The following is a 72,089-nucleotide window of genomic DNA, read 5'->3' as shown; positions in this document are numbered from 1 at the left end:
AGTTACATGTGTGTCACTTATTGCTTAACCACTATTGCCGTCTCATACTTGTCATAGCACTGTACAAACATTTCCATTTTAAGGCAGCTTTGGGGCATTGATAACCTCTAAACCACATGAAACCCTAGCTGGCATCCAAAGAGACCACAGACCATCACAGACATGACCCCTTTGTGGACACAAGCCTTTTTCCTCATTGAGCAAACAGCCAATTAGGTATTATGGAGACTGAATGTGAGGATGTTTGTGTGTCTGCTTCTTGGGGTTGAGGTTGCAGCCTCTTACCTCTATAGGTGGGACATCTGCTGAAGGTTTGTGTCCCTGCGTAAGTACTAGCCAAGCACAAGCCCAGTACCTTTTCAACCTGATCACATAGGTATTTAGCTCTCGGCCCTGGCCAGTGTTTCTGTTTGTTTTATTTTCAGAGCAGGTGTTTTATAATCATTAGTGACTCCATTACGACCCCAGCTCTAAGTAGAAGACAAACAGTGGGCCTGACTCTATTCTCAATGGAACCATCTGGTGGCAAGGAGGAAAAATGGCTGTGTTTGGCACCAGTGTTTGCCAATGGTCACATAATTGTGTTTCAGAGGAGAGGAGGCAGATAACAGACAGACTGAGCTGAAGTGCTGTGGGTTTTATAGAATGTTTCCATGTCTTTGTCTGCTCAGCCAACATCATGGTGTTTGTATTCATCCATTTACAGTCGGGCTTTCCTTTACTAAATGTCTTTTTTATTTTTCAAGAAATGTTTTTGTGGACTGTCAATAAATTTCACATTCACAGAGCACACCGAGCTGCAGGCTCATTGAAATAAATCAGGCTGTACAATGCTTCTATCACATTTATTCCCCACAGTGTTTTCAGCTACATTTGCTTCATCAGGGTGAACATGAGGCTGCTTCCAGTTTCTTTAAAGGCACCGTCCATAGGACAAAAGAGTAACCCTGTGACTAAATGTTAGTCCTAATGTTAGTCCCAAATTTATGAACAGTAAACTACAATCAAATATGTCATAAATGTTTGATATTACATCTATTCATGTATGCATGTTTATTATGTAGCCATACGAATGTTTGAGTGTATATAGAAATTTTTGTATACTAGACACCAAATAAATCTGATGTAATGTTTTCTTATAATGTTATCTAAATTATCAGATTACATATTTTTTCTTTATAGTTTTTATATATATATGTAATTTATATTGTAAAAAAATACTGATAGGGCTTATTTATCTATCTCATTTCATTTATTTATATGGAGCCATGTTCAATGCCACAATTCAAACATATTCTCAAAGTCACACAACACTAAAAACAGGCAGGACATAGCTGTAATAGAGCTTACTTAATAGACCACATCAGCAAGAAATGTATGCTAAGCAAAAACAAGGGAAAGTGTTTACACTGCAAAAACAATTGAAATTCAGTTAATTAATTAGAAAAATCGAAATCATACAAAATATGATGGCAATGGCACACTGTATACATTTTAATCAACTCATCTGTGAATAGACAGTAACTGTACAGTTTTTTGTTTTTTTCTTTTGCACATCTCTGCTTCCTGACACTTTATGCATGTATGCATGCTCTGCTTTCACATCTCTTAATTTATTTACATTATGTCCATAATGTTTTGTTCCAGTAATAGAGACATTACTTTTTATGTTTTCTTCATAATTGTGCACATTATATGTAAATGCTTTGCTGATGTGTTATGTTAATAAGAAACTGTTCTTAATGCCTTGCCTGATGAAATAAAGGTTAAATAAAATAAAAATAAATAAATGTTTTAATTTTATAATTTTCTCCTCAAATTCCTGCGGTTGAATTGCATTGTATTTTATCTTTTTATGCAAATCAACATGGGATACACTTGGATTTTGGTAGTTCCCTTTTCCCCATTACATTTATTAAAACAAAACTGCTCCACTACTGGAAATCTGCAAATCCTCCAACACTGGAAACATTTTTGAAATGCAGAAAAACACATAAGCCATAGGAAATTTAAATATGACAAACAAGAATATATTTTTTATTTATTAGGAAAATATGGTGGTTTTAGGAGCAGTTTGTTCTGCACATGTAAGTGAATAATAAATTGTACAAATACAACGTTCTTCAAAAACCTAGATTGATAGAAAAAATGTCACAGTTTAGAATAAATGGCTTCTGATCAAAGTAGTCTGCAGGGGTGGGGTTTGCTGCATTTGGACTCATGACCTCAGTATTTGTAAAATGCTGGCTGTAGCCCTGAACTGGGCTCAGCATGTTTGTGGTTGTTGTTTTATTTGTGTGTTATGTTTAGTCACGTTGCTTCTCAGATGGAGTATATTGTTTGTGTTTCCAGCAGTTTGTGTACACCCTCCACTGCCTCTCAGGGTTCTGCTTGTTTGTGGAAAAGGCTGTCAATTGTGATAATTATTCCAAACAAAATGCTTCACCCACTACATATAATTATGCCACTGATGCTAATTACTGTGTTAGCTATTAATGAGTCATTAAACAATTATGGTCACCGTCAATGATATGCTAATGAATTTCACATGAAATGTGTAAAAGTAAGTATCCGGCAAGGTGATGGATGGAGGGCTAACAAACTGAGAGGACCAAACACTCTGCTTTGTTGAGCTGGCCTGGATCTTATCAAATCACACATTCTTTTTAGCATTAGCATTTGCTATAATTACCATTATCAATAAACTGGCATATATCATCACCGCAAATATGATTTAACCCCTCTCTCCCTGAGTCCAGCATTCACATGCAGGTGACGCATGAACATAGATATAACAAAAGTGGTGTCTTTGGTCTGAAGTGCAGTATCACTTATACTGAGTGTAGAGATGATAGCAATTATCATGATCACATGTAAAACTTTGTTAAGATTTGGGAAAGATGGTAGTCTTAGTTTCACATTGAAAAGTCAACTGTAACTTGAAGCATGAGACATTTAGAGGGATGTGCTTACTTCCTTAATATTTAGCTAAATCATGATTTTTCCGTAACCTAAGTGCTTTAGCCTAAATGTATGTGGGACTCAGAACACACTTGCTGGTCTGGTGTCAAAGTGTTGTTCTTTGGATGCAAAATGTTTGTGTAAAGAAATGTTGCCAGTGAAATATAATCCAGGTGGCAATTGCTGTACATTTTTTAAAAAGCATATTCAGAAAAAAACATTAGACATTTAGAAACAGGGTTGTGCGAGGCCATATGTCTAATTTGGTCATTACACTGTAAACAGAGTTTCTTAAACTGTGGAGTCAGGACCCCATGGTAAGCTGGTGATTCCACAGGAGATTCTGCTTGATATTTTTGATAATATATGGAAATTTGCTTAATGTCCTCTCAATGAAAAAATGCTGAATCATCCACATACTGCACAGATCAGATTTTTTCTTTAGAAAAAAAAATGTCACATGACATCTTGACAGCTGTGTAACTACTGGAATCATGTGAATCTTGTGACGTTACAGTAAAATGGGATCATGATTTAGAATTCCATCCGCAAAGAAATATTATCCAGAAATTTAACAGGGACTTTGTTTGGTTGCGGCTATTTGCTGATGTTTAATGTGAACAGCCAGCAAGGATGTATCTCTGCTGACCTTATGTCGATGATTACCACATCAGAATAATTTTCATCCAGTGATCCAGTTTTATTGAAATTGTGAGAGACATATTTCCAAAAAAACAAAGCATGTCATGTCACAAAATATCTATCTATCACATGAATATACAACACTGAAACATTTTGAAGCATGACTGCTCTGGCCTTCCATACACCTCATATGTAACAACAGCAACCCAGGCTCACACCAAGGTGTGGCTCAGTTCTTCACTGAGCTGAGCAGATGATGCATGTCTTTGCATGATGTGTGTGGGTGCATGGGTGCGTGCACACATGCGTGGGTGTGTGTATGTGTGCATGTGTGTGTTTGTGAAAAAAAGAGACAGGCTGCTTTATATGCTCCTGAGAAGCTGGCATAATGAACTATTTCATCTAATGGCAAAATATCCCTCTATTTCAAGTTCCTGGAGTGAGGACCTTGGGCAAATTGATGTATGTCTCCTCCTCCTCCTTCTGGACCTCTTTTCTTTTTTCTCCAGCAGCATTATGGGTGATTCTAAAATATTAATATGAGAGTGCATTTAGCGGAGAGCAGCTCAAATGGGTATTCTCTCGTGACTCCCCATTCAGGTCACTGGGGAACAGCTGCCTGTTTCTCTGCCTGCCTGATTTACTCTAAATGCAACATTAAATATCCCCTTTCCTTTTTGGAGGTTGCATGCATCATGCTCTCTCTCACTCACTATAAATATATATTGTATATATTGATGATAATATATATATATGTATGTATGTGTGTGCACATATATATATATATATATACACACACACACACACACATATATATATATATATATATATATATATGGTCATTGTGTTGTCAAAGGCATCTGCCCAGACCTCAGTAGAGCAGCTCCTGAAAACAGTGATTGGAATAGACTGAGTGTCATATCCAGTTAAAACATGAGACAAACAGCATCGCCCTCAGAGACAATCACACACAAACACATACTACATGAGCATTCATGTGCACATACACGCACACACACACACACGCACACACACACACACACACACACACACACACACACACACACACACACACACACACACCTGTACACTTATAGTCCTGAACAAACAAAAAACACAAAAGAGCATAAAGCAAACACAAATACACACATGCACATGAAAACACAAATACCAGTGTCTGTATATTTAGACATGGAGCCCTGTACATCACATTCATGGTATGATCATCACAGACGACAGTATCCCTGTAAACACTATTATCACAATATTCATAATAAACTGAAAACAACAATTAAGAGCTAAAACCTATTAAATTTATCCACATCATAGATACACAAGATAACTTTATTGCCCCTCTGGAGGAAAGCATTGCTGCAGAACATGGCTTCAGACTACAAGATTTTTGCTTTTATCTTTATCTAGTCTTTTTTCATATTGAACGTAGAGATGAAGCAAAGGACTAAAGCTGGAACCTTGCATCTCTTTGCTGCATGTAGGTGAATGTGCACAGGGTCACTCACATTTGCATGGATGTTCCTTTTATATTTATATTTAATATGTTTATGTTTGTTTCCTTTTCAGACCTGCCTCCAGACTTTTGTTAGTTTAGTAGGACATAGAGGGGTGTCATGCAGTCAATTTTTTTAAGGGGGCACAGTATCAAAATGCACATGTTAATATTCACACAGAACCAAGTTGTTACCAGTAACTATCTGCTTTGGCTTCTATGTTTATGATCAAACCGCCCTCCTATCGGTAACTATCTTCACCTCTAACTGAATGACACTTATCAACATTATATTGCATTTAATAGCAATATTGAAAAAGAAAATGTTAGTGAAAAGGCTTTAAACTCAGGGCTAATGTTAGCCGGTTAGCTAGCAGTACTGTTGATTTTTCAGTGTGAAGTAAAGAAAGCTCACATCACTCATGTCCATCCTGTTTTGTAGGACACATTTAAGTGCTGCAAATTTGTTTTGACAAAAAAAATAATTTAGCTACTAATAATAGCAAAGGACCACAAGCTAACACTAATGTTACTGACTTGCAGGTTACAGTTAAAACCACTCATGCTAAAATCACTTTAAACAGGGAAATCAAAACATTTTTATGGTGCAAGCTGAGATTGGTAATTCACATCTCAAACTGCGGTTCCATAAGCTCTGCTTTGCACTGCATAGTAATTCCAGCTGGAAGGAACCAAGGTCTGTATGTAAAGAACATACACAAAGGCAACCTTTGTTTATATACTATATCCATAAGGCTAATTAAAAACATTTATTGTAAAAATAGGAATTAAAGCTCCCCTTCACTCAAAAATCATTTTTTTTCATGTTCCTGCAGTTGAATGTATGAGCTTGTACAGAATAATGTATGTACAGAGTTTGTTTTCACATTCATCTGCTGAAAGTGGAAAGTTTCTCTGAGCTCAGTGACAATCCAATTTTAGGGGGGGTCAACAAGCATGATTTGTGACATCACAAATAGTTTGGAATTCATGATGTGCTAGACTACATTTGACAGTTTGTTATGGTTCTTTCTATAATAGGCGACATGAAAGCACTGTTAGGAGAATATAAGAAGAGTGATGTTTTTGATCCATGGCTGTTTGTCCCTGACAGTGCCCCTTAGTCTGTTATGAAGTAAAACTGAGTCCTGTGGTGGACAGCTATGATTTATTGGCAGAAATTAGCTAATTATCATACTTATGGTTGGCTATCTGTAGGTTATGGTCAGAACTAAGTCAATACCTGCATAAAGACGGTCAAACTGAAAGCTCCTGATGATGCATTTCTTCCTTTATGGAACTGGTGTCTGACACTGACAGTGACCTCTACTGACAAATCTGCAGTATGGTTTGAACATGCACATCCGTAAGTGCCGACATAATTTAGTGCATTTTCCAACAGGAGAAGAACAACCTAAGACCAGCACACAAAAATGACACAGCATTATTATGGAATGTTTATCATTGATCTTTTACTGCATTTTCTGGCATTAAAGCTAATAATGATATTACAACAATGCCCCTGAAGATTTTCCTTTAGAAAAATGAAGCACTTTATTATGCTTTGGACAGATTATCAAAGGCTCCATATTGTTTCTTGAGGCTGAGCCTAACCAGACCCCATGGGTACAGACCTGTCTACCAGGCCAGGCTCCAGCAGTGGGGCTCAGTCGTTCTTTTCCAAGTGAGATTCTACCGAGGGCACAGATGTCGCTGTTTTAAAGTTAACTTTCACACTATTTGTTGACCTAAATGGACCTCCTGTGAACAAATGGGACCCTCTACCCTAAGTTAAAGGACGGATTAAGTAAGGGATGATGTACAGCAAGCGAGTCATTAATGTGAAATGAACCCTGGCAGGGTGATGCAGGGCGAAGTGGAGGGATCTTGAATCGGCCTGAAGGGGTTTATTTCACAATAATTTCCCGCTCGCTATTTACTAAAGAAATAAAAAATTTGACACAAAATATTGATTTAGAAATGATTTTATTGATTCAAAAATTAAGCTAAAAAAATAGTCCGTTAGATTCTACAGTTGGAACTGTGTGCAAATGTAGCCGGCAAATGTCCCTCCTGGGCTACCGTAGGGCTAGACAGGCTGTAGCACCGCCCTTTCCTGGTTGTCAATTTTGTTGGTCTGATATATAAGCTGCACTGAAAAGACCGGATATGCTGCTGTTCTCCTCTGGCCCCGGTGCAACAGGTTGTTGGTGTTTAGCAAGATAACGCTCTGATACGTAGTGGTTTCATTCCGTGAGTCAAGGCAGCGATGCCGTGTTTTACGCTGTTTTTTTATTCACCGTAGGTCCCGTCCTCTAGCAGCCACCTGCTCCCACGTGTTGAGTCCTCTGCCTGATTATTGCGCAATTTGCACATAGGAGAGGTAAATATTGATGTTTGCCTATGTTATGCATTTGTTTGGCAGTGTGAGTTAATTAATTTAACCCGTTTCTTCTGTAGATACTAACTGCCACTGCTGTTTTGTTTTGCGTCATTTTGTTATTTTGATTAGTTTTGTTTTGTTTGGTCTAGCTTAATTTTTCTTTTCTATATTTTGTTTTCATGGTTGCTTTGATAATACAATTGGTTAGTTTGCTTTAATTGTTTTATTTTTCTTTGTGGTATTAGCCTTTAGTTTCATTAGGTGGTCTCTTCTTTTGTTACCTCTTGCCGCCCATCGTGGAGTTGATCATTTTCCCCCAAGAAATCAGTAATGTAGTGTGCTGTCGTTTAACCAGTGTTTCTTTGTTGTAGTGCTGCCTGTGGACCTGTGGAGAGCGTGGCCGCCTAGATGATGGAGGGTTTTGGTGATAGAGTCCTCACTGTTGCTTCTCACCCCCATAAAAGCGTGTTTGGTAGTCATTTTTGCACTTCCTTCACAATTTAGTTTTTTTCCCCTTTGGTTTTTGCCTCGCTGTGTGTGTGTGTGTGTAGGGCACAGCGGCGTGGTGGGTGCTCTGTACCAGTATAACTTGCCCTCTCCCTGTCGGCGGCTATGGCCGACCACGCCTTAGCGCTCCCATTTTCTTATAATAGTCTATTGTTACTGAAATATCTTTTGTACTTTTGCACAATTTTAAAGTAGTCAGTATTTAATAAATCTCCTGTTTTAACTTCTTGTTAAATTATTAGTTATTATTTTATTAATAAATTTTGTAATCTTGGGGGAACTCCTTGTCTCAGTCCATTATCTGTATCATTATAAGGGATCTGTGGCCTTTTATCTGGTGTGAGTTGAATATTAATGTGTCAGTGCAACCTATAATTCTAACAGAACCAAAGATGGGCCTTGCTTGGCTGGGCCCGGCCACATTCTGGCGTTGTCGGCTGGATACAGTGGCTGTTTATCTGGGCTCACGAGACAAGGATTGATTTTGTTTTGTTTTTTTTTTCGTTAGTTTAGTTCAGAGTTGGTTTTCTTTGTGTGTAGTTTAAACAAAACAGCAGTGGCAGTCAGTATCTACAAAAGAAACCAGTTAAAATTAATTAACTCACACTGCCAAACAAATGCATAACATAGGCAAACATCAATATTTACCTCTCCTATGTGCAAATTGCGCAATAATCAGGCAGAAGACTCAACACGTGGGAGCAGGTAGCTGCTAGAGGACGTAAAAAAACAGCGTAAAACACACAGCATCGCTGCCTCGACTCACAGAATGAAACCACAACGTACCAGAGTGTTATCTTGCTAAACAGCAACAACCTGTTGCACCAGGGGCCAGAGGAGAACAGCAGCATATCGGGTCTTTTCAGTGCAGCTTATATATTAGACCAAACAACTGGTAACAATATTACTATTATCACTACCGCTTATCACTTAAGTTAGTGTGCAGTGTTACGCAACTAAGAGAGGCACTCACCAGATCTGCTGCCTTGCCTGGATTGGAGGACAGGATCTTGCTAAACTTTTCCCTTTCTGTAATGGTTGGAGCCCAGTAGCTCTTCAGACTGCCGTCACATCTGTGCCCAGTCACAGACATTATCTCTATCGTTTTCTTGCCACATGGTGTTGAGGATGAGTGATAGTTGGTAATTTTACCGGATTTCTTTCTGTGGATTGATATGATTGGATGTGGTCCTTCAGAGTCTATGAACAGAACTACTTCCTTAGCAACAGTCTGTTATTCATAGCAGCGGTTTGCTATTCAGAAGTAACAGACCGTAGAATGCCGTAATTGTCCAATCAGAATCAAGTATTCAACAAAGCTGTGAAATAAAGGAGGTCATCGTTCATCCTCATCCTGGATACCTAAACTGTGAAGTGATCAGAAAAATGGAGGTGGTCTTGGTCGAAGTGAAGAACAAGTTAAAGGAAAAGGAGAACAAGGAGGTAAAATCAGCTGTTTACTCCTATTGTATGCAAGTTCTGACAAGGGAAGTGAAGCCAAACTTATGTAAGGAAAGTCAGTGGGCGTAGTCTACAAGATTGATGCTGTTAAATTTTTGGAACTTGATTCACAGATATTTAATAGATTACAACATTGTTTTCTGACTGTCGATTGCCCAGTCAGGTACAGAAGATTTTATTGTTGATACAGGAAGTGGAATAGGACTTTCAATTATTTATAGAAATTTGTCTTTGAAGCATATAAACAAATTGTTTTACTTTCTATGACTTTACATTCGTTCTTAAGGTATTATTATTATTATGATCGTTATTATATTGCTGCTCTTTCCCAAGTGGCTGCTTGTTAATTAATCAAATTAACTAATGTCATATCATGCTGGTGCCAGTGTTTGAGTTCTCTCTGTTCAGGTCTGTTTGGGTTGACTCTGCATTTTGGATCAGGTCTAATTATCCTCAATCCCTTTGAATCAAGTCCCTTTTTTTTTTTTGAAAAATTAATTTATGGATGTTGGGTTTGGTTAGGTTTTCCACAGGTCATTTTGGAGGGAGGACTTCTACTATAGTCTTTATATCAAAATCTTGTAAGAAAAAAAGTACAATGATTTTAAGTAAGTAAAACATTTTTCTACGTTTCTAGAAAAAAAAAATCTGTTAAATCTTTGGTGTTGGCACACTGGTCATGAATGAAAGCTGGACAATGAAATAGCCTTTCACCACAGATTTTATTTTAATGTAGATACGAAAACTAATCATTCTGACTCTTAACAACACACATGCCCCCTGGGCCACAAAGAGGGCCCTAATTGTTGTCATCATTATGTTTGTTTCACAAATGACAGATGACAGAATTGGCAAGAAAATGTCAGCCACTGCTGCCAACATACGAGCTAAAGCAGCACCCCAGAGATGCAGGGGTGATGTATCAGTACCAACCACCTTCCCTATGCAGAATATGTTGCTTCATAATTAATTAGTTCACCTGACTTTCTCCTATGCTACCGACGAACAAGAGCCAGAATTCCTGTGGCCATGAGAGAGCTTCTGTCACTTGAATATAAACACATTTTTTCAGGGCATTTGCTGAAACAACTCATGTTTCATTGAGACAGTGTCATTGGGATAGTTTGATTAATAGAAGTCATATTTGATGTTGCAATACATTTTGCTATATACATTTCGAAATGGCAGCAACATGGACAACAATAGGAAAAGTGGACAGCGAGACACATAAACAAATATAGTATTTTACAGTATGAAAATTGAAAATGCCCACAAGGCAGTGAATAACATTCTAATACCGATAGCAGCACAACAGCTCAGGAGTGATATTTTGGTTCTGGACAATGGAGATCCAGTACTAACTCAATAGTCACTACCATCATAGCAACATGTCTTGTCATTCTGTGTAGAACTGCTTGTCCTAAAGCATCACAGGATTGGATGGGTTACAGTGGAGTTTTAGTGTAACATGATGGGTTTAAAGCTATAATATGTAATTATTCCGCATTAAAATGTCTAAAAACAACTAGACCTATGTTAAATATTTTGTTGAGTTGTGTACTAACATTATCCCAAATGTTTCCAACAATTTTTAAACCCAGAGAAATCTGTACTTTTAATCAGTTCAGACCGTTTCATTTGGTCGCCTGTCAATGGTGTCATACCCCTCTACCAAAGAATATAGTGCACAAGATGTATGCCTCGGCGTTGTGTTTGTCCACTACAATTGCGTCTACCAAAGAGTAACTTATACACATACAAGATAATACATCGGCGTTGTGGTTGTTCCACAGAAACTGTTATAAATTGACTTTTATTCAGTTTAAAGTCACATTTTCATGATAAATTTTGGTCGTTTTTAACTATATCTTTTAGCCAGATGAAAGATTTTAGTCGTCGGACATCTGGAATTTAAGTTATAAGAGAAATAAACCGAGCAAACGTTAGCAGCAGCTCGGCTAACAGCAGCTCGGCTAACAGCCCCTACTGGACCTCTGGTGCTCGCTGAACATCATCAGAGAAACACTGATTTTTTAGGTGAAACTGCTTTATTCAGTGTTTTTACCTGTAATCTCCGGGTCCATTTGTTTTGGAGAGGAGGAAACCTCTGCGGGTAATTCGGCTCCCAGTAAAAACATCCTGAACAATTAACACTGGAGTAATCCTATCCCGGAGAAGATGGTTGTTTAACAATGAAGACAACAACTCCCATGATCCCTTGCTACTTCACACCGTCATCACACTCTGTCTTTTGTTATTGTTTTGATTGAGAGACCCCTAACGGCTGCAATTACATATTGTGCGTTTAAGAAGCATTTTTTACCTTGATATCAAAATAAAAGAAGCATTGAATCTTTGTACTTTTGGGAGAATGATATTGTCATATTTAAAGATATTGAATTTTGGGGCAAACACTTGATTTTTGCTTTTAAAAAAGGGTCAAACTGGTATCACCTTTACAAAAAGTCAGTCAAGCTGTAATTTGACCTGTGAGGTGTTGAAATGTTTTCTAGCTATGTGCTGAACTCTATCACAGTGATGCTTCATTTGTCTACTGCTCAACAGCAGATTATTACAGATCTTCACTACTCACCATGTATCCCTGTACTCTCTGTACCTGACATGGTAATCTTTGATTATACTCCACTTACTTGGCATGCAGAGTGAAAAAGAATAACAAATTATGATGTTGATAATTACTGTTATTAAGATGACACAAGTTGAATAGGAGTGGCTTTGGCCAACAAAGGACAGAATGGTATATGGTGACAAGGCAGCATCATATGTGATTTGGTGTATACAGTGTGTGTTCTCCACACAGAATGTGTGGAAAACTATTTTAAACAGCCAGACAGCAGCAGGCCAAGAGCTGTGCTGCTCTTCAGGTGCTCAATAATTAAGTGCTGCATGCTGCTCACAGAGTGCCAGTGGTGTGGTAGAAGAAGTCAGGCAGAAGCTAGGAGTAGGGTGTGTGTGTGTGTGTGTGTGTGTGTGTGTGTGTGTGTGTGTGTGTGTGTGTGTGTGTGTGTATGTGTATGTGAATGTGACAACTGAATACTTTTTCTACCAATTTGGAACTGCCAATTTCTCCTGCACTATGGTCATGGCCATGGCACCCCACTTGTCATATGACTTACTTGTCGTGACATCTGAAAATTAGTCTCTTGTGTTCATTACCATGTCCCTCTAATGAAGACTTAGGTGGGACCCCTACCACATACACAATCATGATTTGCACAACCAAGCCTGGTAGCCTTCATGTCAGCATTAAAGTTTCAGGTCGCGTGGGCCTGTTTTACACAGCTGCTGATCCCCGACTGATGCTGAGCTGGATAGGAGCCATGGGCAACAGCATGTCAGACATCAGACTACTAGTCTCTAGGTGCCACAGTGCCACAAACAAGTGTTGAATTAGACCCACTGGGACTTGGAGCTACATACGCTAACATCACCCTGATGCTGTTAAAGTGGCTGTTGTACACCAGACTCAGAGGTATGCACTACTAGTGCCCAGGATTACTAATATGCTGCTAGAAGGAGATGCACACATGCATGTAACTGCTGTTGGAAACACTCCCATTTTGGCCTACTGTCATGTTCTGACCAGGGAGGCAAATTGAACAGTACACATTGCTTTCATCAATTATTGAAAAGAATAACAGATAATCAGTGAGGTTAATTCCATGAAAACACTCCAAAAACTCATGAGCAATAAAAGAGGCAGTGCTTATAGACTTGACTGCAGGCTTCTGGAACAGGTTTTCAGCCACTTTCAAAACACATTAGAGCAAAATGTGAGAGCAGTTTCTCTTTAGATGGATAATACATTTGGACCAAAAGGCAGATGATTTACATTATTCAACATCTCTTTCTTCTGGCTTCCTTTGAGGCAGCTTGAAAGCCTTTAATGAAAAGTACATCCGTCATTATTAACCTCCATGATCACAAAGTCATCTCTAATTATGACTAAACAAAAATTATAGTATGTACTTTTTTTAAAAAAAAAAGGAATAATGGCATAACATTTCTCGGTAAAAGAATGCATGAAAATCTAAGAAGCAGCTAATGTTCTTATTCATGTTCATCACCGCAAACATCATGAATGAAGATCTAGAATTGATTCAACAAGACAAACATGATGAAACTGGTCAGCTGTCATCATCTTAACTAAGACAATAAAGAGTAATTGTTTGAAGTCAAACTGAAACTGGGATTCTCCTCACTTTTTATGAACATCTAAATTAGAATGATACTGCAACTATTGTGCATGATAATGATTGTGCATTCCTCAGAAAAATGATAAAACTGTTTGTGCCAAGTGTCTTATGCCATGTTCATGCCATATCAGAGTTATTGTGTTTACACCTGGCTGACATGTAAATAGTGTTCACGTCAAACTCCAAGTCCTAACTTCGACTGGGAAACTCAGATTCTAAAAACTGATTTGGCACATAATAAGTGTCATGTGGCTGAAAACCAAGCAAACATGGGCACCTCACATCAGCTGAAGTCTGTCGTTTAATGTAATTAAACCCAAATTTAATGGATATAATGTAATTTTGTTAATGCACAATATTTTAAACCTTCACACAACCAACTCTGTGATCATACAGCCTTCTTGAGTTGTCAGATGATGTGAACTCTTGAATGTCATTAATACTGGATTATTTCCCATCTCTACCATCCACCCCCTATGATGTGAATATCACATAAGTTTCGGGTGTGACGCACTGTCAGCTTCTGTTTTGCACTTCAGACTAAAGCCACTCATAGCCCTGAATGTTGATACAAGACTTGTTTCCTTGTTTCACCAAGCTCATCTAGTGTTGGTTATGTACTGTTAGACATCTATCCAACAATTAGGAGGACCCAGTGGTCGACTGGTGTCTTAGTAGGTGTAGCTTCTAACCCCAACTCACGGCCAACCTTAACTACATGACTGTTGGGTTTAATTTGAAAGTAACGTCCTTCAGGCATCTCTTTTCTCCAGAATTGCTTCTTTTATTTGGGACTATTATGTTGCCTGCGAGGAAGCACTGCTGCTTACCTTTCTGGGGCCCTAACAAAAATTCTGCTGAGGGGCCCTCCTACCTGACCTGTGAACCATGTAAACCATTTGCCATTGCCACACAGTCACACCTGACACCCCAGTGCCCCCACTACAATCTTTTACAACAGTTTGTTCCATCTGTCAGTCTAAGAATAAGTAGACCTATACAGAACAGAATGAGGTATAAACTAGATTATCATTGTCTTGTTTTAAAATTATGTGCACCTATGAGGAGCGCCATCATGCCCATATATTGTCTGGACTAGTCCCCACAAAGGTTGCTGCTGAAAAGCACAAGTTTCATTTCATGCATATGCATATGAACGCATGTTCACACATGACGTGGTTATCTCTTCCCAACTGCAGTTTATAAACACCGTTGCCTGTTGGTGTTCATCAAACATAATAGATAGTTGTATTTCATTCTCAATTTTGTGAGGCACAGAGTCACAAAACACAGCCCTGGAAGTGGATGGCAAGCAAGCAAGACACAGACAGACCAAGAGATGCACTGCCCAGCTAGGTTAGCGAGACAGACTAGAGAGAGATGCACTGCAAGCTAGCACATCAACTTAATGTTACTGTTTTTTGCTGATATCAGACTTGGAGAGGAGAGAACACAAGTTTCCTTAATTGCTGTTCCCGCAATTCACTCTCTGGTGGGGTTTTTTTCTCTCTCTCTTTTCATGACCAAAAGGATGGTTACACTTTATCCTTTCATCGAAGTTGTAAACACTGACACTCACTTTGACATGAGGGGGAGGCAGGTCGCTTGCAACTCGCTCTGCCTGTGCAGCCCGTTCTCACTCCCAACTCGTCACATATCGAAGCTTGGTCAGGACCCTGTGGTGTCGCTTTTTAATGCACTGGGTAGCCCTTTAGCATCATTTTTTAACGTGCAGGGTAGTCTCATAGACTTCTGTTGAGCTCCCACAACGTCTGAAATAGACGCTATAAGACCGATGATGTCTAAATAAGGTGACAAATTTCAGCCTGGTGTTAGGACTACATGTGGACCACAGTTTACCGCATGTTTCAAGACTCCAAGAAACCTGAGGCCTGGGTGAAGGGCTCAGGTTTGTGTGAAGCTCCACCCATGGATCCAGGTTATCAAAACTAGAGATTCCCCTCTTATCTTCCTCTTTTCTCCCTGAGCTGCAGCAGGAGCAGCTCCTTGCTCTCTTTCTCCTTCAGCTGCAGGAGCATCTGCTTGCTCTTTCACACCTCCAGCAGCTGCTGGAGCAGCTCTCTGCTCTCTTGTGTGGCCTGCTCACAGCAGACACACACAGTCTTCTTTACGGCAGAAGACGCATGAGCCTGCCTAAGACTCAGAAACTAAGTTTCCTTGTGCTAGCAGCTAACACACAAGTCTGCTGGCCAGTTCAACAAGTACAGGAGCCGCGAAATGGAGTTAGCTTGCTGCTAACTCTACACAAAGGAGTGACCTGGGCCCTCTGCACTGGAGTGCTGTCTCCCCAGCGACGCCTGCATCTTTCAGCTTCAGAGCCAAAGCCTTCTCAGCCTGACTCACCCACAGATTCACCGGCTACAAAGCAGAATGCCACAAAGCATCTCTTCTTTCATGGACTGGTAACAACTGGGCATAGCCTAGCAACACAGTGAAGCATAGTACGGCTAAGCAAGAATGTTTAACTCAAACAATGTACTGTACGTGTATTGATTTGGTTAAGGCTATACATTGAGCTGTTGTTGTGATGTCCTTGTTGCTTATAGTCAGGTTACTGCATAGCCACACCGCTAGGTTAATGTTATGCTTAACACATGTTACATCCAGTAACTAGGCCTTGCATGCAACTAACCTCATTGTAACCTGGCACCTTTAGCATACACCAATTGGCCTTGAATAGAGAACCACACAGTTAAGAGGTTAAAACCTAGTTTGGCAAATTTTGGTTCAGGCAGCATATGTGGTTCAAAACATCACATGGTCTTGCCTTTTATCTCTGTAGTTCCCTTTATCAGCCAAATTGTCAGCATGCCATGTGCTCAGTCACCAGGTGACTGCAGCCATCTTGCTATTGTCTTCCCTACACACACACACACATACACACACACACATACACACTCACACTTGTATATAGGTACACTTAGCTAGATTAGTATTGTGTGTTGCTTTTACCCTTTTGTTTAATAAATGCTTTTGGATATACCTGTTGTCTATTTTAATGTTGCACAAGAATGAGTTTTGCCAACCTCTGCTCTGTAAAGAACTCCAAATCCTTTAACCATAACTAATTACTGATATGGTGATTTTGTTTATAGTTATTAAATTAATTATTAATCAAGGTCCCAAATTCATAGATTAGTACACTTTGAGACTGAATTGGCTATCTTTTTCCCTGAGTCCAGGGTGGTGCCCCGTTATTATTAATTCTTATTAATAATTTTATCGATTTTAATAATTAATGATAATCTTTGATAATCAATAATTATTGCTGATAGCCAAACTCGTAGCCATGGCTCAACACTGGTCACCAGAATAAAACGTTGGCATTGTATGTTTCTGCAAACCACAGATCTGAATATGTACACTTCAACACCTGTAATACAGAGCATATTAACATTTCAACAATACGTATCATATCGACATTTCTGAATTGACGTACTTTACATGACATCTATACAAGCTGACTTACTTTCTTATTAGGAGGTGGAGGGGCCGGTGGATGGATTGTAATGTTGTTGGCAGAAACTTGGAAATCAGCACAGAGTCAGCACAGAGCACGGTTTGAGACCACCTTGCCGTTTTTTAATTTTTTTTAATTTTAACTCAAACCATGATCTTTTCCTAACCCTAATCAAGTGGTTTTTATGCCGAAATCTTACCAGACCTTAACCACCACGTTGTCACACCATAAGATATAATTATTTTTTAACACTGACTACCATGATACTGCGCATTGAAAAATTACGCTAAAGGGGTACCCCGTGCGTTAAAAAGTGACACCAGGGGGTCCTGACCAAGCTTCAATATGTGACGAGTTGGGAGTGAGAACATGTTGGCCTGTGTGCCACTTTGCCGCCTAACTAATGTTCATGCAGAAATGCTGCTGTAATCACTTTCTAACCAATGTGATTGTCCTGACCAAGATAGTCCAATTTAAGAATATTTTTTTGTTTTTATTTGAAAAACAAATAAACTAAATAAAATAAAATAAAATAATTGCTGTCATTTTAGACAAACGCATGTAGAATGCTGACAAAGCTTTTTTTAAAAATATGAAGTGACTCCTTTTGAAACTTAATTGTCAAACATGTTTAACATTTAAAATACTAACAGATATTTGTTGTCATTATTAGGTGCCAAAACCAGAGAGCTAATTTTCAATTTTTAAACGTCGATCTTTATTCTATTACCTCTTTAAAATAACATAGGGTGCATCCCATCTCTTAACAATAATATACAGTATTATGATTACACCTCAAACTTAGACCCCAACATTTTGTAAATTAACACTAAAAAATCTTCAGAAAGGACTCTATAGAAGAAGTAATAGCATTGATCTGCAAGAACAGAGGAGAAAACATCATCTTTGGATATATTTTTCAAATCCAAACAACTAGCTAGCTGTCAACTGTTAACTGCTACCTACTGTTACTAACATTCCAAAGGAGATACAGCGCTAAAGAAGTTGACAGAGTTTTGTTTGTTTTTTGGTTTTTGTTTTTTTTGTTTTTTAAACAAGAAGAAAACTTAAAGGATCCTTGCTGGTAATGTAATCCATGCATGCTGGAGCCCCTCGATGCACCCTGGATTCGAGAAGCAATGGCATATGACTGGGGGTCACTCATCAGGATGGGGAGATGGTCAGCTCACTCCCCTGCTGACTCTGCTACCAGGCCAGTCCACGTTTTCAAACATAAACATCAGATTACACATCAAGTAAGACCATCTGTACATCCATCTCAACATCGAAGGAAACAGTCCTGGCCACATGGATCTTCTGGGGTTCCTAACTGCGCGGATGGCGGCCTTTTCACCCCGCTGAGGTCGAGAGGAGGTTCCAGCTGTGGGGCTTAAGAGGAGCTTCTGCCCTCTGGCCACTGGGATCCTGGATGGGACCTCTGCATAGGACTGTCCTCCAAGGCCGTTAATCGTACCACAGAGCATGCCTGTCAAAACCTGCGTCAAGTTCAAAGCAGTGTTTCATCAGCAAAAACACCTGGGCTGTGTTTCATGGAGTGCTTTTTGGACTACGGTTGGTACTCACTGCTGTACACTGTCTGTACGTGTCTGTCTGGCCAGAGAAATCAACATTGATGGAAAACAACTGCAACACCAAGTGATTGAGCTTGGGACAAATGCTGGCTCATGGCCAGTTGACGCTCCTACAGTGAGTTTTCATCATAACTTACTGGGATATTTTGCAATCTATTCCTCTGTCCTGCGGCATGGACGAGCCCAGGTACCAGAGCAAATCACTGATCCAGTGGACCGATCATCTGCCACCCCATTTCAGAGAATAGCAGGTCTCCTCTTCATGCTGATCCTGCTTTCCTGTTCAGCTAAATCCTGGACCAGTGACACCTGGAGTGCTGCAGAACTTCGATGCTGATTTGTGCCCGAGTGTGTCTGGGACTCCTCTGGTGCCAGTGACGAATGAGCAGCAACTTTCTGAGCTGGGCTTCTCCCTTAACAGACTAAACTTTGTTAACACCAGGCATGATGGCTCCATGAATAACTTTTCACTATTGGGCTGTGGAAACCTTGATAGGTCCAGTGTCTCTCACAAAACCTGCTGCTGACACCACTGCCTGTCAAAACCCTGCAGTGAGGAGGCAGAGGTTATTCAAAATCTTCCAAACTGTCAATCATTCAAAAGTCTTATGGGACCCGAAGCTGAAACCAAAGGGGCTATTCTGTGGACATTTCAACATCAGAAGCATTACTGCAAAGAGCAATCAGCTGACTCATCTTGTGTCTGACTCAAATCTGGACTTTCTCTGTCTGACTGAAACATGGTTGAAACAAACAACTCCTGCGAGTGTGTTCACAGTACCCAGATACCAGTGTTTCAGAAGAGACAGACCTGATGGAAGAGGGGGAGGGGTGCTTTTTAATGTGAGAGACAACATCAAATGTGAACATGCGATTTAAAAAGCAGGTAACACATTAGAATATGTTGGGATACAAATAATGTTATCCCAACAAATGTCTTTTAACATCATAGGTGTCTATAGGCCCCTTTCTGCAGATGACACTTTCTATGATCAACTCACAGAAGTCTTGAAAGAGTGTGATCTCAACAAAGAATTATTACTTATGGGTGATTTTAATGTGAGCTGGGAGGATAAAACTAAGAGGAAAAAACTAAAAATGATCACAGAGAAATTCCAACTACAACAAGTAGTAAAAGGCCCAACTAGGACTGCAAAATGCTCCAGTACACAAAGCGATTTGATATTTACTAACAAACCAGAAAGAATAACTAAAAGTTATGATTTAATCACTGGCTTATCAGATCATAACCTAACCCTATGTGCAAGAAAATTGACTAAAAGTAGATTTAAGACCACAGCAACTAGGACAATGATCCTTCAATGCATACCAAGAGCTAAGCAAGAAGAATTTACCAATGAAATTAACAGCTTGAACTGGGATGATGTACTGTCCTCTGATGATCTGGACTATGGCTGTGATACTTTTACTCACAGAATCAACTCTGTGAGGGAAAGATTTAATGAGAGGGTACAGATAAAAACAATTTACTGTGGTTTAATGAAAAGTTTTGGAAACTAATGAAATCTAGAGATGCTGCACTAAGGAAGGCAATTAAAACTAGAAGAGACACTGACATGCTGATTAATAAAGGTTTAAGGAACAAAGTTATCCAAGAGATAAGAAAAGCTAAATCTCGTTTTTATCTCAATATTTTGAATGAGGCAAAAGGCAACAGTAAATTGATCTGGAAAAACATCAATAATCTCACAAGGAGGGACCCAAAATTTTTAGGAGATTTTAAACTCTAAGTACAGGGAAAGTTAATTGAAGATCATCTTACTGTTGCCACTGTCTTTACTAATTTTTTCTTGAGTCTGTATATGAGTTAGGAATAAAATTTGCCAAAAAAAATGGATATTGTTCCTATAGATGCTACAGGCCAGGTTTTCAAGCTGGTAGAAACTAATGAGTTACAAGTAAACAAAATAATCAGCTCCTTAAAAAGCTCCAAAAGTAGAGGTGCTTTCCAATTTGACACCACGTTTGTCAAATCACACAAAGATATTTTAACTCCCCCTATTGCTCATTTAATTAACTTTTAAACACAGCTCCTTTCCTGATGACTTGAAATGTGCCATTGTCATGCCTATTTTTAAATCTGGAGACCACCTTGAAGCCAGTAACTACAGACCAATAAGTATACTGCCAGTACTCTCAAAGGTTGCTGAGAAAGTTGTCATTAAACAACTGACAACATTTCTTAATACAAGCAATTTTGGTCTACATTGTATGCAATTTGGCTTTAGAGCAAATCATTCCACTGAAACTGCTACCTTGCACTTAATAGAGCAAACTAAATCAAGACTTCACAAAGGAGAAGTAGTTGGTGCTGTACTTTTGGATCTGCGTAAAGCATTCGACACAGTCAGTCATGATGTTTTCATATTAACTTCTCATCTAGAGCACTGGCATGAATGTCTTCATATTTATCTAATAAATATGTGTTAAAGTTGGTGACACACTGTCCAGTAACATGAAGTGCACAGTGAGTGTTCCACAAGGGTCAGTGTTAGGTCCCCTATTATTTAGCCTATATATTAATGATCTCCCTCAACAGTGTCATGATGCAGAACTACAAATGTATGCAGATGACACTGTTGTGTACACACATGCAAAAACAGCTGAGTTAGCTGCTGCTAAGCTAACAATCCCATTGGAAAGGATCACACATTGGCTTGATCAATCATAGATTATTATTATTTTACGAAAGTTACAGTGAATTGGGCGCATGCGTCAGCGTTCGGTATGGTTGTGTTTGCCAGGAGCCCTCTCATACATTTCATTCTTATCTAGCTTTTAAGCCCTATTTTGTTACACTTTTAGTCCCTGGCTGTCTTACCCTGGCTGTTGTGCCTTTAAGTTTCTGACGAAGTTGAAAATTTTTACAATTCATTCACTCGGATCTTTGCTGTACGCTCACTGGTCTGGATAACCAGTTGAGGTTAGCACTACCAGTTTGTTTTTAGCCTAGCTATCACAATTGAGGACTGCAGATTACCGGGCCAAGACGAGCCACAATCTGCAAGAGGAAGACTAACAACAGCAGCAGGTCCACTGTTGGACCCATGCCGCCACCACGTCTACTATCCATGGCTCCGCTCACCTCCCCATCTGGCTGTGTCAGCTGCACCCGTCTGGCCGATAAGGTCACAGAGCTGGAAGGTAGAATATCGATGCTGTACCAGATCCAGGACACTGAGACGCTAATGGACCATCATCTTCAGTCCAGTACAACCCATCACATCCGTTGCCCGACTGCCTGTGGATGCTGCTCCCTGCCCTGCTGTCATTGCCGCTGTAGCTGCCTCTCCTCCAGAGCCGGATGTCACCGCTCGCTATACAGGTGCTGATATTCCTCCCCCGGTTACCGTCCCAGATGATTCCTGGACATGGCTCGGGGCTAAACCTAAAGCCCTGGTCAGCTCCACGCCATCCCATCACGAGTCCTGGTCCCAGGTTGGTGCTCGTAGCAGGAAAGAGAGGCACTCCTCTCGTGTTCCTCCTCACCATAACATCCAGTTGGAGAACAAATATGACATCCTCGACCTACATGATTTCCCCCCGCTGGCAGCCGCATCCCAGTCACCTCCTCCTCCATCTCCCCTATTGTTCCATGAATCCCACAGCTCTTCGTATCATCAGATATCCCCACCACCCATACCTGAGCACAATGCTCCCATCAGGGCTCGCCGCTCTGTACCGCACTCTACACCAGCGCCGCAGCGGGCTCCTACCCGCTTCTCTGTCCAGTCTTCTCCATCCACCCCAGCTCTCCGGATGAAGTCTCCTTTGTCAGCCACCCCTCCATCCATGCTCAGTACAGGCTTTCCAAATAAGACTAAGTCAGGGATCCCAATGTGCAGAATGGAAACTGATCATACGGGGTCTAGCCCTGTGATCTCACATTCAACATCACCTTGCCCCCTCTTCGCCCCGACTACACTGATAGTCGGGGACTCCATAATCAGGAACATTCATTTCTTCAACGCAGCAACACACTGTTTTCCCGGAGCCACAGTCCCCGACATCCTGCTAAAGCTCCCGTGTTTGCTGCACGCTCTGCCCACCTCTGTTCAAAGAATAATAGTCCATGTAGGGTGTATAGTAATAGTACATCCCATTATTAAAAAGCCCAACCTCGATTCAACCGTTCTAGATAACTATCTCAAAACTGCAATTGCTATCAAAAGTCTTGGAAAAAATCGTCTACTCACAGCTTCTGTCCTTAGAAAATAACAATATTATGGAGAAATTTCAATCAGGTTTCAGGGCCCATCACAGCACAGAGACAGCTCTGCTGAAAGTCTCCAATGATCTGCTCTTATCCCTTGACTCTGGAAAATGTGCCATCCTGATTCTTCTGGACCTTAGCTGCGCTTTTGACACAGTCAACCACACTATCCTCCTGCACCATCTTGAGCATCAAGTTGGTATTCAGGGCAGCGCCATCCAGTGGTTTGACTCCTACCTAGCAGACAGGTCATTCTCTGTCAAAATTGGAAACCTCTTCTCCTCGTCTGCTCCCATCACCTGCGGAGTCCCTTCTTGACTGTGTCCTGGATATACAAAATTGGATGGCACAAAACTATCTTCAGTTAAATGCTAGTAAGACTGAAGTGGTTTTATTCGGTCCCGCCGATTTCAGTGGGGTATAGCTAATCTCTTGGGGCCCCTGGCCCCTTACCTTCATTCTCACGCCAGAAATCTTGGTGTTATTTTTGATTCGGCCCTAAAATTTGATAAACAAATTAATTCTGTTGTCAAAGGTTGTTATTTCCACCTACGAAACATTGCCAAATTGAAACCACTCCTCTCATTCAACAACTTGAAGACTGTCACGACCGCTCTGATTTCCCCCCATCTGGACTATTGCAATGCCCTTTATTTGAGTGTTAGCCAGTCTTCCCTGTCTCGCTTGCAACTAGTGCAGAATGCTGCTGCTCAGCTAATAACTGGCACAAGGAAGAGAGACAGCATCACACCTATACTGGCCTCCCTGCATTGGTTACCAGTCAAGTATAGGACTGAGTTTAAGGTACTTTTATTTGTTTTTAAGGCTCTACATGGCCTGGCACCCCAGTACATCTCAGAGCTCATCTGCCCCCTTCACAACACCAGATCTCTCTAGATCCTCTGGCCAACTGTTGCTCGCTGTCCCTCAATGAGGGGTAAGGGTGACCATGCATTTGCTGTAGCTGCCCCAAAACTTTGGAACAGCTTACCTCTTGGAATTAAGTGTTCCCCTTCCCTAGACACTTTTAAGGCCAAACTAAAGACTCACTTGTTCGCTGTCGTTAAAACCCAGTGTTCCACTATTATTTGTTTTCTATTTGTTCTTGTTTCTTGTTTGCTGTTACCCTGTCGTGTTATTTTAATTTATTCCTGATATCTTATTGTACAGCACTTTGGTCAACTGTGGTTGTTTTTAAATGTGCTTTATAAGTAAATTTGATTTGATTTGATGATGTCTGAGTCTAAATGTAAACCAGACAAAGGGCATGTTTTTCTCTAAGACTATGGTACAACCTCCTAATGCTGATATTTTCATAAAAGGTGACAAAATTGATGGAGTTACTGATTTTAAATATCTTGGTGTGACACTGGATCCAAATTTGAACTTTAAGAAACATGTTAAAAAAAACGGTTAAAACCACAAAGTACAATTTAGCAAATTTTAGAGTTTTTGAGAAATTGTCTCTCTTTGGACGCAGCCAAGATATTTATGCATGCTATGATTCTTTCCCATATGTCTTATTGCATCACATGATGGGGGCAGGCTGGAGAAACAGCCATAAAACCTCTTGAGTCCTTATACAAACAAACTCTAAAAACTCTAGACAAAAAGCCAATGCATTTCCATCACTGTAGGGCACTGGGGAAATACAATTTACTGAGCTTTGAGAATTTTAGATTATTCTCAAATTTGTGCCTAGTTTATAAAATATTAAATGGTTTAGCCCCTCCTCCACTATGTGACTTTGTGTACACACACTCAGTAAGTTCTATGAAATCCTCCAGAATATCCTCTATAAAAGATTGTACCATACCATTTCGTCGTACTGCATTTGTGAAAGCCACAACTCAGTGGAATGATATGAAGAACTGTAGTTCTATCAATGCATTCAAGATCAGACTGAAACATGTACTAAAGACCAATCAGCTGTGTGACCATTGAGTCACACAGCTGAGTTAAGTTTACATTATTTCTAATTGACATTGTGGGTGTATGTGATGTGCTGTGTGTAGCTTTGTATTTTGTACTTTGTATGGTGTGCTCTGTGCGTTTTTTGTTTTTGTTTTTGTTTGTTTGTTTGTTTTGGGGGGGTGGGGGTTGCTTTTTACTGTTTGTTGTTGTGCTGTTGTATGTTTTTTGTCAGAGACTACAGATGCAAATTAGCTTCAAGCTAACTCTGGTGCAGTGCATCTTTAATGTTTCAAACTGCACACTGTCCCATTCAATAAATAAATAAATCATAAATCATGATATAGACAAATTGTTGACATATTCTTTGGGGTTCTGAAGGCAGTTTTACCTTCAATAAAGAATCTAAGTCTAAAGGGCATATTGCATCAATGAGATGTTATTTATGCTCATTTTGATGTGGCTCATGTGCAACTAAATTCTTTTAATATTGATTTTATGCTTGTGAAAATAATTTCCACAAGTTCCAGAGTACTGTATTCCTTTTTGTAGAAAGTTTTTTTTTTTTTTTTTTGTTGTGAATGGTGAGAGAGTCTAGGCAGCCTAAAACTCCATTAGCCTACTTTCATCCTCTCTTGACTGGAATCACACACGCACACATACACACATGGGAGCACAACCACACAAACACAAGTCTATACATTAATAGAGGAAATGATATCTCTTCATTAAAGAATCATCTTTCTGAATGGGCAATCCTGGGCTTTGTGAATAGGTCTCCTCATGACCAAAACTACACCAATGCAATGAAAGAGGAAAAAATGAAACCTCCAAATTGCTACTTCAATCTCCAAGAGCTTTGAAGTGCTGTGTTCATCCCATTTTGACCAAAATAAATGTGTATTTTTATTATAGCATGTGTCGGGAGGTTGCTAATGGGTTTGGAATAAAAGACAACATTTTTATTCAGCTGGGTGCTGGTGGCACAGAGACCCATTTTACTTCAGCTCATTTTAAAGCTGTAGCGCCGCTGCTCCCCTATCATTGGTTGATCAAGTCAAAGATGGCAATCCACTCAGCCTCAATGCTTGTCTGCAGTTAGAAGTGATCCCCATGAACCATATCAAAAGCCTGGCTCCCTGCTGAATAAACGTCTTGCTTTGCTGCCTCCAGTTAGGGATCACAGCAATGCGTCCATGTGAAAGGCTGAGGGCAGCTGGCCAAGGCTGCTTTCTCCTCCTCAGTTACTGAGGCCACCTTTTTCATGAGCTGGGACAAGTCAAAGCTGCTGAACAAAGCTGAGGAGCCAGTGAGGGACTACTGTTAGCTGTAACATTCTACACTAATGCTGCTAAAATGTCATCATGTTTCATTATAGGTTGAAATAATATTGTAATCCGTTAAAATTAAAAGTTAAAAGATAACCTCTTAATTAAATAAGAAAAAGTGATGAACACCCACACACTGTCTGCACTTGGATCTTCAAAGCATTTTAGTTGTGATATATTATATTAATAAAAATACAGTCAGAATAATGGCAGATGCAGATCATGGCTAAAGACTTTTCAAGCTTAGATATGTAAAAAAAAAAAAAAAATCATATAGGGGAAAATACTGGCGGACCAGTAGTGAATTTTACTATGCCTAGTACTCATGTCAGAACACCACAGGTATATCAATGAGCCAGTAAAATGAGTTCAATTCAATTCAATTCAGTTCAATTTTATTTATATAGCGCCAAATCAGAACAAAAGTCATAGTCTGGGCACTGTTCGCATAGAGCATGTCTAGAACATACTCCTTAATTTACAGAGACCCAACAATTCCCCCATGAGCGAGCACTTGGCGACAGCAGCAAGGAAAAACTCCCTTTTAACAGGAAGAAACCTCAAGCAGAACCCAGCTCTAGGTGGGTGGCCATCTGCTTTGACTGGTTGGGTTGAGAAATGAATGAGATGAATGGCTATCTATACATAAAAGAGGAAGTAACATGATAATAACAAATCCAACACTGCATAACCCTTGTTACAAGAGTAGCTACAAACACAAATGGAACAACGAATATGTTACAAATCAGAACTTCCTGACAGAAACTGCAATCATAACATGCTACAGTGGGCCAGAATAAAAGCATTGGCTTACCAGCAGCTACTATACCCACACAAGGTGGAGTCCTCTGGGTTTTGAGTTGAAAAGGTTGATTATGTCATTGAAATCCGAAGTGTCAATGAATTCTCTTTCAAAAGACAAAATCATCAAGTTGTTGGCGTCCAGTCAACATGAATGATCTCAGGTGTGGATCTGATTTGTTGTGGAGAAAAGTCTCTCACAACCATCCTGCTGCAACTTCTCTTTAGGCACAGCCTGGTCCAAACATGCTTCATCCTCAAGATGTGTGTTTTTTAAGTGGTTCAGAGATATCTGTTTAGCCATAGTTTCCAACTTTCATCTAGCTGCTAGCTACACAAAACCACTTTCTGACAGTGCATGCACAATGTAGTATGACGTCAGTCACATAAGAGAGGAAGTTTTCATGAATCTGATAGAGAGTGCAAGATGTCAGTCAGTCACGGTGACTGACAGATTGACAGCTGTCAGTCTTGGAAATTGTCAAAGGTACTACCCTAATCTGATTTAGAATATGACTGAACGACATCTGACTGAACACAGAGTATTGGCAAATACAGCATATGCTTTTCGCAGCCAGTATGTAATTGTAGAGAGACCCTCTACAATGACTTCTTCAGATGCTTTTTCTCGCACATCCCTGGGCACTAACCCTCTCTTCCTCTCCCTATTTGGTGGCATTCTAGAAAAGCAAACAAACAAGCAAACAAAGGGGAAAATCAATTAAGCTCCCGAATCTAGGCAGTTACAAATGTAACGTGTTACAAAATGAGCCGCTGGTCGCATCCATGCTTTGGCATTCCTTACAGATCAGAACTAGCATGCATGATGTGAAATCTATGCATGTATCTGACAGAGAACAGATATACGCAGACAACCATGTGGATTTTAGCTCCACAAAATACAAACACAACTGGATCTTAATTTTTACGTACTTTGTGCTAAACCGGTTTTCCAGCCGCCACTGCTTGCAGAGTGGATGAATCCTGTTGACATTTCACAGGGATGTTTAGTATTTCACTGGCCACATGCCAACATGATGAGGTCATGATGGTATTTACGTAGCAAGAGAAAACATGTATGTTATAACTGCAACACATTACATTTAAAGCGACTCTCCCATATATATTTATATGCACACTAGTGTCCCGGTTTGATTACATTACATGGAACATAAGAAACCTGCTTTCAAAAATGTTGTTACTGTACATATGAGTAAAATATTTGGTGAGAATTTCTTTTTTTCCACAAAAATATTTTGCAAGCAAGCATTATTAAACTTTTAAGTGGTTATGTTTAGACTAGTACAAAATATAATCAAAAGAGGTGAGCTCATACCTAAGATAAAAAGATAAAATCAACATGTAATCTTCTGGCAGGAAACTCATCTCTCACATGCTGAACATGACAAAGTGGTTTAGAAACACATTTTACTAATCTTATGGTACAGGACATGCAAGAAGAGTGGCAATAGTCATTTCAAATACAGTGGCTTTTGAGCTCACCAAATGATTCTAGAGGTAACATTACTTCATGTTGACAGATCACCAGGAAATGATCGAATGTTAATTAAAACAATATTTGACATAATAGGAACAGATGTATTGGAATTTGTGGAGGAGACTGGAATTTCAAATTGCAACCCATCTTAGACTCCAACTTGACCAAAATGATAAACCCACAGACATTAATGTTAGAGAGTGTGTAAAGAAATTGGCAATGTAGACACATGGAGGAAATTCCACTCATTACAAATGTGGTTTACTTTCTCACCACTCTCACTCTGTCTTAAAAATCTATTATTTTTCATGTACAACACAAAGAGACATCAAATTGTAGACTGTGATATACAATAGGGTTTAGAGATGTATCAGATCATTCAGGAGTATATTAACTACATCTGGACACCAAACACACAATTAGCTAATACCTGGAGCATAACAATAACGAGGAAATATCACAAAGTATAAATCACAAAATACAAATTTGTTTAACAGCTGAAGTTTATTAGTCACCCATCCATTATTATACTAGATACCCAGAGTAAATAGGTTTACATTATTTCATTCACTTTGTTATAGAGACCAATGAGCAGAGTGAAATGGGGGTTTGCACTGCCACACAGAAGAGACTTTCTTCAACCTCCATGTTGTATTTACTATCAACAGTCTCTATTGGCATCTGTAACATGTAGCAGTCTCCAAAGGTTAGCCACAGCCCTGTAGCGATAAGACATGGTCACAGCAAGGGGCGACTGCACTGGCTGCAAGAAGTCAGATTGTATGGAAATCTATGAGAAAATGACCCTACTTCTCACTTGATTTATGATCCCAGTAAACACTTTCCTAATGAGTTTATGGTCTCTATTGCTAGTATCATGATGTTCATTTTGTAAATTATGGTCCCATTTAGAGTAAAATAGACGATAAAGCAGTGTATGCTTTAGGGCGTGGCTACGTTGTGATTGATAAATCGGTACCACAGCGACAACACTGATTATGTAACGTAACCATGGCATAACCAGAGACTGTATAAAAATATGGATGTAGCTACTGTGACGTCACCCGTTGGTTTCTGAAGAGCAGTTTTGAGGCTCAAAGCGGGCCGCTCCGGCCATCGCCATCTTGGCAGTGTGTGACTCTACCTAACTCCCAGCCAATCAAAAATGGGAAAAGAGGCGAGCCGAATGGCAGAAACAAGCCACCTAGCAGCTGGCGGACCTGTCACTCAAAGCGGCCACATCCTTCATCATGCAAAACTTAACAGCTTAAAAAAATTTAAACGGGTGAATTATAAAAAAATTCACCCCCCCAGTACAGTTGTCATGAAAGGGGAAATTAGCTATAGAGACCAAAACCGTTTTTTGTACCAGGCTGTAAACATGTTTATTTCTGCTGTAAAGTTGGGCATTTTAACATGGGGGTCTATGGGGATTAACTCGCTTTTGGAGCCAGCCTCAAGTGGCCATTCAAGGAATTGCGGTTTTTGGCACTTCCGCATTGGCTTCATTTTTCAGCCTCGGAAGTTGCCGCTTGGGCGTAAGCCAAGGATTCACAGAGTATAGGCGTAGCTGCTGCCATTTCACGGTGTGTTTTCAGTTCATGAAAGTAAATTGTAACATTGTGGTCTTTTCCAGCATTAAGTTGTGATAAAATATCCTCTAATGAGTCATATTTTCAGCTATTTCGGTGAGTGCATTTTGTTTTAATGGGTTTAGGCTTGTTTTGCAGAAGCAGAAATTAGCATTAGCATTATCACTGTTAACCATAGATTGTAAATGCACCACGCTAACCAAGCTAGCAGCTAGCGCTATGGTCAGTTCCACCCTCTCGTCCAAATTTGGTCACTTCTGGCTCCAAAATTCAAACATGGCAACGGTCAAATCCAAGATGGCGATGGTCAAATCGCTAAACTTGAGGCTTCAAAACGGCAGTGCACAAACCAATGGGTGACGTCACGGTGATTACATCCATATTTTTAACAGTCTATGAGTGGTACAGGGAGGAACAGTCTGCTTTCACTACATCACAGCCTGTTTTGGACAGGGACGAAACACAATGCACACCTGGTGCAGCAGTAGAGATTTATTTAGATCAGTTCCACAGATCTACACATTTACCAACTTTTTATTTTGTTACAGATGCACTGCGTGGTAGTGGTGCAACAGATATGCAGGTTGTATACAGGATTCACAATCTGGCTCCAAATGGTTGTGCTAATGACATGATTACCAGCCAAATCTGCTTTTTCTGGCTTCCATTTCTGAAACTATTGTTTGCTCTAGCACTAAAGTAGCAGTAAAGTTTTTCTACATTTTTACCATTACAGCCCTCTTTGCAATGAGTGACAGCTCTCTCCACTGTTGCACTGCTCCAACAGAGTTTACCTTATATAGAGAAATGACCAATTACTTACCAATAGCAGGCACGCACCTGTCAATTTAGAATGATTCTGATTCACTGACGGTGGTAAGAACAAAATTGGCCAGTACACACGTGTCCTGAATCCAACGGTATTTTGCGTGCACACTTATTTTGTGTGCAAAGTAAGAACATTTCTACGCATATATTAGTGAATGAGGACCAATGAGAAGTAGCCTGACATTTCTCATTTCACTTAAAAAGATAATGTTTCACTTCTAGGTCCCATCCCCTGTACTTAACTGTGCTCTCATTTGGAAATTTATGTGAGAAATACAAACTGCTGAATCCAAAAGTGAGCATCTTTAAAGACACTGAGCAGAGGAAGCCCTCCTATACAGGCATGATTCTAAAAGCATCAATTACATAAAAAGCTGTTCATGCTACTTATTGTGTATACTAGGTATAATCTGGCAAGGATACCTTTTTTTAAGAATGTGAGTGTTTGACTCAGTGGTCAACAGCTCAGCTCAACATGCAAAATATTGACTTTTTCCTGTGTGGTTGCAAATTACTGGTAAGCATATGATAATGTACATATTTAGTATAAAAGCTGTACTGCACTATGCACTATTGGGTTACCAACAGTTTCTGTTTGAACCAGATTCTCCATTTTGCCATCAGTATATAACATGTATAACATGCTGCTACACTGTGGTGAAATATCCATTCATTGCTGGTGCAATATCTGTTTTGTTTTTTTATTAATGTGGAATACCTTCTTCCAGCTCCTGCTCCAGTACTTCATTAGAAGCTCTGTAAATAACTGTTGGAGTACTGTAAATAACTGTTGTAAATAGTAATATCTCTCATATCTTGCTACTCTTTTTTCATTTTTACTTATTTTTTTTATTTAATCTAAATTTAATTTATTGTAAATGTGTCTTTTTTTTACCTGACTCAGTGATCCGCACAAGAATTTCAATGTGCGTGTACCCTATGCCTGTGCAAATGGAAGTAAAGTCTCTTGAATATTTAATTTTGAGTAGTACAAAATTATGGATGCCTTGAACAACATACATGTTTTAAGTAAATTAGAATTGAATTAATCCAGTTTATATTTGAGATAAGCTTGTATTTCACTCAAAGTTTGACTACTCAAAACATTTAAAGATTGTCAAATGTATGTGTTTGCATAAATACGTATTCAAGTAGCTTAATTTTCAGACAGAAAAAACAATGTATTGATGTAAAACTAGCTTTTTAGCATAAAACATCTTTATCTGGAAAAAATAAATATTTTGACAAAATATTGATTAGAGACTATGAACAGGCTAGTGATGAAAAGATTTTTCATTTTTCAGATTTTTCAGGAATAAAAACTGAAAGAAAACATAAATGATGGTGTAACAATCTTTTCTGGACTTGAAAACCTTACTTAAGAAAATGACAAAGAGGCAGTTGGTAGAAGAACAGGAAAGATTTTTGATTTGTCAAAAGAAAAAGCACCACACTCATTCACTCAACACGCATTCCTGCTGTTATTTTCTTTGGCATCTATTCTGTGCCAACAGTTGTTGAAATTACATGACATCACATTTGTTTAGCAGGCACTTTTGTCCAAAGCAACTTATTGAGTGCCCAATAGCATTAACTTTGTTTAATAAGCAGATGTACATTTGTGGAAAGATATCATTCCATGCTGATATTGTAAAAATCACTTCAGTACATGCACAAATTCAAACATGCACATCCTGCTGCCTACAGAGAGGTGATTAACACCAGCAGCTGACAGATTTCATATAAACAATGTTCTCTTCTTTCACACAAAACACTGTTTGCCCTTTTGACAGGGAGTATGGGCCTGATAATGAGAGCTATTTACACTGTTCTCAAAACTTCCTATTTTATCTGTTGCGGTTTCTAAAGGGCTCTTGAGCTCTCACAGTGTTTGTTGAGATGAAAAATGGCAGAGTGCTATGCCATGTTTGAGGCCTTCCTCAAGGTCTGCACTGGCTGTTGTCTCAATTTATCAGTCTTGGCATCTTTATACACTATCCAAGCCCCAAATGTCAAATGTTGTTTGAGAAGTTACTTCCTTTGTTAGGCCATCACGAATTTTGTACCTTTTAGAGGGGAAACAAGTGGAGCATGAAGGATACCCCCCCCCCCCCCCCCACACCCCCCACACCCTCAACCCCAACCCCTCTCCCTACCACCCCACCCCACACTCGTTTAAGGGCTTTAATTTATGCCTGTCTCCATGGTAACTATCTCTTTGGTCTTTGCTAAAGCAGTCACCTGACAGAGGTCCATTAGTAACTGTAAGAAAATGCATGCGAATCAGTGCATATAGGCTGGTAGTCTAAACAGGGCATCTGTCAGATTGTCATTTTGCCACCTTTAAGTGATGTCTTCAAGTTTCCTCAGGCAGGGGCTTAGTGCTCATGAGGAATGGCTTCTCTCTAGGCTGAGAGAACCCCTAGAGTAAGTGATGAGAAGTCTGTTTAGTGTCAACACTAGACAGAGTCTGAAAGCTAAGTAAAAGTTAGATGTACATACAATACAACATGTATAAAGTCATATCAAAGCTCTAGGAACTCAGTTTGCCCAGGAGCAGATTATCTCCACTCACATTGAGAATTCTGTGACATTTCTAACAATAAATGGGTTTTCAATGCACAGTATAACATGTATTCCCAAACTGAAGTCCTCAAAGCAAATTTGTAAATTTTCAGTCAGCTTCTATAGGACATCAGCAGGAAAATTATTCTGAAGGTAATTTTTTTCTTCAGGTCTGTTCTGAAAGGTTTGGAAAGTGCAGCATGCCCTCCTGTTTGTCAAGTTTAATAGCCTCCAGCTTCTTCTACAAAGCATGCACCGCAGACATGATGTCACACACAGAGTTGTTTATCCACTGAAGCTGGACATTAACATCACTGAGGTGGGAAAATCTTGTTCCTGGTCTGGATTAGATTGTATTAAGTCCACCTACCAAGTATGTATTCTCTATTCCATTCTATTACACTGAGGAAATCAAAGATCTGATTAGACCTGACCTTATGATTACTAAGGGGCTTTCTGAAATGGTACTTGTCCATGAGGTCACCAGCTAATCCTGTCTCCTGGAAATTACCTTCATATAGGCCTACAGCTAAATTGCAACAGCAAATATGTTTTGCTAGAAATATAATGCTGACTGAATTTTCTGTCAACTAATGAAAAAATGTTGTTAATATATTTGGCAAGTTGAAAATATGCTGGTACTGAATGTATGAGTGAAATGTTCACAGCCAATGTACCTAGTTATTTTTTCCCCACCAAAATGTCCGATCTTGCAGCACAATATCTACTAGTAGAAACAACAGCATCATTAAACTTTTTCTGGTTAGGTTAGACTCTGGCAGCACTTGTTTAAGGTTAGAGACATATTGCTGTCTTGGTTTAATACAAAAAAAAAGTCTGCAGTGACTTTAAGCACATTCATTTTATTTACATTTAAATGAAAAGATCATCTTTCACTAACATGAACACACGTGGGACTCAACATATGAGCCCAGGTCTCTGGTGTGAAAGCCCTGCATCTTGTACACCTGCCATCCAGCCTGACCTTCTCCCAGTGACTGTGAGTGCAATTTATAAATTCATACCTGTGAACATAATCCAGGAAACAATTACGTTTGCCGGGGCAGCATAATTGAAAAAACAATTTAGTTGTATATGAATGTAATTTCTAGGAGACAGGGTTGTATCAGCATACAAATCTGTGCACTTGATGACCTTCTGACCTTTTGTCTAGCATAGTCTAGTACAACATAAGCCCAACATATCTTAATATACACAAATTATCATCAAAAGCTAATGAGCAATTTGCCATGAGCTGCTGAAACCCCCTGTCTTGTAGCCACACTGTCCTCGTAGTACTACCATATATTCTGTTCTGTTTGCCACTTTATCCAATATCACTGAACTAGTATTAATCAGTGGATCCCATCAGAGCGGAGTAACATGGCGGAAAAATATCTCCTCATGCATTAATCTAATACCTGCATCTACTGTCCAGTGTCCTGTTGGCACAAGCTTTTGTGGCACGTCCACTCCACACTAGGGGTGTGCCCGAATACAAATATTGTCATTCGGCAAAGCACAAATAGTGGATTTTTTTTTTACAAATATTTGTTTCATACAAATATTTTTAAAATTATTTGTTTTTGGGAAGAATAAACCAAAACATGTCAAATACCAGCAAGCAGGCCAGTTATAGTCACTATCTCAGTCTCTCTCCTCTGCTCCACTGTCTATCAGCAGGTCTCAATGACCACCTGCTACATGACGCATATGACATCATTTTAATTTTCATCTTTAATTTTCTAAAATTATAAGCGTAATAAAAACAAAAACAGGATTTTTAAGCCTCTTTCCACTTTTATTCGAATACAAATACAAATACAAATAATTGTGCTGCCTCAACAAATACAGATACAAATACTGGGCCCTCTGCACATCCCTACTCCACACCATTATCTCCACAACACTACAGAACAACAACAACACTGGTGCAGAAAAAGAAAAAAAGACTTAGTTGAGCTCTTATATTGTTCCTCCAGTGAGATTGTCATTGGTGGTACAAAGTGTCTGGCTCAGAAATCATTAAGAAAGGAAATGACAAATACCTTTTGTCTTTTAGTTGGAAGGATTTCTCTTCCTTAGACTAGCAGGTAGTTTTCTACATAGCCTGAATGTCATGTAAACATCATAAGAATAAACAAAATTAATTTCACTTGTTAACGTTATTCACGTGATACCTCAATGCTGAGTAGTGTCTTTTTCATGTTGAATCCATCACAAACTGGCTGCCTGTGAGGGTTTAACCTGCATCAGTCTGAAAGCTATAAATCAACTTAGAAATTCACAGTAAATTATGACTTTTAACACAATCAACTGTGTATGTACAACCAATCTCAAAACATAATTTCAAACATAATTCTAATTGACTTTGAATTCATTTATTTTTGCGCTCAATCTCACACTGTTTCCATCATTATTAGTGCAATGGTCCAAGGGCCAAATCATTAATTTTGGAGAAATCAAAAGAGCTGCTGTTCACATGTAAGCCCTGCCGTACCTGTTCAAGTCATTTGTGTAATTTGTTTGTGATGTTTTGATGGAGTAATAACTGATCTGTGGTGCATTAAAAGGCCAACAGTCCAGACAGAAATTGTTTCTGTCTGCCGGTGTTGAACCAGTGTTAATGATCATCAAGTTGAGTCATTATCCAGATGAGAGGTGATCCCAACTTCCAGTGAAGCTCCAGTCAGTAAAATAAGTTCAACCCACTTGGCCCACTCTCTTTCACTGCAGCTCATCATTTCATTGCTCCACTTCCTGAAGCAGATCTGCTGAAAATAAACTCCATCAGCTTCAGATCTGAGCCCAATGAAAAAACAGCAGGAGCCTCAACAGATCAGACTGTGTTGTGATGAATAAATCCAGTGTTAATGTGACAGTGACAATCCATAGAATTATTATAGTTGTCAAAGGTTATTCAAGATGTGATCACTCTCAGGCAGGCAAAAACAAAACAAGAAAAAAACAAGAAAAGAGCCATAAGATAAGTTTTACTTTTATTACATTTTTACAGGTATGTCAAACTCAATGTCACAACTTTTTTGTACAAAACAACTGTTGGACAGTTTTCAAATATACCAAATCTGCTGAACTTTGAGGGAATTTGTCCAAATTTTTCAGGCCTGAATGTTTGACCCCTGCAGTGAGGGGATCCAGTGGCTCTGTTATGCTGTGGGGGGCATTTTGCTGGCATGGTTTGGGTCCACTTGTCCCTTTAGAGGGAAGGTTCACTGCAAATCAACACAAAGTTGTTCTGAGTCCTCACTTTTATCCTATGATGAAACATTTCTATCCTGATGGGAGTGGTCTCTTCCATGATGACAATGCCCCCATTCACAGGGCACGAGGGGCCATTGAATGGTTTGATGAGTATGAAAATGATGTGAATCATATGCTATGACCTTCACAGTCACCAGATCTCAACCCAATTGAACACCTATGGGAGATTTTGGACTGACGTGTTAGACAGCGCTCTCCACCACCATCATCAAAACACCAAATGAGGGAAAATCTTTTGGAGGAATGGTGTTCATCCCTCCAGAAGAGTTCCAGAGACGTGTAGAATCAATTCCAAGGCTGAGGAACAGTATCATCCAGTGTAGACAGGAGGTACTGTTACAGCTACCACAATGAAACCTGAGACCAGTGCTTAACATTACAATGTCTCAACCTCTTATTGTCTCTTTGAAGAGGTTAGTGAGTTACTCTTTAATGGGAAGCACGTACAGAGTCATTCTAATGAAAACCTCTTGCAGGGGCTCTGACCAAAAACTAGGTGTCGTTTGGTTCACCTGTCCATGAACACAATCAGTTGTGTTCATTACACCACCACCAATCAACCATAAATGAAATCCACCACCATACCAAGCACAGCTACAGCGCTGGGCAAGTGCTTTGCCCCTGCACCTCCTCTGCACTCTGAAACAATATGTATAATTCAATTTTACTTATCACATCACTAAGGTAAAGGTTTACTTCTAAAATTATAGCTGATTGCTGTTTATATGATGTTTTTGTAGGAAATGAGCTACTCATGGTAATAAAGAAGTCCAGTGACTATTAGTTGACTAAGACTAATCCTTATGGTAAGTACAGTAGCTGTTTTGTCCTGTACCTTAGCTTGTTGAATGAGCCACCAAACATTCACAGGAGAAAAGTACACTGATGACATCAGTTAGCAGGCTACATAGCTAATTAGCTGCTCAGCTGCAGCACATTAAACAGCATGTAAACACTCCTGCAAATGTCACTTTGGTCCCATTAGATGCTGGTGTGGTTCTTACTCTTCGATACCACTGCTAAAACCACAATGTCCGCCCATGACATTTAACTACAGCACAAATTTATTTACTTTGTCTGTAGCTCTGCTGCCACTGCTCAGTCTGCCGGCTGCTGTCAATCAGACACGGAACGACACACCCCTCCCTCCTCCCCTACTAGAAAATTTTTTTCTTCCTTTTAATGATAAAAAACTATTAAAAGTGAATTTAAAATAACGCTGCAAAAAAGAAGACTACATGTAATTTCAGCTGGACTTAAAAGCCAGTAAACGTGCTACACCAGTGTAAGTTAAAGGGATGATATCTCTTTACAATGACAGACAGACTCCATTGGTTCAGCACACACAAGTCCTTCAGTGTTTAAGTCCAGGAGGTGGTGAGCTTCATGTCACACAGATGATCTAGAATCAGCCTTTGCCATAAATGTGTCACTTTCTGATTTGTGTTTCTAGCACTGCCATGTGGTTTGGTTGGAGGACACCAAGTTTGAAAAACATGTACAAGAACTCATGTGGCCCACATTGCAGACAAATATCCATACAACATCAATTAGTGCTCTATGAATATGAGTTAATGAGCCGCTCTGAGTGAAAGAGCACAGCCACACTCCAGAATAATGGTTGCTGCCTGCAGCAATAAACAGCAGCTTGTTAGTCACCCTGTCTCACTTGCTACTGACAAACACAACTATTGTTGCGTAATTGCTAGCATGACAGTGACTTTAGCATCATAGACTATTGTTATAAATAGTACTGTCTAAAAGTTCATAATTGGACATGTCCTTATCAAAAAGCAGCATGTTTGAGTTGGAAATGAATGAGCTGTAAAGAAACTGTTTTCAGCACCACGGAGAGCAATGCACAAGGACTCATGTCATATCAAAGGTGTGTATGATAACAATGATCGCACTGACCAGATCAGTATGTTTAGGCTCCAGTAACGTTGTGGAATATAAGAGGATTTTTTTGACAATGAATTATACACATAATTTTACTGGAGTCAGGATCTCTCAAGGGCTTATTTATATGCAGAGAGAGATTTTTTTATGATAAGAATTGCAAAGTATGTAGTAATTCACAAAGGTGTAATGACGGTAGAAAATATCAATCATTTGTATTGTGGCCTTTCCTTCAGAAGATCCATTATCTTCTATATGTGATGGTTCTTATGCCATGGCCACTTCCCAAAGGAAAAAAGAGTCTTCCATTTTTAAAGTGGGTTTGTAGTCAGTTTAATTCATGTTACTTAGGTTTAATTTCACCATTGAGCTAACTGGTTACATAATGTTGCTATGGTTACCTACTGTCTAATTTACCTTGCTCGCTGATTAAGAGTGATAAAACTACAGACCTGAGCGATGTTTGAGGTGTCCCATCTATGATCTAAACTCCTGTCAGCCAATGAGAAACAGGACTTTTTTGGCCATGGTATATTTTCAAAATAACAAAGTAGATTAGAGTAATTTTTTTAAAAAGTACAAATAAATATAACATATCAATTCAAATAATCGAATGACTGAAATGATAAATAGAATAATAAATATGAATCACTTTATTTAAAACAGTTTAATTTTCTGTGAATTCTCTGTTACACTAACAACCTGGAGTCCATGTTTGAAAAGCATCTTAAGGCTCAGAGGATTTTAGTCCTTATCCTTTTGGGAATAGGAGCCCTGGTAAATAATGAGGATTGTTCAATAACAAAACAGAACAACAGTAATTTTAAAGTGCGAAACAGAACAAAAGAAAAAAGGCTACACAGTGAAATACCAGCAAATAATTATTGAATTTTGGAAATTACATGATGTACAGGGATTTAATGAGTTACGCAGGTTTGAATTAAATTCCACTCAACAGGAAGAATAGGATGAACAACCACCTGAGGTACAATAAAGAGGGTGGAAGTAATAAAGTAATAAAACATAGAACATCATTCGGAGTTCTGAGAGCTGACAAAGAGACCACAGGGCAAAAGAGCCTGATGAGGATTGGTTTAGGGTTTATTCCATTTATTCCACGGCAAAAATGGATAAAATTAATATTACAATAATTATCAGTGCAATCAATCAGTAATCAGTAAAGGCTACAGTATTTAAAATCACATAGTAAAGGTTAAATTAAAAAAGGATAAATTAATTTTTGACTTAAATAGTCAAATGGTGTTTGTGTTTTTTCTAAAACGAATCATTTTCAAAATTTCTTTGTTCTTGAGTACATAACATTCTGACAAATTCTTGTTACATTTAATTTATTTATTTTCACTGCAGAAATGGTACAACTGTATGAAATAATGTTTACAGTAATTATGGCCTAATGAGTGTTTTGCTGCATTAGATCTGTGAGGCAGCTGCTGATTCTGTTGCTGCACGGTGCAATAGATAGAACAAGAAAACTTTAACAGCAATAAAAAAAAAAATCAGGGATTAAGAAAAACAACTTCTTTAAGGATGACGATTGTAATTTTTCCACACAACTGGGTGTGTTTTCATGAGCCTGGGTATTCTCAACACATACAGAGGCTTTAATCGTCCAACTGACCTGAAAACTGAAAACCGACCAAAACTGGATATATGTTTAGTATCGGACTGCAGCGAGACGCAGCTTGACCTTCAGATCAGAGGATGTTTGACAGGCAGCTCTGATACACTGACAACCAGCAACTGCACAGCTGATGCTCAAAGGCCGTTTGCGACACTTGAATTCAACACACTGAGTACATTTTTAAATCAAAAAGTATAAAGTTAAATCAAATAAGATGTTATCTATCTCCTAATTTACCCTTCTAGCCTAATTTACTAGTCTAAATCATGACTATAAATTGATCTTTTTTCATGCTATCCATGACGCTTTGGAGGCGTTGTTTTGCTTCCATCTGACCAGATTAGAAACTGGACTTAATACCCTTTCACTCCTCGTTTTTCAGTATTAGGCTACTAATATATTGTTATCCTATTGGCTGAATCTGACAGATGTCTAAACCTGTCAATCCGTCCCTGCGAAGGAGCCATCACTGCGCTCTTCTTTAAATATTATCTAAAATCTAAACGCGGAAAACAGGCTGATAGCCAACACTAGCAGACAGATTCAGTTCACTTCCTACACTTTCTCTCCTCCGCCAGTTAATATCTGAGTCGTTGACCGGCTGTTAAAATTTAAGCTAGAAATCAATTTGACTTCGTGAAAAAAAAGGAAAGATTCAGATTAATAAGGTGCAGAAGACATTTTTAAGCACAACTGCAGAATAGTCATTTCTTTTAATTCCATTTTATGATATCTTTTAAAATAAAATTGCGATGCCTTTTATTTTTGAATAGGCCTAGGTCTGTTTGAGGCATCGCTGAATTTGAACAATAATCCGCTTATTTGCTGCTCGAGTTTGGACAAAATTCACTCACTGGCCAGTAATAATTTATCAAAAAAACAATAAGCGAGTAAAATGATACGTGTGTTCTAACAGATATTTTTCTTGTCTTCTCTTGTCTTGTGTGGCTTGTTTTTGATCATTACTTTTCCTCTTTTCACCGACTATACTTTACGGGGATTTAACTTCACACATGCCAAGCACAGCGGGCTCTGTTCGAACACAAATCAGACCAACACTGTTCAGAAATCTACACAGGACATGTAGACATACAAACCACAGGAAAGGCAAATAACGATCTAAGGCTTCAATCATCTGCACTATGTGATTGCGGTGTTCTGTCTGCACTGTGCTGAGACCGGGATACCTGAGAGGGTGCACCGGCTGGAACCACCTCACTTTATAGTCAATCACTGATGAGAAGTCACCGGCGGAGCGACAGGAACAGGACAGACGACTTTCAAGACCGTTAAGACCCAGACAGCTCAAATGAATGAGAAGCTCCTGTCTAACAATAGAGAAAACACAGTAAATAAACAGGCCGTGTTTGATGGAACACGCAGCTGCTGCGGGGTCAGTCTGGTAACATGGTGGACAGTCAGCGTCACTGTTGTGGATTTGTTGACAGTCTGAAGCAAACAAAAATCCGTGTGTAGAGCTCAACTGACATCTGCTGGACAATTAGTGACACTACAATGTGAGCAGGGATGCTGCCTTCGGGTGCTCCTCGTAAACTTCAACTTGATGTTCCATGACTTTCTTCTTTATATCTGTGGCGTCCTTTGGCGGGGTGATGCTGTTATAACCATCTGAATATTAGAATAGACTGCCATGACTGGGTTCACGAGTAAAATTATATTTATTTTTTAGAGGCCACTAATCTGCGTTTTGTTTTTCATCCAACATTTTACAGCTATGTGATTGGCCATCTGAAATTCACGTTTAAAAAAGAGCAGATTACACCAAATCGTGGCCTTTTAAACATGACTTGATTTCCCTAAAAAAGAAAAAACAACAACTCAAAAGTGCCAGTAGATTATGTGATGTATGCTATAAGGTTGAACACCACTGTGATTGGTTGTTTTGGTTTTGTTGTGCAATCCCAATGGTTTCAATGCCTACAGCCAGAGATAAAAGAAAAGAAGGAAAAAATATATTTGCAGAACCAGCAGTGAAAAGCAACATAGCCTACAAAACAGTGTAAAAACTGCAAGTGTAGAAACTTTGTTATATAGTTACAGAAAAAGCATTTTGGTGTCTCATTAGATCATACAGCCTGTAACCTTTCACTTAGTTATTCCTGGCATAGCATTCTGTTGTTATGCTTAATGTAACACAATTAGGAAAGATTAGATACTGGCTTATAGACTTTGACACATGTTCCCTTTGTCCATTTGACTGAATAAAAGCGGTGGAAGAAGTACTCAAATCCCTTACTAAAGTAAAAGTGAGGCAATGTAAAATACTCTATTACAAGTAAAAGTCCTGCATGAAAAATCCTCCTACAGTAAAAGTACATAAATATTATGAGCTTGATGTAGTTTAAGTATTGCAGTAAAAGTAGTGGTTTGGTCCCTCTGACTGATATATTATTATATATGACATCATCAGATTATTAATACTGAAGAATCAGTGTGTAAGCCACTGATTTCATCTTTAACAATGTGTTGTATTTTAAAAGCTTGTTATATTATTCATTGTCTCAAATCTTCATCTGAAAAGTAACTAAAGCTGTCAAATAAATGTAGTGGAGTAGAAAGTACAATATTTCCCTCTGAAGGGTAGTGGAAGTATAAAGTGGCATCAAGTAAAGTACAAGTACCTTAAAATTGTACTTAAGTACAGTATACTTGATTAAATGTAGTTATTTTCCACCACTACCGAATAAGGACAGGACAGTATTTAACAGAGGAAAGGGATTTCTCCTAATTTATGACCCATATGTGTGTTTTCAAAACCAAATGAATGTAACCACAACTGTCAAATAAATGAGTTTATGTACTTAGTTACTTTTCGCCACTATGTAGATATCACAGGTTTTGTGATGGCCTGCGACTGATATCTTTTTTTGTGGTTTTTATGTTGATTGTTATTTCCTTGGTTACCGAAAGGGCTCGCTGAAAGACACGTGGTGATCGTTGAAAGTGAAACTGAAAAGCAGACAGGTCTTCACGGCGATCAGAGAAATAGTTGTGATGTTTTAGCGGACGTCTGCAGCATGGAGGTAGGTTTCATAGGCTATATATTTAAAACAGTTTTTACCAGGCTAAAAGAAGGTGAGGTATGGAAGCAGGAATGGATTTTATGGTCGGTGTAGGAAATGTTTTACCCATCTGATAGGTCATTTCCTTTGTTGTTGTTTTTCTGAAAGAACGTAGCAAACAGCTGCGATTTCGTGTCTCTCTGATTTAGTCACAAAAGCAAACTACTACCTATGACATGTTTGATTTTCGGCTGAAGAAGTGCGCTATTTGGTTTTGGCTTTTCCTTCAACCGCGTTCACATTCATACAATGTAAATGCATAGAGATGCTGGCTTGTTCATAGCTCAGTAGTCGGTGTTGCAGAAACCGCAAATGCGCTTTGCCTAGGCTATTATTGCTTTCCATTACGTGGTACACTGATACACGACGCTGAACTTGGCTTCTTAATCACAGTCTCTTATTGGAATGTTCCGGTCCACAATAAATGTGGTATAACGCCTTTAGATGGCGTTGTTCAGTCATTTTCAAACTATTTCATGAACTGAAAAATGTAACCAATACGGGGAAGATGAATTGAGAATGAATCATAGAATGAAATGGTCTTTAACTGATTTATAATCCTAATTTTGATAATTTTAACTGTAGCATTTTCTTCTTATTGCCTTTATTCATGGTAAACTGATTTTCAGTCTTGTTGCTATTTCTGCCTATTTGCTCTGGTCCTACCTGCTCAGTATCAATAACAATAATAAGTCGCAAGAAACCAATACATGACACGGGACATCATAAGGTATCATTATCCTGAGGGTATCACGCTGTTACAGTCACAACCACCAGCAAGCATGTCCCCGAGAATGAGTAAGGAGCTGCTCAGAGAAAAGCCCCAGCAACAAACTGTCCTGTTGGTGTTTTCCAGTGTTACATTATACGACAAAGCAAAAAGAAAGTAATGGACCCGAAAGCTAAAAGAAAAGCAAAGAGTGTGTTCTGACTGAGCACTTTTGGAAACCAAGTTTGTGTAAGAGTACTTTTTAGGGCCCTGTTTTAACGATCTAAAGCGCATGGTTTGAAGCGCATGGCGCAATTGCATTTAGGGTGTGTATAAATCCACTTTTGCTGTTTTAACGGCGGAAAAATGGTCGCTGCGCCAGGCGCATGGTTCAAAGGGGTTGTCCATAGTCTCCTAATTAATCATGGGTGTTTTCGGCGTAACATGTAATAAACCAATCACAGTGTCATCTCCCATTCCCTTTAAGAGCCAGGTGCGCTTGTACCTTGGCAGATTGCTATTATGACGGCGCATTTGCCAAGTAGTAAGAAGGAGCGCTTCTCTGCAGAGGTAACGGATGTGCTCGTGTGCAAATTTATCTTCGTTTGGTTTTTGAAAAGGTTTTTTTTTTTTAACTTCAGCTTTGGTTTCTTTAAAATCGTTTTGTTCAGTCATGGAGTAACAGGTCAAATCAGCAGGGTTTTAATGGCTGAAAGTATGGAAACCTGATAGATGTATACTCTCAAAAATGTTAAAGAATATTTGATAAATATTGTTCAAAAATTAAATTTAATTTTAATCATGTAAAGACTCATCAACACAGTTATCAGGTCTTGATCAACTCTCCAAGATTTATTTCCTTCTTTAGTTTAATCATTGTTTCCACCTCATGTGTTCCTCATGTCATCATGTATTGATGCAGCAGGAAAGTCAATCTGTGTCTGATATGTTGTTTAAATACCTACAACTATTCCCACAATTTGGTCAAATAATTAAACAATTTAATCCGTCATTACTGCGATTAGTCAATTCTGATAAATATTATGACTAAGCATTATGACATGTATTTTCTTTTAAATATGTTAATATACACAATAATAATATTTCATTGTTACCTTTTGCATGTTTGTGCGCTGCTGCGCGTCCTGTGTGTGTAACAAGCAGAGTGTATGTTTTGCACCCGCCTGTGTAGGTGCATATTACTGTTCTGATAATGTGCCCTTAAAATAACAGTGAAACATTGCGCCATTGACTTTAGACCAGGTTTTTGTTGGTCAATAGCGCAATCGGTCTCTGCTGCCTCAAGATAGCAATGCGCCGTCAACGTGCCTGACCGCACCTTACTTTTAGACTAACACACAGGCCATTGCTATTTTAACAACGTGGGCGCTGGACGGGAAAATGACAACTGCGTCGGTCTTAAAATAACAAAGACATTTGCGCTGTATTTGGAGCCGCTTTGCGCCAGGCAGAAGATAGGGCCCTTAGTGTCATGTAATACTTGAAGGCTGTTGCACAACAAAGAGTTTACATTTAGAGGATTTAACTTGATTTTTGTATAATTTCTTTATTAGAATGAGTTTTCTGTTTGCATCCCATACACTTCTTGGTCATTTTTCACATTCTGAATCCACTTAGGTGAAATCCTATCAGAAATTTAAGTTTAAGATAACTTTGAAATTCAAATATATTAACTTGATTCATATTGTGTTATATATCAATATCAGCTGATATGGAAAAAGATAAGCAAAACATTTTTGCCATGTCATCCAGCCCTATATGATGGTATCACTCACTATATGTATGATATATACATATAAACTGAATTGTTTCAACACTTCACTGAGACTTAAATGAGACAAAAATCCAACATGCTATATAGTAGTATATATCATTAGAAAATTTGTGATCTTCCACTATTGTGAGTTTAAACAATGTTTGATCACACAACAGGGTTTGTAAAAAAAAAAAAAAAAAAAAAAAAAGCCTGGTTAGGGTTAAGTTAGGGTTAAGGGTGAATTTGGAGTCTTTTGCCACATTTCACTTCCAGTAAATTAAATATTGCAAGCTTCAGCCCTCTACCAGAACATCTTACCATAATGCATCTTGAAGAATCACGGTAAGATTGCCCAAATTAGTTGGTCATTTCATGACATACCTGACAATAGAGAATGCACTTCCTGTGAAAGAAAATGTGTGTAAATGCTGACAGCTGAAATAAAGTGAAAAGCAATGCTGGAAATACAGAAATCTGCAGGAATTTTTTAAAATCTTGTAGCTCCACCTACAGGTGAAATTGTATCAAATGTTGCAGACTTGTTCAGCATCCCCATCTGTACAAATCTGCTGAACTTGGTTATCCTGGAAAACTACATTTAAGAGATGTGGCAGTTGATAAGTAGTATGGTGGTTTTTAACTAATGGCCACAGGGTGGTTCTGTTGGTGCCATGCTTCAACATGCAGTGCACATTCTCATACCAGATCTTGCATACCAAGTTTCTTTTTATTAAAGACAACAGAACTGTGAAATATCATGTTATAATATTACAGTAGCGCCCCTTGTGGGCAGAATTGTATCAAATGTTACACACTTGTGCAGTGTAGTACAAGTGTGTAATATTACATACAATGTACAACATTCCCAAATTTGGTTGTAATCCAATTCAGTATTGAAGAGTTAATAAAGCATCTTTAATCTTTACAATATTTGCACAGTGTGTTCCTTGGATGATGCCGATTAGACTGATAGAGGCCATGCCCATTTCCACCAGTTTGGATTTTTTCATAAACACCTAAAAAAAATTTCTGCCATTTTGGTTTATCTCGTAAACACTTGTATTGCTTCTGTTGGCACATTTTCATCATTTTTTGCTTCTGTTGGCATATTACAATATTTGCACAGTGTGTTCCTTGGATGATGCCAATTAGACTGATAGAGGCCATGCCCATTTCCACCTAAAAAAAATTTCCGCCATTTTGGATTTTTTTCGTAAACACCTAAAAAAAAAAAAAAAAAAAAAAAAAAATTCTGCCACTTTGGATTTTTTTGTAAACACATTTATTGCTTCTGTTGGCACATATTTCATCTAATCTTCACCATACATAACATATTTGGATGACCCCACACAAAACTTATGTGGTTGTTTTTTTAATCATTTCCTCATTTCATGAGGAAGTGCTCAACATATTAAAACATGGAATCAACAGTGCCACCATGTGGTCAGTTATTATGTGTTTTACGTTTTGGCTAATAACTCATGAACCATGAGGCCTATCAAAAAAATATTTGAACAGTGCCTTCCTTGGATTATGCCAAATAGACTGATATAGGGTACACCCATTTGCACCTTAAAAAGTTTTACGCCATTTTGTATTTTTTGGTGAACACATATTTTGCTTCTGTTGGCACAATCCAATCTTAACCAAACTTGGTACATACCATATTTAGATGACCTTCAAGTTAGGCTATTCCATTGTTGCTAACTTTGGAACTAACCCCCTTCACTTTTCCAGCACTTGGGGAGAGAACAGACTTGACTTTTTTAGCATTTATGAACTGTTACACTGGAGTCTGTTCTGTACATTTACTGCCAGACTGACAACTTACTGCTAACCTTTTCCTCCGCTCCGCTGGCATCCATTGTCTTCCCTACTGCTTGCTCTTTCCCACTCACTACACAAACCCATAACCTCGTTCAGGAACACAGCGCAACGCTGTGTTCCTTAACGAGGTTACGCTACCAATAGTTTCCCAGGCAACAACACAGAGGTAGACTCACGTACCGGAACAGCACTGCACAGAGACACCCAAATGGTATTGATTTCTGAATGAATGGATATTTGGCGTTATTTTTGACCTTAAAAATATTGTTTTGGCCTGGCGGGAGTTCTTGTTGTTATAATTATAGGAGAAACACTGATTCAGTAAACGTTCAGTACGTTCAGTAAAAACTCAGTAAACATTGAATATAGTTGGACCTAGCAGTCTCCATTAGGTTGGGTGAGTTCAAATTTCTGTAAACAACGGGGGTGTTTTGAATACACATTTTCACAGGTAATTTGTTAGTCTGTCCCTCCCGCCGCAGGAAATAATGTATTAATCCTGGAAGGCTGTTGATGTAGAACTTTTCGCCTTATTCGACCAATGCATACATTATCAGATGGACAAAAAACTCTTCCCTAGAAGTACTAAGCTACTTTTATGACAGTTACCTGGGTTTGGGGCCCTGATGGGACGATGTGGTGAAACATTTTTATGGAAATTTGTAAATGCAAGTAAGAGCTATGTAACATTTAGATAGAGGTACTGTATGTGTGTAGCTAAGAGCTAACAGTTTTCATTTCCTGTTACAGTTTATCAAAGACATCATTATCATCATTGATGAAGCTGATTACAAAGACCATGGAAAATTAAGAAAGATTCTTCAAGCTTACAGTCCTGAGAAAAACGGTTCCTGCTACAAAGTGAGGGGAACATATGAGGAACTAGAAAACCTTTCAATCACACTGTCAGCGGTGAGGCATTGTTCCATTCCTGCCACACATGGACTCACCTGTCAGCAGGGTGAACAGGCTTCAACTCATGTCAAATCAGTGGATGTATCTGGGGTTGTTATGGCCTACATTAAGCAAAAATGTGCAAAAGCACTTGGCAAAATTCTGGGGAACAATTTTGTCATTGAAACACAGCCTCATCAGAGCAGCCTTATCAGAACAGTGCACAATAACCCTACCAGCACAGTACAAGTAACTGTCAGACAACACCATGTCTCCACATACCATGTTCCTGCTGACTGTGTCAGACAACGATTCATAACATTCTACCAGAGAACTGCCTCCGACCTGCAGGTCACATCTGTCCCTGTGGGTTCACATGACCACAAAGAGCTGCAGAGGAGATTTCCACACCTCCTTTTTAAACCCAGCCACAAGAAATATGAAGTAACAGTGACCGGGCCTTTTGTGCACACTGCCAGATTAAAAGAGTTTCTTTTACAAAATACACCGAGCTCAAGCAAGAGTCAAGTGCACAGAGGTCCAGCTGTCTCTCCAAAGAGAAGTAACTCAGGTCCTTCACCCACACACAGCAAAGATTCTGAAGATGAATCATGTCCAATCTGTATGGAACCAATAGTAACAACAGACAAGGAGACTCTGCGATGCAAACACTCATTCTGCAGACACTGTCTGAAAACAGCTTTTGACTACAAGCCGGTCTGCCCTACATGTGGAGAGTTATACGGCCTTTTGACAGGGACACAACCAGATGGGGGCAGAATGGATGTCACCCAAAACTCTTCATCTTTGCCTGGATATGAGAGATATGGAACAATAATCATCCATTATACTATTCCAAGTGGCATCCAAAAGGTAAGACTACAGATACAACACTGAACACTTTGAGCACCAAATGTCATCCTTGACCTTAGAAACAGCAGTTTGACAAAATAACTAAAGGTCCACTAACTAGCTCTTCCAGGCTTTCAACTGCATCTCACAGTCTTCATCAGTGAATGAAGTTGTCTCAGTTGTCTTGACCAGAGAATTGAACTCTGGTCATATGATGACAGAGGGATCAACAGAGAGCACCAGAAGCATCACTGTGGGATGCTCTTACATGCCTGGACTGTCAGAGCCTTCAAGTGACAAGGAGTCCGAACTTACCACAAACCATTCAACATCTTTAGATCTCTTCTTGTTAACCTTAAAGACAGATTTTTTACATGTATGTTTGTGCATAACAAAAGACTGCAGAAAGGAAAAGTAACAGCAGAGTGTGGGAGGAAAAGAGAGATTGCAACACGGAGCTATGCATCCTTGTATTTAAAATCATTCTGTCCAAAGTCTGACTAAAATTAACACAAAGGAGCGTCGATAGGCCTAAAAAAGTTTGTTACCACCATTAAAAATTTGACTATTTTTGTTCAGTTCATACATTTTTGCTCTGTGTGTCTGCCTGCCTGAAAAAAATAGACTTATCAGTACAGTTACAATAAGCAAATCATATGTCCAAAATAAGGTTGGAGGTAAAGGAGAAGTCTGGTTATTGATCTCCTGCAGATATACAGTAACTTGGTCACTACGGTGCATGTTTTGCACTGAGTAGATCAAGGAGGACATTCACATCCAACGTCACAGAGCATCTTTGTACAGAAACTGGGGTTACCATCTCCCCCCATATACAAGCACCTATTATCATTTTAAAGAGGAAGTGTGAAGAACACTTAGGCCATGTGATAACAACTGAGTCAACTCCACCCACTGATGAAGACTGTGAGATGCAGTTGATACCAGAAAAATTAAGTGTATCTTGATTTAAAATTATTTAATCTTCAATTAGATATATTTTATTTACATACATACAACATAGCTAGCTCACATTTGTTAGAATAAAACCTGAGTATCACTACAAACAATCAAACCATGGCATAAAATGACAACCTGTACTGACGAGTCTCAACAAAGCTTTTATTATGAAGACCAGGAGCTGCTCACGGTAGGGGGGGCCTCCAGGGGTGACTAATATGCTTTGTTTTAGCAGCGCAGGGACCAAAGTGTCACGGAAAGGCTGAATGGAGAGGCTAAAAGGAATAGGAAAAGGAAAAGCAGCAAGGAAATGAAAATGCAAATGGGAAAAGGAATTGCCCCTTTAAATGCCTAGATAAATAGGTTGATTGTAGCTGCACTCCAGAGCGACCCATAGGAGCATTTTCTAATATGACACCTCTATAGGTAGTAAGCATAAAAAATAATTGTGTTTAAACCACTTAGTTAGGGTTAGGGAAAGATCATGCTTTTGGTTAAAATGATCACTTGAAACAGGGTATTCCTTAAAGTTATGCAACCTTCGTCCTCATGGCAACAGTCATGGCAACAGTAAGCACTATGACAATTCTGCCTTGAGGGCTTCTGCTGGTATCTCATCCGGCCCTTCTGCCTTACCTCCTCTCAAGGCCATAATAGCCTTCCTAAGTTCCATCTTGGGGCAGGGGTGGGGGTTGCAGTTTATCTCCAGCAGGTTTGGGGCTGGTGGAATCTCTGCTGTTATTCAAAGGGGCTGTCTGTTGAGCTGCTATTCTTAAGTGTTCAGTCCATCTCTGAAGTTGATCTTTCCTGATTGTGAGGAGTGTGCCTTTTTTGTCCTTAATGTGTACTTGTGCTTGTTTGTGGTTATATATAGTTCCTTCAGATTGTTTTTTCCTGCTGCATCTTTTGCCTGCTGTGCCAAATCCTTGTTGTACTACTTTTTGTCCCTTCTGACACTTTTCTTCACAGCTTTGTTTGCTGCCTCATATTCATTCTGTGCTGATGCCTTTTTTGTTCTAGCTTTACTTCTATTTAGTACCTTCTTTTTACCTTCTCTCACTCACTTTTTTGTATGTTTCTGTGGATAGCCAGGGTTTGGTTGTCTTTTCTCTCCCTACTATTTCTTCACGTCTTCTCCTCGTTCTTGTAGTGCTTGAAACCAGTTGTGTAATGTAACTTGGTATTGTTCTGAAGTGCCTATATCTCGAAATTACTGTACACTGAATTTGACTCTTCCTTCCCTGGGGTTCATGCATTTCAGTTTCAGCTGTGTCCTCAATATGAGTAGGTGATGTTCAGACCCAGTGACAGCTCACCTTTTTACTCTGACATCCAGCAGTGTGTGCCTAAATTTCAGGTTGATGCAAATGTGGCTGATCTCATTTTGAGATGAAATTTTGCTGTAATGATCCTTGATTTGATGGGTCTTCTTGGATAGCATAAACCCTACTCCCTCTGTATGTGCACAAGATAGAAGGAACACAGCAGGGCATGGATGTCTTCTTTCCCATCTGCTCTGTTGTAGCTTGTAGCTTTATTTTCTCTCTTATAACATCTACATAATATTCTATCCTCCTGAGACCGAGCAATTCATTTATGTCCATTCTAGTGGACATTAACTTTTTGCTCATATCTCTCATACTATACATGTCACTCTATTAAGTCCTGTTGTTCCTTAAAGAGGACAACTGAGGCTTTAAAGTGACATATCATGTGGGGGGGGTGTGACCTTGCCAACTTGCCTGTGCCTGTCTTTCCAAAATGGCTGTCATCACAACTAGCACATTTTATGGAAAAAAGAAAGGTAAGCCTGGTATTCATAATTACACATTTTTTAATGTTATATTTTGATTGTTTTGAGTAAATAAACATCTCAGGAATATTTTTTCAGAGCAGAGCTTATTTATTTTCATTTGTAAAACAGCTAATTTATAAATGTACTCTGTGCTGGACATCAGGACTTTGTACTTATGTTTGTTTCACATTTTTTTAGTGGACAGCTCTATGACAGACACAGAGAGGATTCTTAAGAGAATCATTGAGGGAGATTCAGACATAGATCTATCAGAGGATGAGAGTCCAGTGAGAGAGGTGAGGCTGAAAGCTAAGATGAGGAGGACCCAGATGAGGTGGACAAAGACAGATGATGTGTGCCTATTGTCCTCTGTGGGCCAAAACTAACACGTGGGGCTCTGAGGTTTTTAATCAGAGCAAAAATGGAGGGATAACCTACAGAGATGTGTTCCAGGAAAGAGATCCAAACTGTTTTTTTAACCTAAATGAACAATTAATGTGGAAAAAATGTTAAATTAATTAGAAGGATGGACATATGAAACTAAGTGCAAAAGTGTTCTCAAGTGAACTTACCCTTTAACATTTTGATAACATGTTAATTGTGTTAAATTATTGTGTGTGCTTTGTCTTTCTCCTAAGGTTCAAGCCTCTGTTATAAGAATGCAGAATTACACTAGATAATGCTGCCCTAAGCTGCACAGACTGGAGCCCACTGCAGTGCTGCCAGCAGTACATTGATGAACAATTAAGTCAGCATCTGTCTGTCTTCACCAACCAGCGCATGGTACAAGATTCAGGCTGCAGCTTGAACACAATACCAGAAGAGATCAAGACCCTTTTCAGAATCTCAGTGTACATGGCATGCCTTGGATACCCAAGAATTAAAATGTATTGGGCTGCCAAAACTAGAGTCCCAATTATAACTGATTCCATGACACAAGATCATTTTTACAAGATCAGATCTACGCTGAAAGTGGTTAATGATCTGGATGTGGTTCAGGTGAAATGGTGAAGTTAATACAAAAGAATGGAAAATCTACATTTGCTATTTGTTTTGTATGTCATGTTGTATTTTAGGATTCCAGTGGATCTTTCCATGTAAAAACTTTACTTTAAAGGTCCAGTGTGCAGTATTTAGTAACATCTAAAAGAACAGACTTGGTAAAAATTGAATAGATTATTTATAAGTATATCTTAATTAGTGTCTAATCAGCTGAAAATAAAAATTGTGTTTTTGTTACCTTAGAAATAAGCCCTTTATATTTACATGGGAGCGGGTCCCCCTCCACGGTGGCCGCCATGCTGCATCGCCATGTTTCTACAGTAGCGCAGAACGGACAAACCTAACACTGGCTCCAGTGAGGGCTTTACGTGTTTTAGATTCAGTGGGTGACTACCGGAAATGCACCGGTTTTAAAACGAAGAGGAAGAACGGACCAAACATTTTGTATTGTGAGAAGTTTTTGAAACCAAAATCTGATAAATGGAGGATCATACTTATTTAGAAAATCACAGGAGCGTGAATTGTCATCATCAAAGAAACGAAAACACGAAGAAGCTAAACGAAATTCGGACAAGCAAAGGCATAAAACAAGGATAAATCCAGATGGAAATTCCTGATGAGAGAAATGTTTGCAGACTAACACCGAAGTTTCCTGTTTACTGCTGGACAGGTAAGAGTGTAATGTATATTTACTTTACCCCGCTGGTAATGGTCCAAAACCTAGATGATGTACAGTGTTTATTAGCAGTACATTAGTTTCCCTGAAAAGAAACGCCGCCACGTAACATTAAATATTAGCACACTTTAGCCTCAGTTTGTGCCTCTCACGGAGCTGGTGGTCTGATAAGAGACGACAGGGAGGCAACGTTGTGCTAATAACCCAACGATTTATTCATTTTCTGTGGCAGTAAGACAACACATTGACTGATAACTAAGATATTTAGCGCTGGTGATGTGCTAAAGACAGTAAGTCAGAGTAATGAGTTATAATGTAATAATGGAGAAGAAGTCTGCTCATCACCAAGTTAATTCATCCTGTGAATTTATATTTATATTTTTCACAGTGCTCCATGATTTCATTGTTTGCTCCTAATTTGTCATTTAGGAGCACATGTACACATTGGGGGGCTTATAGTTAGCTTAGTTAAAGTTAGCTTATAGTCCAACACAAGTAATTTCCCCGTTTCAATGTTGAAAAACATGTAATTGCTACCAGAGTTTTAATTTTACATTTATCAGTCAGAAGTGGAATTTTTCTGTTATTTATTTTGGTTTGTTTATCCAGGCCAGCCAAGGCTCCCAGCATCTTAGGACATAACATAATGTATTACAAGGGTTTGTGACTGTGTCATGTAGCGCTTATTTTCTTGATGTTGCTGTTGTTTCTCCCTCTATGAGAGAGGCCCTGTGGCATTGATGCATGGTATTGCCTTTATCTCGATCCTAAAGTGACTGTGTAATAGGTCAGGGGTATTTCACCATGTGCCATTGATGGCTGGGAGTACGTTGGTTTTCATTACAACCAAAGACAACAAAAGTTGATTTCACTGAATAGCTACTTGTCTCTGGCTGAAAGTGTGTTAATCAATTAAATAATTTTATCTAGTCTGTTGTTGGGATGAAAATCTGCATGGAATAAGGTTGAACAGTTTCTGGTGAACACATTAGATAGATAGATAGATAGATAGATAGATAGATAGATAGATAGATAGATAGATGATTTATAATAGTAAGTTCATTCATTTGTGCTGTTTTATTTTTCTCAGGCACTATGGGTTGGCATTATTCACCATGTCTGTGACATTCACACCCGCCATATCAGAAGTATTGCAGACACAAGTCAGGAGAGGTTCAGGTAAGTGATACACATTTGTTTGTCCATGTAGCATATTAACTTACCCTGTAAGTCCTACTCTCGGTTAAATAGCACTATTTTCACATGTACAACTGTATAAAATGTATGAAATAGTAAATTATCTCTATGTGTAATGGTACTGTCTTCCACAGAAGCAGTTTTCCATGCAGCTGCTGCTATACACACAGCTCCTTGAGCAGACGAGGAACAGCAATGCCAGTGAATCATGGGTGTTGTTCCTGCCATGAGAGCATTTTCATCCAGAGCAGTAAATTCAATACCTTTGGTGTGGTATTGGTCTGACCCTTGTCAGCTATTATATGTGCAGCAATTTGACTGCTGGAAGGTGATCAGATAAGTTTAATCACACTGCTATTCTGTCTTTATCAGAATCAACTCTGAGGAACACAGAATAAGCTGTCAAAATGTTTGTTTGAACAGTAAAAGCTGCATGTTTATGTTATCTTTATATTGTCCAGATTGAAAAGGATGTCCAAAAATGTTTCTGTTAAATAAAATATATTTTTATTACAAATGTCATTATTTTTAGTGTTGTTTTTTATATTTTTATTTTGTGGTTCAAACTAGTGAATTACAGTTAACATAACCTGAAGTGGCAATGAAAATTAATCCATAACATGTACTACAGTGCCCTGTTCTGAGGATCAGTGGTATTCCAACTTCACTACTGTTTTATGTTGCTTTATAAATATAAATAATGACAATATAAATTAATGATGGAAGTGGTAATGACAATATACTGACTGCAGGGAAGTACTGTCATTGTATAAGTATATATTAATATGTTTATCATTGCAATTATCACAGCACATCTGTTGAATATCTTATTTGGTACACTTGCACATTTAAGTTGAACAAATGTGAATATATAAACAAAAAGTTCAATAATTATCCAGAAAATATATAAATATAGAAAATGTATAGAACAAGTATAAAACAAATAAAATATCAGAAATGTAACAAATAAATATGAGATTATTTGATGCCTTGATGATGAACAGGCAGGTGTGTGAGTACCTGAGATACTGTGTGGACGTTCCAGAGGACCTGGAGGGAAACTCAGAGGCCAGGTGTGAAACCAATGTGATGTCTTTGGAGGACCAGGGAACTTGTCCCTGATCCTTCAAACACAGCAACTGGGGATGACAAGTTGGTTTCCCTGGCCTAAAGAGCCATGTTGTCAATAGATGAAATGTCTATAGGCAGCATAACGGTACTCCTGGTTGTCATCCTCAGGCTTCCTGGTTTGGCCAAATACCATAATGTCCTCCCAGTACCACCAGTGAATGCATAAAAAGCATTTTCAAGACAGTACTGGGAGAAGTGCGGTATTATTATTACACAATCTGCAGGGTACTGGCCACAGCATTTCCTCTCCTGTTCCGTAGGCATGTCTGTATGGTTACTACAAGTACACCATGGTACCCCTGGCACTCCAGCAAACAGTGGGACGCCATGCATGCACTGATGCATCATCAAGGCATCAAAAATGAACCCTGGCTGCCTCTGAAGCAGTTTACTGGTGAGCTGCCTGTGCTCCTCCAAGGTCATCACTTCAAGAAGTTTCATGATATGTTGGAAATATGGTAATGGTAGTGCAGAATATGGATTGTAGGCTGTCCAGTGTTCCCAAACATGTCTACAACAATAACATGATTTTTTTTAAAAAGTCAAAATACTGCTGCTCGATACTGTTCCTATATAGTATTTATATAATCATTCAGTAGTGTTGCTGATGTTTTCAGTAGCCTCTTTTATACAGAGAACCCGCATTATAGCCGTAAAAGGGTATCCAAGGGGAGGACATTTCTCTTCGTTTGATAAAGTTAAAAGTAAAGTTAGACTTTTCTGTCGGCTTCCTGACTCATTTTAAAAAGACGAGAGAAAGAGAGAGAGAGCAGCTGTGGTCGAGTGAGCTAGAGGGTGAATGAAGAGAGGGAGTAATGTTAGTTACGTTAGTGAGGAAGCCGGTGAATCAGATCGATAAACATTATTTTCTGATTGTTTCACAGTGGTTAGCTTCTAAAGCACAAACACACCCTCACACCTCTTCAACCCTGCAGCTGTGCGCTATGCCACCTGATTTGGTCTGAATGCGGGCTAAACAGAACAGCGAGGCGGATTACAGGCGCAGTATTCCCGCCTTGAACGGGCTGTGTAAAAGGGGCTACTGACTCACATTACACTGATAACACATCAAACTATACAGACTGCAGTAATGTAAAGCACAGAGCTGCTATGTAAATCCCACTTTGTGTTGGCATTTTTAATATCATGCAGAACGGGTAGGAATATGATAAAATAATTGTATAAATAACGTCACAAACCTCAGCCGCTTCAGTCCTTTCAGACGGTTTCCAGCCTCTTCCCCTGCTTCCACGGTGTCGGTGTTCGCTCTCCTCCCTCGCCTGGCCCAGCAGAACCGCTAACTCGCCCTCTTTCTCGCTCTCTTCCTCCTCCTCTAACCTCCAGAACTTGACTCTGCAAACAGATAATAAAATATGTAACTTTATCCTGCCAACGCTATCTCACTATCAATAATGCCTAACATTAGAATAAAATAATGTAAGTTTTGTTTACAGTGTACGTGTTGTCACTTGTGAGCTATAACCTATAGTATTATAGACTAAATAATTAAATACATCTTCATCTCATCGCTTGATTTGTTAGAAATGCTCAAAGTTGTCGTGGATGACATCTTCAGCAAATAGCCTCTTGTCCTTGAAGGCCACCGTAGCTTCTGGAATCTCTCCAAAGTCTTAGGGAGGGGAGGGGTGAGCGGCAGAGTGCTTCAATCTAGAACCTCACCGTTAGAGGCCGCTAAATACACACATATTACACACTGGACCTTTAAATGTTTCATGTTTGAGAACAATGAAACAAAATTTGAAAAAAAATTAAGTTTTAACATTTTTTTCTTTGCAAGGTGTTTTTTACCACCCAAACACTTAATTTATGTAAAAAAAATTAAAAAAACATTTTTTTTCCTGGGTCTCAGGAGGCTATGGAATGCAGTTTGTGTGTCCTGTCCAGTGGCTTCAAAGATAACATGGGGAAGATTTGTCCGTGAGTTGCCAGGTCCTTTGTCAAATCTGAACAGTGCAGGTAGAATATTCATAACACATCCACATCAGGATCAACACACTCAGCATGGCAATGTGAACCAGTGCAAATGGAAGATTCTCATGGGTCGATTTTTCTGTAGTTTACTTTAAACTACAGGTCATCATGTATTGGGGTGAACTGTCCCTTTAAGTTATTCACTTTAAAATGATCTCATCTGTTTTCAGCTACTGTTGCCTAAATATTCAGTCTTCTAACTCAGGTCTTCACCGGCAAATCACTTGAAAGAATATATTTGATTTGATCTATTGATTGGGACACTGTGCAGTTTTAAACATTAAAGATGCACTGTGCCGGAGTTAGCTCGAAGCTAATTTGCATCCGAAGTCCCCCACAATCAAAACATACAGCACAACAACAAACAGTACAAAGCAAAAAAAAAAAAAAAAAAAAAATCCCAAGAAAACAAACAAACTAACAAAAAAAAACACACAAAGAACACACCATACAAAACACAAAGCTACACACAACAGCACATTACATACACCCACAATGTCAATTAGAAACTAATAAGAAAACTAATAATAACTTAGTGGTCACACAGCTGATTGGTCTTTAGTACATTTCTTAGTTTGGCCTTGAATGTATTGATAGAACTACAGTTCAAGTAGGGCATTTCACTGAGTTGTGGCTTTCACAGAGAAAGCTGACTGCCCAAATGCACTGTGATGAAATGGTATATTACAATCTTGTATAGAGGATATTCTGGAGGATCTAATAGAACTTACTGAGCGAGTGTACATAAAGGCACATAGTGGAGGAGGGGCCAAACCATTTCAAATTTTATATCCTAGGCACAAATTTGAGAATAATCTAAAATTTTCAAAGCTCAGTAAATTGTTTTTCTCCAGTACCCTACACTGATGGAAATGCATTGGCTTTTTGTCCAGAGTTTTTAGAGTTTGTTTGTGTAAGGACTCAAGAGGATCATAGCATGCATAAATATCTTGGCTGCATCCAAAGAAAGACAGTTTCTAATATGTCTAAAATTTGCTAAGTTGTACTTTATGGTTTGAACTGTTTTTTTAACATGTTTCTTAAAGTTCAAATTTGGATCCAGTGTCATACCAAGATATTTAAAATCAGTAACTATGTCTCTTTCATCGCATAATCCCAACCATCAATATATACACTTCAAATTCAGTGTATCTCTCTCCGCATAGACTCCATTTACTTAGGGTCATATCATCACCAGATTGTAGTGTTTGTTCTTTGGATACAAATGGTTCTTATATTTACATAATTTGGCAGTATTTTAACGGAGGGCACTTTCAACATTTATATCCAGGATTCCAGAGAAAACTATTCCTTGTCAATCTGTTCTGCTGCTACGTAAATGAAAGTTCCTCTTTAAATCTGTCAATCACTGAGAGGAGAATATTTCTCAGGCATAATCCTTGCCTCCTTAAGTTTGAGATTGCTTATTTCTGTGTGCATGTGCCTTCATTCAAAATTGAATAACACAAACAAACAGAACAAAAGAAGAGCTAATTTCCAGCTTGACAGAACATCATTAAGCAGGCGAACCTCTACTATCTGTCTGCAGGTGGACCATCCTAACCCTGGTCAGCCATATGAAGGTGCATCTCGTACAGCCTACCTGCCAGACTCCTCAGAGGGCAGGAGGATCCTAAAACTACTGAGGCAAGCCTTTGATCAGAGACTCATCTTCACTGTTGGTCGCTCCACCACCAGTGGCAGGAACAATGCTGTCACATGGAATGATATTCACCACAAAACTTCGACACATGGAGGACCAACTCAGTAAGAACTCTTTTATTTGGTATCATAACATGATTCCTTTTTTTACATCTATGTATGTATGACAAGAGAAATTTATACTGTGTCGTAAATGTAATCATAAATACAGAAGTCTCATACTCAGATATAGTTTCACAGGAGGCACACTACAAGTATAACTGTATGGATTTTCATCATAGCTATGCAAGTGTCCGTTTGAAGTCACTGAATTTCTGTCATTGTGTTTGCAGCTATGGATACCCAGATCCTGATTATCTCAAACGAGTTCAAGATGAGCTGAAAGTCAAGGGAATTGAATGAGTCACATTAAGGTTTGACATTTGCTAAGATGACGTTTTAAAGAGACTAAATAACATGACCATCTCAAAAAGTTAGGGACAAACACCATCACATTTTCAAATGCACACACGTTTAAATGTAAGGCATTATGCCATAGTGGACTACAAACCAGGAGGGATAATGGAATTTTAATGTAATTTTATGTACTATAATTAGTCAACCATACAAAGATGTATTTTTCTGTTTTCTTTAACCATTCTATTTTTGTTAATGGGTATTCTTCTTGGATTATTGTTTGCTGACTCATTTTGTTATTTATGTTCAGATAATGTGACAATAAAAAATCTCTGCAACTATCTAAACTAACTAACTGAATATAAATAAATAATTTTAAAAAAGATTTTATATAGTCAATTTTTACTGGTCTGTTAAAGCTTTTCTGAACTTTCTGACATATAAGTAGTCTAGTTTCGTGAAGAGGCAAAGAGGTAATTGGGCTATCTTTTTACATAGTATTTAGAATTTCACATATAGCTTGTGTTTTCAATTTTAAAGTATTTTTTTCTGTCATGGCACATACACTAGTAAAATGATTTGTTGTTTGGTGTGAGGGATTTAATTTCTTCTTGTTGCCAACCATGCACTGAGCTTGGTGTTGGTTTCAGTTAATGTAGGTTAACAAATACACACATACATAGAAACCGTACACTGTAAAAAACTTGTGATTTTAACAGTAATATACTGGCCACAATTGACAAGTAACTTACTGTAAACTGAATTACTGTAAGTTACTGTAAAATAATTTACAGTAAGTTTACTGTGCTTTTATTTACAGTAGCAATGTCACTGTAAAATGGAACACAATAATTTAATGGTACTGTACTGAAAATCACAGTAAGGAAATCATAAATGTAAAATGAAACAGTAATATGATACTGTATATACTGTTGCAGTAGCTGCAAAACAGACATTTTGCAGTAAATTAGATTACTGTTATTCATATAATGCTGTAAACTTTCAAACCATACTTTTAAATTTGAATAAATGAGTACAAAACCAACTCTTTAAATGACAATCATTTGTTAACTGTTGAACAGCAACTACTACATTTACTACATTTTACTTAAAACTTATGTTTACAGAAATCTAATGGCCTTCTTCCATATGGCAGAAATACCCATGCTGAATAGTGAACTGCTGCAATTATATGTGATACACAGTGCAAATGATTTTCCCTCAGACAGGATAGCAGAACAAAATAAGTTTTGCATTTCCTGCACATGCTTCATAATAAAAGCCACACAGTGGTACACCAGTGAGAAGCTTTTAATGTGAAGTAGCAACAGCAGGAAATGTTGCATGGGCTGAAATACTGCATGGGCTTACTTAAGACAGCTTAACTTAACACAGTAAATAAGAATGTTTTCTTTTCAGTTTCCAGTTCTTATAATTTCTGAAAACATTCTACCACATCTCCTCTAGCCATAAAAGAATCAGGGACCATGTGCAACTTTCTGTCCTGTAAATATCACTCTGTAACGAAGTTTTCAAATGTTTATATTACAAACAATAGTAAATATTACAAAGACAGTGTTAAAAATCCAATATTTAAAAAGCTTGTTTAAATCTGTGGCCACAGTTAAACAAATTATCATGAAAAAAATAATATTGATGTCACTTCCTAAGCCCACTAGTTTAAGTTTTTTAAAAAAAACCCAAAAACAAACATATCAAATCACTGAACTTGAGATCTATCATATATATATAGAGAGAGAGAGAGAGAGAGAGAGAGAGAGAGAGAGCGAGAGAGAGAGAGAGAGAGAGAGAGAGAGAGAGACACTGGAAACTAGGGGTGTGCCCGAATACAAATATGTTATTCAGCAAAGCACAAATACTGGGTTTTCTATGAATATTTGTTTCATACAAATATTTTAAAAATTATTTGTTTTCAGGAAGAAAAAAAACATGCCAAATACCAGTGCACAGGTTGGTTACATCGCTATCTCAGTCTCTGTCCTCTGCACCACTGTTACATCTATCAGCAGGTCTCAATGAGAGGAGTCACATCCACTCGCTACATGACGCACATCGTCTTATTTGGACATCACTCCTGGACTTGGGGGTGTTCCGCAAAGTGCTCTCAAGAGACCCTCTGTAACCTGTTTTTCCCCTTCTCCTTTCCACAAAGTTAGGTTGTAATAAATAAGCAATAAATGAAAAGTGCAAAGCAAGAATCACCTTTGAAGTTCTTCACTATGTTACACCGTGTGCTGTCTCTGTGTTATGGGTGTATAAATAGGTAGAGGTCTGTTTGCAATGAGGTGATGAGTTAAGTTTTAGCTCAGTAGTCAGCGCAGTTGTCTATGATCTGGGAGACTCCAGTTCATGACCTGGTGTGGGGAACTCCTTTATCAGGTAGTTTATTCATGAACACTTATTGTAACACTTAAATTTTCTAAAATAAAAAGTGCAATAAACACAAAAACAGGATTTTTAAGCCTCTTTCCACTTTTATTTGAATACACATACAAATACAAATAATTTTGCTGCCTCAACAAATACAGATACAAATACAAATACTGGGCTCTCTGCACATCCCTACTAGACACTGTTATTTCCTTGAAAGAATACACTCTTGAGTACTGTGGGAGATGTAAAGTCAGCAAGTACTCAGGTGTCCATAGAGTATTTAAAATTGTGTTTGTGAATGTGTCCACTTTGCATCACAAGTCTGTTGGGCCAAAAGACTTTGGATCCTTGCAGGTCAGGAGCTGCTGCTTCATGTTCTTTAGCAAATTGAATGACAGCTATCTGCAGATGACAGAAAAATACAAATGTTTTACCATTACAGTATGTGTAATAGCCAGGCTATGATCAAAACCCATGATTTTAAGGCTGTCAAACACAAAACTAAGCTTTTGTAGAGTAGGTTACACCTAACAAGATTTTAATTACCTATGGCAACAAACTTTTAAATACATCTTAATAGCAATGTTAATCACAGGGAAAATGCAAGTGAAAAGAATCTAAAGGAAATAGGATGTGATTTAAAAATGTTGATGAGCAATACCTTTTGAACAGACTCCAGATAGAACTGACCATATAGCAAGATGTGAAGAGGACAGCCAAGGTGGTGGTGAAGTCAAGTCTCCATCAGCAGCATCCATTTGATCGTACGCAGGATCTCAGGTTCAGGTTCTCCTGATGAGTAATAATCAAACACTGAACTGACAACAACTCTATCACTGCAAAGTACTGTTTTCTCTGTGAGAACTAAGAAACTTACACAACAGAGTCAACATTGTTTGTGTGAGTTAGTACATGGGAACAGATCTAAGGAGATGACTGCTGAGTTGTTTGTGTTTAAGCTAAAATAAATGTAAAATATCTAAAAACAGGCACATAGTATAACAAGCACAACTACCACAAGAACTGAATAACTTGGCTTTGTCTGTGGATTTTAAATCTTACCTTGCACAGTAAGACCTGGATGATGGGAGAGACTGGACTCAAAAGCAGGAGTGATCATCACCTGTGAGGTGTAGAAATAAGATGAAGAAAGGCATCAGGATTAAGAGCTGCACACGACTTTGGAAAACATTTTTACTGAGACTGATTACTTATTAATTAAAGCTGCAAGCAGCATTGAACGGGCCCTCGCGCCTTTGCGCACGTCAGGCTGTGGTGCAGTCGAAGGGCTTCTGTCACGGGCATGTAGATTGTTGAGGAAGCCTTTCAGGCAACCTCCCCGAGTTGGTTGATGCGAGAAGAACGAAACCACAGTCGAGTAATGTCTTTGTAGCAGCAGAATTTATTTATCGAAGATCTTCGGAGAACACTTTACAGAAAAACCTGCATTTGGCAAAGCGCCCTGTGTTCTGAGCTTTTGTCTACATGCCAGAGCATTTTATACCTTGTTTTCATCCCCTTTTTGGGTGTATCTATTGTTTGGGCCCCAATTGGCTCTTTGTCTATCATTTCTTAGAAAAGGAGCTGTCTTCCTCCATTTTTTTTACCCCAATTCACCACCCACGCTTAAGGTTATTTCTGTCTCCCTCAGTCTGGTTTGATCTAGTTCTCGATATGCTCTTAATCCACATATCTAACCACATACTTCTACTTTCTTGCTTATGCGTCTGCAGACACAATACTCAGAAAACAGTGAACTTTTAACTTCCACTTATTGTTGCATAACTCATCCTGTTGACAGCAACCGTGGCAAGCAAAGGACATGACCTTTCGATATCACTTCTCAATTGAACAAGGCATATAAAACATACTTGGTTAACATAAGTTTAAATCAGCATTGGGATTAATATGACAATGTGTGTTTCCCATTACCTCTCACAATTCCCCCTTTTGATCTCTACTAAAGAGATCACTCATCTGCCCCATATGGACCTTCCAAATCTTTCAGCCCCAAGGGACTCCCTTCAAGGAGCCCTTTTAAACTCTGCCTGATAGTTCGTTAGGGTTAGGGCTCTTTCTCTCACTCGTCTTGGTACGGGCTGCATATAGTTCTTCTTCCTGTTGTTGGTTGGAGGGTGCGTGATCTCTCCTCTTCGGGACCTAGGGGTAGACTGCCCTACGTCCCCAATGAGCTTTCCAGGGGATTATTCTGCCCCTTTCTTGGAAAGCTCGGTCTCAGGACCAGCCGGTCCTGAGCTCTGGTTCAACAGGTCCCCCTGGACCTGTCTCTGCAACCTCCTAGGCTCCTCTGCTGCTGTGCACTGGCTCCAATGGAACCAGGTGTCCCCTTTACCTTGCAAGCGGACCGCGTGGGATGTTCTCTCTGTGACTCGATATGGGCCAGTCCACCTTGGCTCTGACCACTTCCGCTTGATGACTCTCAAACGAACCCAGTCGGCTGTGGGCACCACCTCTGCTCTCTCTTGGCCCTGATCCTTCTGGAGGGCCTGGGTGGAGTATTCTGAAAGCAAAGCTTGGAGATCATTAAAGTAGGTCCTGGCGGGTATTATGTTCTCAGTTTCTGCTACTCCTATCATTCTTTCCCCAGGACCTGGAAACATCCTACCGGTCTGTAGCTCAAATGGTGTGTGTCCCGTACCCTGGTTAACTGATGCTCTGATGGACATTAAGGCTAGTGGCAGGGCATCAACCCAGTTGAGTTTTGTCTGTTCACATATTTTGGCCAACCGTGTTTCGCTCTACCTTTCCCTGAGACTGGGGGTGGTAGACCGTACCGAAAGCGTGTTTTAGGCCCAGCAGTCTTTCTACCTTTTGTAGGTCTTGGTTTTTGAAGTGGGTCCCATTATCGGATCTTATCTTTTCGGATTTTATCTTTTTGTGGGAATTGCCTCTGGCCAACCTGTATAAGCGTCCACACACATGAGTACATATTGATAGCCTTTGTGCGCTTCAATCATGTCTGTATAGTCGATAACGATCTCTTTACCTGCCTGAGTAATCAGAGGGTACCTTCCTGCTTCTGGTTTAATGGTGGTTCTGGGGTTGTGTCTGCTACACACTTCGCATGTCTGTATCATTTCTTTTGCCATTTCCTTCATGAATGGGTGCCACCAATGTTTCAGATTTCTCATCATCTGAGCTACTCCTACATGACCTACCCCATGGGCTTCCTCTAGAGCGGTGCTCCTCATACCGGGGGGCAGAATTAACCTTCCGTCAGTGCTTCTCCATACCCCGTCTTTCTCTACCGCCCCCCTCGCTTCCCACATAATTTTCTCTTGTGGCGAGGCTTGTCTCTGCATCTTGGAGACATTTTCTAGGCTCATGTCTAACCTTTCCTCATCTTCTGTTCTTACTAACATTGCCCTGTCAGTATATCCCGCGGCCTCCTTTGCAGCCCTGTCTGCTGCTGCATTTCCTCGTGCTACCTGGCTTCTACTGGTGTCATGGCCTTTGCACTTGATCACCGCCACCTGAGATGGTAACATTAAGGCTTCCGCTAATTCTTTCATCTCCTCTTCATGCTTTATTGGTTTGTTAGTGGCTGTCAGGAACCCTGCTCTCAGCCACTGTCCTAGTTCTACATGCACGGCTCCTGTTGCATATGCTGAATCTGTATAAATATTTACAATGTCTCCCTCCCCTGCTTTCAGAGCTTCGATCAGCGCCCTAATTTCTGCTCTTTGTGCTGACTGTTGTCCTTGCAGCCTCCCTGCTACTCTCACCTGAAACCCTCCTTCCTGCTCCTCCACTACCGCGTACACTGCTTTGAGTCCCTCTTTTTCATCTCTATAACAACACCCGTCTGTGTAGTAGTTCCTTCCCCCTTCTATGGCTTCCGCCTGCAGGTCTGTTCTAGGTTTAAGCTCTACCCAGACCCTCTCTGTACACCTCTGTGGTTCTCCAGTCCCTATTCTGTCTGCCATATTGATGCCTTCATGAGTGTACGTGATGTTTGGGGCGTCGAGTATTCTGCTTAGTTTTTGCTGGCGCAGCGATGTGAGGGTGAATGCTTGTGAATTGACGTATGCTACTACGCCATGTGTTTTCAGTACTTGTAGACCATGTCCCATCACTATGTGAGCTATCTTTTGAATCAGTTTTGCCAATCCGGCCGCGTATTGTGTGCATGTGGGATGTCTTTGTTCCATGTTGTCTAGCATGACACTGGCGTACATTAATACCTGTCTACCTCCCCCTTTTTTCTGGAACAGGACGCCATTTACAACTTTCCCTGTTCCAGAAACATCCAAATGGAATGGTGCAGTGTAATCTGGTGTCGCCAAATCTGCTGCAGCTGCTAGAGACTGTTTGAGGTTGATGAATGCTTCTTCGGCTTCCAATGTCCAATTTATGTGAGCTGAGAGGTTACGCATCCCAGCCTCTTTTATAGTGTTTCGCAAGGGCTGCGTAAGCCCTGTGTAATTTGGGATGTAATTTCTGCTGTATCCAGTCAGACCAAGGAACGACAGCATGTCTTTGACTGTGCAAGGCTGTGGGTGGTGAAGTATGTTGGCACGATGCGAGGGTGACAGGTCTGCACGCTGTTGTGAAATAACTCGGCCTAAGAAAGAGACCTGTTTCCTGACTGCCTGTAATTTAGTTCTACTGACTTTGAACCCATGCTGTGCCAAATGAAGAAGCAATACACACGTGGCCTCCAAACAAGAGAGGGCGGTTGGTGCGGCTAACAGGAGGTCGTCAACGTATTGCACGAGTGTTACACTTTCCGGCAGTGGACAGGTGAGTAATGCGTCTTTGAGCACCTGATTAAACAAACCAGGCGAGAGAGCGAATCCCTGTGGTAATCTGGTGTACCTGAGCCATTGTCCTTTGTACGTGAACGAGAAAATGTCTCCGCATTCCTCAGCTAGGGGAAGACAAAAGAACGCATCAGCTAAGTCGATGCAGGTGAACCAGGAGTGTTCGGGAGACAGGTTCGTTAAAGCGACATAAGGGTTAGGTACAGGGACGGTGGGCGTCAACAGGATGTTATTGATTGCTCTGAGGTCATGCGCCATACGGTATTTACCTGTCCCTTTCTTTTCAACTGGCAGAATTGGAGTGTTCCACTCTGAGGAGGAGAGCTCTAACACTCCCTGGGACCATAGTCCTTCTATGGTATCAGCAATGCCTTCCTCAGCTTGTGGTTTATGGGGGTATTGGTTGATCCAGATAGGTTCGAGTGTTTTAACAGAGAATGTGATAGGCTGACAACTCACAAACCCAACATCCGTTGGCCCCTGAGCCCACAAGTGTGATGGCATGGCTTCAATTACACCTGCCGCATCCGGATGGTCTTTTCTTTCCCTGCCATGATGTCTAGAGATTTGCGTTGCCTCTAACAGACAATGATCGACAGCGGTGACTTTTATCCTGTATGTGTTGCTAGATTGTGAAAAACTAACCGAGGGTATTTGGGTGTTCTGCCAATCTGTAGACTGCACAGCTCTTTTGACCATGCCCCCCAGCTCCCTAGCCTCATGTTCAGGGTGAAGCGCCAGAGAGACGTGTGGAACGGCTTCATCATTCATCCTGTACCATGGCTTCTGCTCTGTGTTGAGGTGCACTGCTGCAGCTACACCCTCTGGCGCTATATACAAATCACAAGTGTCTGTTTGCCATTCCTGTCCTGCTAACTGCTCCTGAAATTGTTCTTGGTACCATTCTGTCTGGTTTCTGTCATAGAACAGGGTGACATGTGGGGGGTCGAGGGGAGGCACGTAAGGCTCAAGAGAAGCGATCCAGGGCTTCCACGCCATGAAGGCAGAGAGGATGCCTTTGTGTTCAGGTGTGTCGGGGAGTAGCCGTCCCCAATAAATCTCGGCTTGTTGCTCCTCTATGGGGCTTATGAGATATTGCCCCTGTCCTGTTCCTGCGTTGCAATGCAGGAAGAGATCAGGTGTGTCTGACGTGGCCGCTGCCACCATAACCGTGTTATTTTTCACATCTTTCTTTTTTGCCTCGTTAACTTTCTGTCTGGCCTCCCCTAGCTGAAGCTTAAGGAGCTGGGACTGCAGATCTTTAATGGTGGCCTTCTCTTCCTGAACTTTGTCTAGCGCTCTGGTCAAATGATGTATGAGATGTTTCTCCCAGGTGTGGGAGTCGCACCCCGCCATGTCAGGGTTATCTTTCATGGCGTTTTTTACTGTCTCAGGAATTCCTTCTAATATCGCCTGTCGATACCACTCCTGCTGAACTCCTGGTTTACCTGGGTGACATCCTGTCTGTTGGGTCCACATATCTTTACATTTATCCAAATACTCTCTGGGGTTTTGTTCACCATCCCACTTCATTTTCGGAACTGCAGCAGTGTTTGGCAGGGGGTATTTGTTCCTCAATGCTTGTCCTAGGTCGTCGACTACGTGTAGTAATGGAGTATTGTCGTCCAAACGGTGCGTTTTAGCTTCCTGTTCTATCTCTTTTTCTTCTGCACTACTCATGCATCTGCAGGCAACCGCTCGGAAATCCCCTAGCGCCATCGTCTGTCCTGCGGTCAAGCTATCCAATTTCCCTAACCATCTGCCTCCTCCCTCTGAGATGGGTGGCATCTTATCCACAATAGCCTGCACGTCCCCTAATCCAAATGGTCTGTACTTCTGCCCTCCGTTCCCTGCTGTAATCAAAGGCATCGCAAAATGTTGGGTTTGTTTGGGGTGCGGCCTAAGCGATGTTTTGCGGCTGTGTACCTCAATCTGTTCCCTTGTCTTCTGTATTATGCTTGCCTTCTCTTCTTCCTCCTCCGCCTGTTTTATTTCTGCCCCATACTCCTTCTCTTTTTCCCACATTAACTTCCCCAATGGCTCCTTTTCTGTTCCGTCTTTACCTTTATTTTTTAAAAACCCTTTTAGTTCTTCCCAGGTTTCTCTTTTCTTTTTCTCTTTCTCTTTTGGAGAGTGTAGTCCTTCCTTGGTTTCTACCACTCTTTGAACCTGTACTAACAATGGTTTCCAATTTGGTGTACCCCACCCATCATCACCTACTTCTCTGTCAAATTCTCCGTCCATTGTTCCTAATTGTTTCAGCCAGTCAGTTTGTATGACACATTCGTTCCGAGCAACTGACCCTTGTGACGAAAACCGGCCACTTTCGTTGTCACCGTTAGGTTTCCGTGACTCAGTTTTCCTGTTTCTTGTCACTTTGTTATCACCATTAGGTTTCCGTGACTCAACAGTTTCTGTTTTATACAGTTTTCGTCAGGACACTGAAACAATTCCCACCCTCTAAGTTTGTGTTAGTGTTTGATACTTTACCTCCCGGGAGTTGTTTTCCTTACTCTTTTTCTTCTTCCACTTCTTCTTTGTTTCCAGTAACACCGATCTATAAGACTTCAAACAAAGTGATTATTTTATGGTACCAAACTTGTTTTTCGTTTTAAATGCTCAATAGATAGATTTAGGGGGCGCCACTTCCCTGGGACACTATCACACCCAGCGTCGGTCCTTTTCCATGGATCCGACACTATAACCTCGTCAGATTATAGCAGGATTCGCCACTATCATGCGTTGGACTTCATACGAATTTCACATATGTGTGCCAAAACACCCTTACTCCGAATTCAAGTTTGGTGGGTTCTAGTACTTGACTGTTGCTTTCGACCACTCGCGACTTTAAACGCATACGAACCCTCTTTCCCTTTTCCCTTATGTTGCTTTTATACGCTTGTTACGTAAGCGACTTTAAACGCATTACTCCTAATTATTTAGCTCAGAATATATTCTGTTCAGACAAAGTAATTTGGTTTTAATCCAATTTACAGAATTTGTTTATAAACAGGTTTCTGTTTACCTTTTCTTGTGAGGTCGACCTCTGTCCTTGCAGATAAATTCTTGAGATCAATTTGTCCAAATCAAAACGTTTTCTCACATCCCGGACGAGCCCCCAAATTGTTGAGGAAGCCTTTCAGGCAACCTCCCCGAGTTGGTTGATGCGAGAAGAACGAAACCACAGTCGAGTAATGTCTTTGTAGCAGCAGAATTTATTTATCGAAGATCTTCGGAGAACACTTTACAGAAAAACCTGCATTTGGCAAAGCGCCCTGTGTTCTGAGCTTTTGTCTACATGCCAGAGCATTTTATACCTTGTTTTCACCCCCTTTTTGGGTGTATCTATTGTTTGGACCCCAATTGGCTCTTTGTCTATCATTTCTTAGAAAAGGAGCTGTCTTCCTCCTTCATTTTTTTTTACCCCAATTCACCACCCACGCTTAAGGTTATTTCTGTCTCCCTCAGTCTGGTTCGATCTAGTTCTCTATATGCTCTTAATCCACATATCTAACCACATACTTCTACTTTCTTGCTTATGCGTCTGCAGACACAATACTCAGAAAACAGTGAACTTTTAACTTCCACTTATTGTTGCATAACTCATCCTGTTGACAGCGACAGTGGCAAGCAAAGGACATGACCTTTCGATACCACTTCTCAAGTGAACAAGGCATATTAAACATACTTGGTTAACATAAGTTTAAATCAGCACTGGGATTAATATGACAATGTGTGTTTCCCATTACCTCTCACAAGATGTCTTCAGACCTGGGCTGTTTTCAGGCAGTGCAAGAAGGAGATAAACATCACTTCCTTTGTCCACTATTTTGCCCGCTGCTGGGGCTGCTTTGCTGCAATTTTGTAGGGGGCGCTATTCAGCCAGTTTGCATCACTGACTGAATATTGTCATGAGGACGTGTTCAGGCCAGGACTCTTATCAAACATGCAAAGTTTGGTGCAGACTGGAGCATTTGCACTAAAGTTATAGCAATTTCCTCTGTCATAGTGAAACATCAAAACTCAACGCCACGCCATGGCCACACGCTTCAACGATAGCTCAACTATACCATATTAGGCACATTACCGCCACCCTCCACTTCAGACTGTAGACCAAATATTAAATCCTACACATCAATCCTGTCTGTCTAATAAACTAAAAAAAAAAAAAAAAAACTGCAACTCCACCCACTTGGCAGGTGCATTAAAGTTTTGATGCTGAGCTCCGGAACTCTTCCTGAGTTCTTCCCTCATATATTTTCTTTTTTTTTAGTGGTGATGACCTATGAGGGGAAGGGAAAAAATGGAGTGAGAGTGACAGTTTAGTGATAAAGTGCTGCAGAAAAATAAAATCAAAACTAAAATTTGTAGCTCTGTACTGCAGTTTTTCCAAGCACCTAGCAGTTCGCTCACACTCTCCATTCAAATATATGAGTATTTTTCTGTGTCCAGCTGCAGTTACTTATTGTCTCTACACATCTGACAACAGTGTTCAGTGCTTACTTTTTTGTCAAGGAGTATATGTGTTCCTAAATGAAAAAAATTAGGAGCACACATAGAAATTTGTCACATCTTGCCTGGACTTTGGGTGTTTTTTGGTCTTTTTATGTTCTTGTGTTCTTTGGGGTCT

At 39.6% G+C, this 72,089-nt stretch overlaps 2 protein-coding genes and 1 long non-coding RNA gene across 6 annotated transcripts; 2 read left to right on the top strand and 1 right to left on the bottom strand.

Annotated features, from left to right (window-relative positions):
* The first annotated feature begins 7,222 nt into the window (after positions 1-7,222).
* Positions 7,223-8,223, top strand: LOC137171888 (uncharacterized). Of its 2 annotated transcripts, none has more exons than XR_010924830.1 (3): positions 7,223-7,313; positions 7,416-7,493; positions 7,865-8,223. It is a non-coding gene; the product is annotated as an uncharacterized lncRNA (long non-coding RNA). The 2 variants fall into 2 exon arrangements; XR_010924831.1 differs by having other exon boundaries at positions 7,229-7,316.
* A 35,051-nt stretch (positions 8,224-43,274) lies between these two features.
* Positions 43,275-62,040, top strand: LOC137190027 (E3 ubiquitin-protein ligase DTX3L-like). 3 transcript variants are annotated; one of them, XR_010929887.1, is made up of 6 exons: positions 43,275-43,375; positions 48,478-49,494; positions 52,864-53,897; positions 54,994-55,082; positions 55,235-58,169; positions 59,773-59,914. XR_010929887.1 is itself a non-coding variant. In XM_067600064.1 (4 exons), exons 1-4 carry the CDS (start codon positions 43,370-43,372, stop codon positions 60,285-60,287), a joined length of 1,311 nt encoding a protein of 436 aa, XP_067456165.1. In that variant the 5' UTR covers positions 43,275-43,369; the 3' UTR covers positions 60,288-62,040. The 3 variants fall into 3 exon arrangements, 1 of the variants encoding a protein (XP_067456165.1); XR_010929881.1 differs by having other exon boundaries at positions 52,864-55,082; XM_067600064.1 differs by lacking the exons at positions 52,864-53,897; positions 54,994-55,082; positions 55,235-58,169 and adding an exon at positions 60,218-62,040 and having other exon boundaries at positions 59,773-59,990.
* Positions 62,041-64,057: 2,017 nt separating this feature from the next.
* Positions 64,058-70,394, bottom strand: LOC137190011 (uncharacterized). The gene is given in 3 exon segments (XM_067600063.1): positions 64,058-65,429; positions 65,431-65,554; positions 65,557-70,394. Coding segments are annotated over 3 exon segments (4,821 nt in total). The 5' UTR covers positions 69,704-70,394; the 3' UTR covers positions 64,058-64,879.
* Positions 70,395-72,089: the final 1,695 nt, after the last annotated feature.

This window comes from Thunnus thynnus, chromosome 2, assembly GCF_963924715.1.
Source record: "Thunnus thynnus chromosome 2, fThuThy2.1, whole genome shotgun sequence".
Classification (NCBI taxonomy): Eukaryota; Metazoa; Chordata; class Actinopteri; order Scombriformes; family Scombridae; genus Thunnus; species Thunnus thynnus.
Note: the sequence above shows the minus strand (reverse complement) of the source record. Positions and strands in the feature narration are given on the sequence as shown.

Excerpts from the sequence above, each read along its gene's own strand:
- LOC137190027 (XM_067600064.1), top strand. Across the intron at positions 49,495-59,772 it reads TTCCAAGTGGCATCCAAAAG|GTGGACCATCCTAACCCTGG; the intron begins GTAAGACTACAG and ends ATCTGTCTGCAG. Across the intron at positions 59,991-60,217 it reads ACACATGGAGGACCAACTCA|CTATGGATACCCAGATCCTG; the intron begins GTAAGAACTCTT and ends TTGTGTTTGCAG.